The 72089-nt window shown below is 34.5% G+C and overlaps 1 protein-coding gene and 1 pseudogene across 1 annotated transcript; one reads left to right on the top strand and one right to left on the bottom strand.

Annotated features, from left to right (window-relative positions):
• The first annotated feature begins 21131 nt into the window (after positions 1 to 21131).
• Emc2 (ER membrane protein complex subunit 2) lies at positions 21132 to 63334 on the top strand. The gene is made up of 11 exons (XM_047557813.1): positions 21132 to 21228; positions 30624 to 30737; positions 31247 to 31311; positions 31896 to 31981; positions 33740 to 33797; positions 48485 to 48570; positions 48719 to 48778; positions 51663 to 51744; positions 52586 to 52696; positions 54975 to 55079; positions 62929 to 63334. Exons 1-11 carry the CDS (start codon positions 21189 to 21191, stop codon positions 63013 to 63015), a joined length of 894 nt encoding a protein of 297 aa, XP_047413769.1. The 5' UTR covers positions 21132 to 21188; the 3' UTR covers positions 63016 to 63334.
• Positions 41779 to 42052, bottom strand: LOC124988369 (U6 snRNA-associated Sm-like protein LSm5; annotated as a pseudogene).
• Positions 63335 to 72089: the final 8755 nt, after the last annotated feature.

Here is a 72089-nt window from a genome sequence, read left to right as displayed (position 1 = left end):
TTCATTTCAAGGATTTCAGTTTGTTTTTTTTTTTAGTATCTCTAACTCTTTATTGAAATGATCTCTTGCTTCCCGTATTTGGTCTTTTAACTGTTGATTGGTGCGATCATTTAATGCCTGCATTTGCTCTTTCATCTCCTCCTTCAATGCCTGCATTTGCTCTTTCATCTCCTCATTAGCTTCCCTGATCGTTTTAATTGCGTACATTCTGAACTCCCTTTCTGACATTTCTTCTCCTGTGCTGTCATTGGGTTTTATTGATGTAGTATCTAGGTTTGTTTGGGACATTTTCTTCCCTTGTTTTCTCATATTGGTGAGTTGTCATTGGGATCCTGAGATATTGCAGTTTTCCGCTATTGGCTTATAGTGTCCCGGTAGATTTCCAGTGTATCACCTCCCAGCCTTCAGTAGCCTGATGTCTTGGAGGAATCTGATAAAGCAGCACATCCGAAGAAAACTGCCCCTAGCCCCCTACTGGTTCCATGGTTTGGAACTGGCTCTGTGCGGAAATGCTCTCACTGTGGGCCTGCACCGTGCAGCTGGCCGTGTGGGAGGAGCCCACTGCCGGAGTGTGGAAGGCTACCTTGGGAAGACTCTAGCTGCCCTGCCCGGCTCCGATAAGCCACCTCTATCTGGGCCTGCCACCCGGGCCGCGCTTTACCCAGTGGCCAGACTCACCCGTGGCTCTATTTCAGTCCGAGTCTCTCAATGCCTCCCCTTCTTAACTCCTGGGTTCTGGAGCAACTGGGGGTGCAGTCTCCCTCTAGGCCGCCATCTTGGATTGCCCCGTGAAGAGAGCCTGCAGCCGGAGTGGGCAGAGTCGCCTGAAGAGGTCTCTGGCTGCCCTGCCCTGATCCCAGACGCTGCTTGCAGATCGAAGCTCTCCGTTGGTTCGGGGGCTTGTGGCAGGTTCTATGTAAAAAGACTCTCACTGGGTGGTCAGCTCTGAGAAGCTAGCCTTGAACGGCACCTCCCACCGCAGGGGTCCAGGCTACTTGGGGAAGTCTCTGGCTGTCCTATCCTGGTCCCTGAATCTGCTTGTGTGCCGGAGTACGCTGCGCTGCAGTGGCTCCGGGACTCGGAGCTTGTTCTGGTCAGAAAGGCTCTCACTAGCGGGCCAGTTCTGTTCCGAGAACCTGAAGAAGCTGGCTGTGTGGGTGGGGCCCACCGCCGGAGTGCGCAGGGCTGCCTGTGGATGACTCTAGCTGCCCTGCCCGGCTCCAATAAGCCACCTCTATCTGGGCCTGCCACCCGGGCCGCTCTTTACCCAGTGGGCAGACTCACCCGTGGCTCTATTTCAGTCCGAGTCTCTCAATGCCTCCCCTTCTTAACTCCTGGGTTCTGGAGCAACTGGGGGTGCAGTCTCCCTCTAGGCCGCCATCTTGGATCGCCTGATCTTTTATTTAGAAGACCCAAAAACCTCCACCAGAAGACTTCTAGAACTGATAAACAAATTTAGTAAAGTAGCATGATACAAGATCAACATGCATAAATTAATTGCTTTCTTTCTTTTTTTTTATTGTAAACAAATGGGATACTCTGTACATAGAGTAAAGGCATACCATTTGTGTAATCATAAATTTACATAGGGTGATGTTGGTTGATTCATTCTGTTATTTTTCCCCTTCCCCCCACCCCTCCCATCCCTCTTTTCCCTCTATACAGTCCTTCCTTCCCCCATTCTTGCCCCCCTCCCTAACCCTCACTCTAACCCTAAAACTAACCCCTCCCACCCCCCATTATGTATCATCATCCACTTATCAGCGAGATCATTCTTCCTTTGGTTTTTTGAGATTGGCTTATCTCACTTAGCATGATATTCTCCAATTTCGTCCATTTGCCTGCAAATGCCATAATTTTATCATTCTTTATGGCTGAATAATATTCCATTGTATATATATGCCACAGTTTCTTTATCCATTCATCAACTGAAGGGCATCTAGGTTGGTTCCACAATCTGGCTATGGTGAATTGAGCAGCAAAGAACATTGATGTGGCTGTATCTCTGTAGTATGCTGATTTTAAGTCCTTTGGGTATAGGCCAAGGAGTGGGATAGCTGGGTCAAATGGTAGTTCCATTCCAAGTTTTCTAAGGAATCTCCATACTGCCTTCCAGAGTGACTGCACTAATTTGCAACCCCACCAGCAATGTATGAGTGTTCCTTTCTCCCCACATCCTCGCCAACACCTGTTGTTGCTTGTATTCTTCATAATCGCCATTCTGATTGGGGTGAGATGGAATCTTAGGGTGGTTTTGATTTGCATTTCTCTTATTACTAGAGATGTTGAACATTTTTCCATATGTTTGTTGATTGCTTGTAGGTCTTCTTCTGTGAAGTGTCTGTTCATTTCCTTAGACCATTTGTCGATTGGGTTATTTGTAGTCTTGGTGTTGAGTTTTTTGAGTTCTTTATAGATTCTGGAGATTAGTGCTCTATCTGAAGTATGATTGGCAAAGATTTTCTCCCACTCCGTAGGCTCTTTCTTCGCATTGCTGATAGTTTCCTTTGCTGAGAGAAAGCTTTTTAGTTTGAATCTATCCCAGTTGTTGATTCTTGCTTTTATTTCTTGTGCTATGGGAGTCCTGTTGAGAAAGTCTGGTCCTAAGCCGACACATTGAAGATCTGGACCTACTTTTTCTTCTATAAGATGCAGGGTCTCTGGTCTGATTCCAAGGTCCTTAATCCATTTTGAGTTTAGTTTTGTGCACGGTGAGAGATATGGGTTTAGTTTCATTTTGTTGCATATGGATTTCCAATTTTCCCAGCACCATTTGTTGAAGAGGCTATCTTTTCTCCAATGCATATTGTTGGAACCTTTGTCTAGTATGAGGAAATTATATTTATTTGGGTTTGTGTCCATGTCCTCTATTCTGTACCATTGATCTACCTATCTATTTTGGTAAAAATACCATGCCGTTTTTGTTACTATTGCTTTGTAGTACAGTTGAAGTTCAGGTATTGCAATACCCCCTGCTTCATTTTTCCTGCGAAGGATTGCTTTAGCAATTCTGGGTTTCTTATTCTTCCAGATGAATTTCATGATTGCTTGTTCTACTTCTGTAAGGTACATCGTTGGGATTTTAATTGGAATTGCATTGAATCTGTATAGCACTTTAGGTAGTATAGCCATTTTGACAATATTAATTCTGCCTATCCAGGAACACGGGAGATCTTTCCATCTTCTAAGGTGTTCTTTAATTTCTTTCTTTAGTGTTCTGTAGTTCTCATTGTAGAGGTCTTTCACCTCTTTTGTGAGATTGATTCCCAAGTATTTTATTTTTTTCGATGCTATTGTGAATGGGGTAGCTTTCCTAATTTCTCTTTCTGAAGATTCATCACTTATGTATAAAAATGCATTGGATTTATGAGCATTGATCTTGTATCCTGCTACTTTACTGAATTCACTTATGAGTTCTAAGAGTTTTCTGGTGGAATTTCCTGGTTCCTCTAAGTATATAATCATATCATCAGCAAATAGGGATAGTTGGAGTTCTTCTTTTCCAATTCGTATCCCTTTAATTTCTTTGGTCTGTCTAATTGCTCTGGCTAGAGTTTCAAGGACGATATTGAATAGGAGTGGTGAGAGAGGGCATCCCTGCCTTGTTCCAGATTTTAGGGGGAATGCTTTCAGTTTTTCACCATTTAGAATGATATTAGCCATGGGCTTAGCATAGATGGCCTTTACAATGTTAAGGAACGTTCCCACTATCCCTATTTTTTCTAGTGTTTTGAGCATGAAGGGGTGCTGTATTTTATCAAATGCTTTTTCTGCATCTATTGAAATAATCATGTGATTCTTGACTTTAAGTCTGTTGATATGGTGAATGACATTTATTGATTTCCTGATGTTGAACCAATCTTGCATCCCTGGGATGAAACCCACTTGATCATGGTGCACTATCTTTTTAATATGTTTTTGTATGCGATTTGCTAAAATTTTGTTGAGAATTTTTGCATCGATGTTCATTAAGGATATTGGTCTGAAATTTTCTTTCCTTGATGTGTCTCTGTCTGGTTTAGGTATCAGGGCGATATTGGCTTCGTAGAATGAGTTTGGGAGGGTTTCCTCCTCTTCTATTTCATGGAATACTTTGAAGAGTATTGGAATGAGCTCTTCTTTAAAGGTTTTGTAGAACTCGGCTGAGAAACCATCAGGTCCTGGACTTTTCTTTGTTGGTAGGCTTTTGATGACTTCTTCTATTTCATTACTTGAAATTGGTCTATTTAAATTGTGTATGTCCTCTTCGTTTAGTTTAGGTAATTCATAGGTCTCTAGAAACTTGTTGATATCTTCGAAATTTTCTATTTTGTTGGAGTATAGATTTTCAAAATAGCTTCTAATTATGTTTTGTATTTCAGTCGTGTCTGTTGTGATATTTCCTTGTTCATTCCGAATTTTGGTGATTTGGGTTTTCTCTCGTCTTCTCTTTGTTAGTGTGGCTAAAGGTTTATCAATTTTGTTTATTTTTTCGAAGAACCAACTATTTATTTAGTCAATTTTTTGTATTGTTTCTTTTGTTTCAATTTCGTTGATTTCAGCTCTGAGTTTAACTATTTCCTGTCTTCTACTACTTTTGGTGTTGGTCTGTTCTTCTTTTTCTAGGGCTTTGAGCTGTAGTGTTAGGTTGTTTATTTGTTGAGTTTTGCTTCTTTTATTGAATGCGCTCCAGGAAATAAATTTCCCTCTAAGTACTGCTTTCATAGTGTCCCAGGGATTTTGATATGATGTTTCTTTGTTCTCATTTACCTATAAGAATTTTTTAATTTCCTTCCTAATATCTTCTGTTATCCATTCATCATATAATAGCATATTGTTTAATCTCCAGGTGTTGGAGTAATTTCTGTTTTTTACTCTTTCATTTATTTCTAGTTTCAATCCATTATGATCTGATAAAATACAAGGAAGTGTCTCTATCTTCTTGTATTTGCTAACATTAGCTTTGTGGCATAATATATGGTCTATTTTAGAGAAGGATCCATGTGCTGCTGAGAAGAAAGTGTATTCACTCTTCGTTGGATGGTATATTCTATAAATGTCTGTTAAGTGTAAATTATTGATTGTGTTATTGAGATCTATGGTTTCTTTGTTCAATTTTTGTTTGGAAGATCTATCCAGTGGTGAGAGAGGCGTGTTAAAATCACCTAGTATTATTGTATTGTGGTCTATTTGGTTTCTGAGATTGAGAAGGATTTGTTTGACATACATGGGTGAGCCACTGTTTGGGGCATAGATATTTATGATTGTTATGTCTTGCTGATTTATGGTTCCCTTAAGCAGTACGAAATGTCCTTCTTTATCCCTTCTGACTAACTTTGGCTTGAAGTCCACTTTATCTGAAATGAGGATGAATACCCCAGCTTTTTTGCTGGGTCCATGTGCATGGTAAGTTTTTTCCCATCCTTTCACCTTTAGTCTTTGGGTATCTCTTTCTAAGAGATGAGTCTCTTGCAGGCAACATATTGTTGGATCTTTCTTTTTTATCCAATCTGCCAGTCTATGTCTTTTGATTGATGAATTCAGGCCATTAATATTCAGGGTTATTATTGAGATATGATTTGTATTCCCAGTCATTTGACTCATTTTATTCATTTATTTGTTTATTTTTGACACGACTTGGTTCCTCTTTATTTGAGAGTTCCTTTAGGATATTTCCTCCCTTTGCTGATTTGCTTCTTTGTTTTTCATCTCTTCTTCATGGAATATTTTGCTAAGAATGTTCTGTAATGCTGGCTTTCTTTTTGTATATTCTTTTAGCTTTTGTTTATCATGGAAGGATTTTATTTCGTCGTCAAATCTGAAGGTAAGTTTTGCTGGATATAAGATTCTTGGTTGGCATCCTTTTTCTTTTAGGGCTTGAAAAATCTTATTCCAGGCCCTTCTAGCTTTTAAGGTCTGGATTGAAAAATCTGCTGATATCCGTATTGGTTTCCCCCTGAATGTAATTTGGTTCTTTTCTCTCACAGCCTTTAAGATTCTGTCTTTATTTTGTATGTTAGGTATTTTCATTATAATGTGCCTTGGTGTGGGTCTGTTGTAATTTTGTGTATTTGGAGTCCTATAAGCCTCTTGAACTTGATTTTCCATTTCATTCTTCAGATTTGGGAAATTATCTGAAATTATCTCATTGAATAGGTTGTTCATTCCTTTGGTTTGTTTCTCTAAGCCTTCATTAATCCCAATAATTCTCAAATTTGGCCTTTTCATGATATCCCATAGTTCTTGGAGATTCTGTTCATGATTTCTTACCATCTTCTCTGTTTGTTCGACTTTGTTTTCGAGGTTAAATATTTTGTCTTCAATATCTGAGGTTCTGTCTTCCAGGTATTCTATCCTATTGGTTGTGCTTTCTATGGAGTTCTTAATTTGGTTTATTGTTTCCTTCATTTCAAGGATTTCTGTTTGTTTTTTTTTCAATATCTCTAACTCTTTATTGAAATGGTCTTTTGCTTCCTGTATTTGCTCTTTTAACTGTCGATTGGTGCGTTCATTTAATGCCTGCATTTGCTCTTTCATTTCATCGTTTGCTTCCCTTATCATGTTGATTATGTACATTCTGAACTCCCTTTCTGACATTTCTTCTGCCATGCTGTCATTGGATTTTATTGATGTAACATCCAGATTTGTTTGAGGCATTTTCTTCCCTTGTTTTCTCATGTCGTTCAGGTGTCAGTGGACTGCAGAGATGTTGCAGATTTCCTCTATTGACTTATAATGTCCCTGAAGATTGCTAGTGTATCCCTTCTTATCCTTCAGTAGCCTGAAGTCTTAGAGGAAGTTGATACTGCGGTGTTCCCCTAGGAAGCTGCCTCTCTAGGGGTGGTGGTCTTCAGGTGGGGTATATTCCCTGCTAATGGGCAGAGGTGCCTCTACTTGTTGACCAATGGTCATCCAAAGGGGAACTAGACTGCAGGCTGAGGCAAGGCCTGTTTGGGCCTGTGTCTCTGGTTTTACCGACCTTGTGGGAAAACCTCACCCGGCGGGGAAGACTCACCCGGTGGGGAGGTCTCGCTGGTCAGTTCCCCTTCTAGAGGTTCCCCTCAGTTCACAACTACCGCCTGGGCAGGGTAGCCTTCCCAGGCATCGTTCCCAGGGGCCTGGACCTACCTCCTGGGCCTGGGAGCCCTGCCCTTCGCAGATGAGTCTCCTTAGGTAGCCCCTCCTCAGAGAAGCTGCCCGCAGTCCTGGAACCTTCGCTCCGCCCCTCAGCTCGTCTCTGTGTAGTTCTTTCAAGAAAAGGTGCCTAGGTCCCCAGACCGGACCGTGCTATGCACCTAATCGCCTGGCTATGCGACCCGTCCTCTGAGCAGTCACTTGGAGCCTCGTACATATGTTCCAAGCCCCAGTGACCCGCCGCTCATCTCTTCCTCCAGGCAGCCACCCGGTGTTCTGTGTGGGCGCTTGGGGACCAAGCCACTCACTGCGCACCTCCACCTCCTCCGGACAGCCCCCTCCCTGTTGCTCAGGCGGTTGCTGAGACCAAATAGCTCGCCGCCCAACTCTTTCTCTGGCAGCCGCATGTGCCCCGGCAGATCGCTCCAAAACCAAGCGGTATGCTATTCGGCCTCTTCTGCAAAGTTCCCCGCTTTCCGAGTTCACTGCTCCAGCGGGGGGAGGGGTGTCTTGCCGCCTGGGCAGGGCAGCCTTCGCAGGCAACGTTCCCAGGGGCCCGGACCTACCTCCTGGGCCTGGGAGCCTCACCCTTCGCAGACGAGTCTCCTTAGGTTGCCCCTCCTTAGAGAAGCTGCGCGCAGTCCTGGAAACTTCGCTCGCCTGTTTTTTCGCTCCGCTTCGCTGTCCGTGTTTACCGCTCCAGCGGGGGGGGGGGGGGGGGGGGGGGGGGGGGAGGGGCGTCTCGCCGAGCCACTCTACTTCACAAAGTTCTCTGCGTTCAGGGGCTACCGCCCCATCTGGGACACCTCCCCAATGGGAAAAACTCACCCAGCGGCTTTGAGTTGGTCCCAAGTCACTGACTATCTCCTCTTTTGAATCTTGAGTCCTGGAGCAACATGAAATGCAGCCGCCCTCTGGTCCGCCATCTTGAAAACCTCTCACATGCATTTTTAATTAGAGTATTGTTATCCTATAATGGGTAGATTGAGACATAATTCCATAATAAAGGGCATCTCTATAGACTTTTACTGTTATGAGAGAATTTTAAAATGAAAAAGAGGACCCAATTTGTAACAGATAGTTTAGTTGGTTAAATAATACTTATCTTACTTGTACATTATGTTAATGTTTTGATTTACCAAAAAGCTCACATCTTACATTAGTCATTGGGTGTAGGGAAAATAAACTCATATTAGGTAAGTAATGATGGTGAATTTATTTAAAAGGAAATTTAAAGAATAAAACATGATTTAAAAACTTAAAAACAGACTTTGAGAGACTAGAGCAAAAAAATAGAATGCTATAAAAATCAAAGGCAGTAACTTCATTCTCTCTCTCCAGTGTCACAGGGACTCTCCACCTTTCTGTGTCTGATCATTACTCTTTCTCTAAGGAGATTTTGCTAAGTCACTTACACAAACCCAAACATGGCCAATCCAAAGTTAGCTTTATGATCTCCCTAAATAACCCAAAGTTGCCTACTCTAATTTCTAAGTCCTAATTCCAAATTGTTGGAAGAGAGAATCAGACTGGGTCAGTTTGAGACAGGTGTCTAGAAGTGATCCAATCAAGGTCTCTATGTGTGTGTGTGTGGGGGGGGGGGCAGGGAGGATGTTCTATGAGCTGATGCTCAGTAGAGACTGTGGGAACACCAATATACTTGCTTTACCTTTTTAGCTGTTGATAAGGACTCAAAAGCCTGCTTTCCATCCCTATGCCAATACTTCCAACAAAGTAGATAGAAGTAAGTATGGAATGATTGATAGGAATGCCATAAAAGGTGGTGAAGTTTGGAAAGTGTTAAAAAGAATGTATGTCTCTTTTCATTCCTTAATAATTTTTTCACATGTATGCATCCAAATCAGGGTTGTTATAGGAAACGTCACAGTACTATTTTTTTCTCAGAGAGATATTACCATAATTGACAGCATTTCAGGTCAATATGATTCTCTGGGGATGAAAACTTGGAAGATTTTCATCATGGTTACAAATACTATGGGAATAGACCTTGTGTCACAAGAAATCTTTCCAGAAATAATTATTCAAACCAATGTTGTTTTGCTTATTATTAAAATTTTTAAAATTACACTTATACTTCTAGTTATGTGGAACCAATTCTTGTTTCTCTGCCTACTTCATATTTTATATAGATAAGCAACTAGGAACAGGGTTAGGCTAAGGAGTGATGGACTAGAAAAGATAGATTCTAAAATGCAATATACCTGAACTAGCATATTGGCCCCCTAAAACTATCCTTTTTTTTTTTTTTTTTTGGTAGTACTAGGAATTGAACCCAGGGGTATTCTACCACTGAGCTACATCCTCAGCCCCTTTTATTTTTTATTTTTAGATAAGATCTCACTAAGTTGCTGAGGCTGGCCTAAATCTTTCCATTCTCCTGCCCCCACCTCTCATGTCATTGGGACTACAGGGATGTATGCCATTTTCCTGGTCCAATATGTTCATGAATTGATAACTGCTTCCATTTCCTTTTAAAGCTGAAAAATATTTAAAACCTAAAATTCTGTTCAAAGACACTCATATTTTAACTTTTCTCAACTAAGAACATTAAAAGGAAATTCCAAAGAGAAGTGGGGGGGTAGTGCATGTTAGCAGGATTTATTAGCAGTATTTAAAATGAGTTAAAGAAAGTTCAGTTTTAGATTTTGTGTGGGAAGATATGTAATGCAGTTGTGATTATAATCTTACTGCATTACAAATTGTCACAGAAAAGTTAATTTAGAATAGGTAGATGCTTATTTTATAAGTTTAAGAAATATTTGGGCTTCTGGATATCTGGTTGAAAAATGAAGACAAGAGTTAAAAATTTAAAGTAGATACATTAAAATATGGATAAAAATATAATAAACAGAAATTACCTTTGCTGCTTCTGAGATATTATTTTCAAATCTATATCAGACTTATGTTTAAATGTAACCAAAAAAATTACAAAGTTTGCTAGATCATCCTGTATTACAGTTGAATGATAAATAGAAAACAGAAATAGTCCATGTTGATGACTTCATTAAAAAATTAGTTTAACCACTTAAAATTTATTCATATGTCAAGTAATACTTATTTTTTACAGACATTTTCACATTTAATTTTATCAAGCACCCTCTGAGGAAAGTATTATTACCTTCTATCAAATAAGATATGCAAGGATTAACAAAAGGTTATATTATTAATAAATGGTAAAGTCAGAAATCAAGTCAAAGTTTAAAGATTCCAAGGAACACCCACATTTAAATATATTAACAGCTACTGAAGAAAGAATGAATTCAATTTGTCAATTCTTTTTGGCAGTTACTATAAGAAACATCATGTCCTTATATTTGGCACATGTTTATTTGGATCAGTATTGGCATTGCTATGACTTCATTTGGGTGTCCATTGCTCAGTTATGATTTTTTTTTAAATTTGTCTCCTATAGTTTTGTCTGTTGGTAAATCAAAGATAAATTTCAGGAACCCAGCTACCCAAATCTTTCAGTATAAGTTTTCATATTGTGTTGGGTAATATATCACTTTTCTCCCTCGAGTTTTAAAAATAATTCTTTTTTCCTAATTTTAAAAATTGCTTATTTAAGTTAGTTTAATGTAACTGATCTTAAATAACAGTAATCTGAAACTCTGGAGAGCTACTCTCAAAATCTGGACCAGTGTACTCTGGTTGAACTTTTGTTTTTCAGTTAGTTGTGCTTAGTGTGCAGCTTAGGTTGATAATCTTGTCTGTGTTGACACTTTAGTATCTACTTATTGATATTATACTGCCAATTATAACTATTTTCATAAGTGATAAGCCAAATTTAGCTTCTGATAGTTCAAAAATATTTAACTATTATCATTAACCCTTTTTAAAAATGATATCAAGAACATTTTTTGTTTTTCTTTTCCTAGAACTTTTAGAATGGAAGAGCTTGTGCTCAAAATTAATGGCTTAAGATATTATTAGTCTATTTATGAACTAAATAAAAACCTGTAAGACTAGCTTATATTTTAAAACTATAGTGTCCTATACTCACACTGAATCTAGATTAACAAAAATTTTAAGTACCATTTTTAGCAAGTAAATTATTCCTTAAAGTAATAAGGTAGTATCTTAACTAGGGAAATTGATACATTAAAATAGATTACTTCTCACAATTTTGACTGTACATATTTCAAAATGAAATCAAATGTACTATACTCATTTTCAAATTCTAATGAGGCAAAAAATCCACTGTTAAAAGAAAAGCACAATTCTTCTTCAGAGTTTACGGCATACCAAGATCTATAATTCATAATTCTAATTTGTATTCCTACATGTGCATATTGCTTGATTTACTGTTTCACTGGGAGGCAGGACTTTGCAAAATTATTTGATAACAGAAAATAACACTTGCTTTTAATATCACTATTGGAAAATATTTGACTAAAACTAGAATATTAAGGATTCCTTTTATTTTTTTTTCCTCATAAGTATAGTAAGGAAGTTAAAATAGAAAATAAGAAAAAAAGGGAGAGAGCAGATTTGTAAATTTCTCTCAGTCTGAAGCATTACAACAGACACTGCACACAGGCGGGATTTGTAAGGGAGTCTCCTGTATCATCAAGGGTCTAGATTACATCATCATTGATTTAATCTTTTCCATCTCCTAATTTTAATGGTTCTGCTTTCCCAAAGGCTGCTGTAATTTATCCCATGGTTTCTCAAAATAAGTGAAATTTAAAACAGAAAACTACTGCTGAATGTTCTTTATTGTCTTTTCCATTTGTAAAAACCACACATATTTGTGGAGATAACAACGTCTTCTGCTCCAGTTCCAATAAATAGTCTTTATGTATTCACTATTTTGTCAATGAGATCAAGAGGAATTTTTGTGACTTGTGAAATGAGTAACATGAAATAAAAACTTAACACATTGATTTTGCTTTAGCATAAAATTTAACTGAAATGAATTTTGCTGAATTTAAGAGGAAGAAGCTATATCTAAAATAAATTTGCCAGAAACGTTTTGCATTATAAGATACTTCAAGTATAATTTTATTTTTCTTCTTAGATCAGACTAAAGCAACCCTTCCCCCAACAAGTTTTTAAAATAAAATTATAGTAGCTCTTACCTTGTTATATGTTCACGTTTTCAGAGATTCACCAGGAAAGAGAAAAAAATCTTGAAGAAGATAATGAATCCCAGCTGGAAATCATGTGCCAATATGGTCAGTGACTTTTCTTCTTTCAAGATAAAGATAATAAGAAAAGGAAACAAGTTTAGTTATTTGGAAGTGTTACTTTAAAAATTAATCTAGAAGTTTCCACCTTGAAAATTCGTGAATTATCATTTCATATTGCAATTTATCTATCAGACAGGATTTAGGAATTTTGTCAGTGGTTCTCAAAGTGCCATGTGGTGCCAATGCCAATAAGAGTTGTCACAAGTCTATGGTAAAGAAGTTAAATTTACTATTTTTCAGGAACTGTTATTTAGTGAATCCTTACAAATTCTTTGGTGTTAAAATAGCAATTTTCAGGTGAAATGATACGAAACCAAATTGTAGTTGCTACTTTAATGTCCTCACTTAACAAAACAAAAAGTTGACTTTTTTTCCCCCTCTACCTTTTTCTGTAAACTGAAGTGGTTCATAAAGCCCCAAAATTGGTGAGCACTGTTTGAATAGAGTTTCTACCTTATCACAAATACTTATTTGCTTTCAGGACATAAGTCATGAACATGACACACATGTCAAAAAGCAGTTAGAGTCTAGTGACAGAGACATATGTTATAATTATAATTGAGTGGGGGAGCACTTTTGAGAAGAGAAAAGTACAGGAAACTGGAGCATATGAGAAGAGCACCTAACCCCAATCTGGAAAAATCAGGGAAGAATTTCTAAGAAACAGACAAAATTTTTGAGTATCTTGCCCTCATGAGCAAAGTATCTCTAACAGAGCATTTACATGGATATTTGGGAAAGCAAACCAAAAGACTGCCTTATCATCATGTTACTGGAGAAAATGGCTTTAACTAGCCTGCTGAACTTCAATGAAATAATCATATTTCATTCAACAGTTCTTTAGTAAACACCAATTCATTTCTTAGGATACAGAGCAGTGGGATGACAATTTTAAGTAAGAAGTGATGTTTCTGTATCTCTTCAGAAGTGAAACCTTTTCACCCTCCTACACACCCTGAATCACTGTGTTAGAGAAAGAGAGGGGATAAAAATGGGAAGGTGTGAACCTCATTTGCAATAATTTTGCTGTTCATGGGAAGCCAGGAAACACTCTACATCCTCCCATTTGGTACTAATTTCATTGTATCATTTCTTTTGGAAGCCTTTCCAGAAGAGCATCCTTGCAGTAGAACAGATGCTAAATAGGGCTGGCTCACTTGGCATTCAAGAGGGATAAATTCAAGTTGACCTTGAGGTCCACAGATTTATGCAACATACATATTTCATAGCCAATCAATTATATATTGTTGGAAGGAAAATACTGATAAAAGTTAGCCTTGTTTATTAACTAGCAACCACCAATAACAGGGACAGATTGCCCTTGAATTATCAAGGGGCATTTTTTTTTTTTGATACTGGGGGGATCCTAGGGACATTTTACTACTAAACTATAGTACTAGCCCTTTTTATTTTTTGAGACAGGGTCTCACTAAGTTGCCTAGGGCCTTGATAAATTGCTGAGGCTGGCCTCAAACTTGTGATCCTCCTGCCTCAGCCTCCCAAGCTGCCAGGATTACATGCATATGCTACCACACCCAGCACAAGGGGCATTCGGAGTGCAATGTCTTCATATTTTCTAGTATTTAATGGAAATCATGAGTTCTAGAATTTTAGAAATTCTGCCCTTTTTTAGAGTTATACTATTATTCTTGGAAAGTCATTTTGAAAATTCTGAGGTACTGGGATATATTTAGCATCTGAGTACAAAGATGAAATTCTAGGCAATTTATCAGTCATGGTATTAATATTAATTCGCACCCAAGAAAAGAATGATTCTTGATTTGTTTCATAAAATCCAACTGTCAAGACTTTGTGGATTTTATACACTGTCGTGTGTGTGTGTGTGTGTGTGTGTGTGTGTGTATGTTTTTCTGTCATGTCTTATCTTCAACACAAGGCAAACACTGGTGAACTATTCATTATATACTAGAAAAAGGCATTCTGAGGAGTTGAAATACAATTTCTATATGTCAAATATCTAGTGATTTCTATCTAGTACTTCAGAAGAACACAGACCCTAACTCTCACCAAAATTCTTCATTTAATAGTATTTACATATGCACACCTAGAGGGAAAATAATAATAGCTATTGTGGCAGCCATAGAGATGAACTGCTCCAATCTCCCTTCAAATAGAAACTTGCTGTTCAGACGCAAGAAATGCAGGGAGCTCACAGACTCCAGGGTTTATTTCAGCTTCTGAGTTGAAGCCATGACCTTGTGGGCAACTCCAGTCAATATGCTAGGGGAATGCTAGGCAGGACTCCCCTAATGCACAACCTTTTCTCAGGAATTTTACACTGAGTTGACTGATATTATGTCAAAACCGAATCATGGTCTAAGACTTCTCCTACTCAATCTTGCTTCTTCTTACCTACTTTTCTTTCACAGGTGCCACATATACGTCATCGTCTGAAAGTTCTCTCAACCCATCCTGCTTTTTTCCCTTTTTATCTTTCAGATAGAGTGTGCCTATTAAGTTTGTTACATTTCTAACTCCACCTCCATGTCTGCTTCCCACAGGACCAAAGTAACACAGCTACTATTTACTAAGACTAGTATCTGAAGGTTTGATGTTTTCTCAAGATTAGATTGAGATTAGGTTTAAAATTTCATATTATTGCTATTGCCGCAAAAATAGTATCAACTGAAATTATACCTCTGCCACCCCTCCCTTCCCCTAGACAAATGTTCAATCCTGTTAAAGATTCAAAATAAATGTATAGTATAAATGTAATGAATATCAGAGTATTATAGTGCCAAAGCAGTATCTAGTGAGGTGGCAATTTGAACCAAGTGGCAGTTTCTAAAACATATTTATATTGTTTCTTATCTCATTTTTATGCAAAGGAATTTTACATAAAAGTTAAAAATGTTGGGCTGAGGATATAGCTCAGTTGGTAGAGTGCATGCCTCGCAAGCACAAGGTCCTGGGTTCAATCCCCAGCACCGCCAAAAAAAAAAAAAAATGTACTTTTTTTAAAAAATGAGATTGTTCTGTTTTCTGAAGAAGAACATGATGATGTATCATGGGATTAATAGAATGGATTTAGGGGGTGGGCAGTTTTCTTTCTTAAAGACACTGTCCCAGGAAATTAAGTCTTTTCCTCAAGTAAATCCAAGGGTTTTACTAAGCCCTCCTGAATGCAAAAGGGCATATAATTTATAACCTGAAAGATGAGACTTTATGTCCAATACGACTACTGGTCTTTTTAATTTTAGCCAAAAGTGGTCAGTATGACCACTGAAAGAATAAGATGACCAGTAAAATAAATGGTAAGTGGCCTAGTGACCAGAGTATGACAGCTCACAAGTTCAGGTCTAAAAGAATGATTTAGTCATTTGTAGGCAGGATACTACTACCAAATCATTAACGAGATCATTCTAAAGTTAAATCACATCTTTTAACAGAGAACATGTAATTATAGCATATGTATGTTAACATTTAGTATATTTTTGCATGTGTTTGCCATTTATTGGGAATAAATACCTTTCTGGTCATTTTTCAAGTAAAGAATTAATCTGTAGTCCTATTGTAAAAAGTAGAATCTAGAAGGTCTCTGGAGACTACCAGGTCACAGTAGTAGTATGTAGGAATATTTGGTATCCAAAAATGGATGTTCATGAATATACATTTTTACATAAGGACTGTTACATTTATATCTTAACAGAATATACACTATGGAGGAAATTAAATATCATTTGAAAAAGTGGACACTTAAGTATGGTTATAAATCTTAAAAAATAAGAAACATCTCTATTGTTCATGTGGGAGAAATCCTGGGTGTAGTCTTTCTAGAGGTGCTTCACTGTTAAAAACTATGGCACAGAGGCATAATTATCAGTTTGTGAATTCTGTAAAAGGACCAAAATGATCTCACTGGTCTCACTGGAAATGTTTCCCAGAGGCTCTCTTTTGCTTTTTAAAATAATATAATTGGATATAAAATGAATGGCTGGTAAATTTAAAAATATACACATTGCAAATGACAGCAAACATGAAAAAACTAGAAGTGCCAAAGTGCTGTAGTTGGGCCAGCAAAGGGGGTATAAGCACTTGTTTTGGAGGACCACATTAATTAAACCATTAAAGATATAATTAAAAACAATATCCAGTAAATTCCTAAAAAAATTCATGCTAATCTGGCCCTTGGTAAATAAAACCCTAAGGAAAACTGGAAAATATCCTTCTGTGGCATGTCAGAATGAAAATCTATTGACATGGAATGAAAATTAAATAAGTAATATTTTCCCGTAAATAAAAAAAAAGGGATTATGGTTATGATCCACTAATTCAAAACAATAACATGATTTAAAAGCTGTGGTAAATTTTATATGAGAGTTCGAGCGAAAACAATTTACTTTGATGGATAATTGTCATAGCAAATAGAGGTTATAAACTGTGCTACATAATATGGGACACTTTAATTCACTATGATTAAGACAGAACAAAGCAGACATTAGAGTCTAAATAAATGATCTGATGAAGATTCTAAATATTACAAAATCAATTAAAATAGTATTATACTGACTTGTTAAACAATGTACATTGAATGCATGCCATAAAGTTTATTAAATTTAACAAGCTGCTTTATTCTCTCATGTCTGAAGATATTAATTGAATTAAATAAACCATAAAAGAGATGTATCTCTAAATTTCTTTGTGGACCAATTTGGCTCAATAAATAATTGAAGTTTATCCTATTTCAAATAAAATGGGGGCTTATGCCCAAGTTATTCCTATCTTGTACCAGTTCATTCTGATTCACTGTCATTCCAATATTCAAACATAATCGTATAGGAAAAAACTGAAATATAGCTTCACCTAAAAAACACATATCACATTAAATGAGATAATTCTTCACATCATATCTGACACATTTTATTCATAATGTGGCTATTAATGTAAACTAATATTTGGATGCCTAGACATTTCCGTGGTATTTGTCTCCAATATTCAGTAGTCAGAGAAGCTAGATTAAATATTCTTCACATAAATGAAAACGTTTTTCCAAATGAGTGATGGTGTAGGAAGCTTTGAGAACATCCAGTTAAGGTGTTCTAAAAAACAATCCAACAGATGTTTATGTTTTCAGGGTTATAATTTTATTTATATGAGATTTCTTTTTTATTTACAATTATAATGAACTATTATACAATGTTAAAGAATACAGAATTTTTGTCATTGACATACCAATTTTTTTCCTGAGTGTCCCTAAGGAAGGCAAGTTTTATTAGACATATGAAATGTTATAATCTATAAACAATCACTTTCCCCACTTGGAAGAATTGTATTGGTAACAAAATTTCCCTTCAGTATATTTTTCATATAAATATTTCAACTTTCACATATGATCTAACAGATCATCTCCACAAGAATAACCCATCTTACCTATTAGTGGCAACAACTTGGGCAAATCATTTCACTTCGGGGCCCCTAGATTAGGAAATATACAAAATGTTCAATTGTGTATTTTAAACTATGAGTCATGATTCTGTTGGAGTGTCACACCAGTATTTTTAGAAAATAAATGGAATTGACTAAATTTTGAAGAGAAAATATAGAGAAATGATAATAGTTTGTAAATTTTCAATTTCAAATTATATATACACAGTGACAACATAAAAATGCACTCTTTAGTATGTGCTGTAGGCAAAAGTTTGAAAAATATTGTTCTAAATAAGTCTATTCTATCTCTAAAATAAAAACCTTTCCAGCCTAAAATTTTGAATGATTGCTTTTAACTTAGTGTCATATGCTTACTGCCTAACTGACAATTTGGTACAAAAATATTTAGTTGATTAAGAAAGAATTTATTTCCTCAATTAGTTGTTACCTTTAAAAGTCCTTAAAAATCTTTAAAATATACCTCTCCTTCAGTATCCTAAGGGCAACAGCCCCCTCAAAAACCATAACAAAATTTTAGACAAAAAAATTTAGCGAAAATATTAAGTGCCTCTTGTATGCAACATACTATGGTAAGAAGTTGAGAGATATAAAAATGAAGTGGCCTGGTCCCTGCATCGGCTGAATTTATAATTTTTAGGAAAGCATCAGATATGGAAAGAAAGCATTCTGTCTTTAACCAAATAGAGTTCATGATACTATCATGAAATATTATCCTTAGTACTTACTAGTCCAAGCCATCATTGATTTTACCTATTGCATTCATTCATTCAAGAAATATTTACTATGCATGTACTAGGTATTTTTCTAGGTTGGATGTTGCAAGATTTAAATGACAAAGTCAGTCTAGTGCTAAGTGTCATAATGATTACAGGTATTAACTAGGTACTATTTTTTTTATTGAATGGTCAAGAAAGGTCTTTCTGGGCAGATAAGAATGGCACAAGGAAGATGGTCACTTAAAGCTTTGGAGAGGAACATCTAGGAAATGGGGAACAGCTGGGAAAATGCCATACCTAATTCTGACAGGAGCTCTATGCAAGTTTGAAGAATTGGAAATAGGTGAAAATAGCTGGGGCCTAGTGAAGAGAGATGGAACAGAAGGGAGGCAAGGGAGGTACGTGCAAGCCAGATTGAGTAAAACCCTATAAACCACAGTAAAGCTTTTTGAGCACAGTTTCATTGCCATAGGAGTCATTTGAGGACTTTAAGCAAAGGACTTCTGTGGTTTGATTTTTTAAAAGAACAGTACAGCTGTTGTACACAAAAAGATTTTACATATCAAGAATGAAACAAACTTGGTTATGAGACATCAGTCATTCAGGCAAGAGATAGATGGCTGTGATTTGGATTAAACTGGAAGCCAGAGATCAAAAGAGGTAGATGGATTTGGGGAATGTTTTGGAAATTATACAATGTGCTGATAGAATGGACAATGGGGAGAGTAGTAAAGAAGGGAATCAAGGATAATTCCTATAATTTTAGCTTGTGCAACAAGGTAGGAGTGGGGGAGGTAGCAGCAGGAACCTAGAGTCCTGCTTGAGATAGAACTCTGATAAGCATATTAGCTACCCATCTAAGTGAACATGTCAAGCAAGCAGAACTGGGTTTGGGGATGATTTATGAATTTGGGGGTCATCAGAATATAATAGTACTTAAAGAAATAAGACTGGTACCTCCATGAATGTGCTGTGTAGATGCTTTAGTTGCAATAGTTCTTTTAATACAGATAACAACTCAATGCTGTTATCTTTTTACATATTCTTAACTTTTTACATATGAGCATCTCTGACTTAGAGGTAGATACATGCTGAAAGTCACTCAGCTGTTAACTGGTAAGGTCAGGATTCAAATGTGAAGTCATTGTTTTCCCCATTATACCAGATTGTTTTATTGAAACACTAGGAGAATGTGAATTTCTGAGTGGAGTATATTTTAATTTTTGAATGAAGGACTTTTTAAAAGTCTATTTAGTCTGGAGAGAATGAAGCTCATTCAGAATCTAAGTCCATAAATTCAGTTGTCTTCGCTGTCCTTATATGACTTCTCTGTGGCAGCTGGCATTGATTGTTCTTTTTTCTTTTAAACAAAAACCAGAGATTGCCAGGGGCTGAGAAAGGATTTGGAAATGCTGGTAAAGGGTACAAACTTTTAGTTATGAGATTAATACTTCTGAAGATCTAATGACCCTCACAATGACTATAGTTAACAACTGTATATGGTAAACTTGAAATTGGTTAAGAGAATAGATATTTTGTATTCTCACACACAACCCACCACCACCATCACACACAAAGTAACTATGGGGGGGTGTATTCATCAGCTTGATTGTGAATCATTTAAAAATGTATATTTATATCAAACCATCCATCACCATGTTTATACCTTAAACATACACAATTTTAATTTGTCAACTATACTTCAAAAAAGCTGGGCTTTTGGGATAGAACTCCTTTTTTCTTTCCTCAAATCTTGATTACATCTTATTAACCCCTAACTATGATTGTTTTGCAGAGATCTTTTGGGCCTTTTTCTCTCCTCACCTTACACTTTTCCACCTCTACAATGTAATATTATTATTGTTTAAAATACTAAATATATGCTTTAGATCCTCGAATTTCTTGCTTGCAGTCCAGACTTTCTCCTTAGCTCTAGGATCGGTCCAAAGGTTCCGAAAGCGACTGGAAAAGGAGGTTCCCCCTCGCAGTAAACAGGTGGAGTAAAGTTTAGGAGCTGTCAAAGTCTCACTTATACCTTCATCATTTTTACAAGCACCAACTCATTGGCTCCTTAAGGAGTTTCATATCTAGAGAGGCAGCAGACAGGCATAAAGTAACTGCATGCATTATGAACATTAAGGGTACAGGTCGATAGGAGGGCTTTCATGTGAACATAAAGCGTGGGGGTGAGAATCCCACTTAGCTCTTCAAAGAGATTTAACTAAGTTTTTGGAGACTTTGTTTGGTTGAAGCCTTAAAAAGTAAATGTGGAAGCGAATATCATTAGGGAAAGAAGGAAGTCGGGGAGAGAAAAGGTTATTTGGGGAGAACACTGCATTGCAGCGGGTCCTGAAGTACTGACTGGGGACGTATGAAAATAATGAATAAGCCCGTGTATTAAAAAAACAAAAACACCAGAAGTGGCGGATACTGAAAATCCAGCAATTGATAAACATCTAGGGCCAATACGACTCCTCACCCCAAATCTGCTCCACCGCCCAGCCGGCGGCTAGGGGACCCGCAGTCTCCAGACGCACAGCTCACAGCCCAGCTGGCTCCGCCCCCTTCCTTCCTCCGAAAGCCCTTCCGCAGAACTGCGTGCACGTGCCGGCAGATACCACCCACTCCGCTCTCTCGGCCAATGAGAAATGACTTCGTAATCCGCCACCGCCCGGTCTCAGGTCACGTGACCACGTCTGCCCGCCCTCTCACCCAGCTGCCTCTAGGTTCTAGGAAGATGGCGAAGGTCTCAGAGCTTTACGATGTCACTTGGGAAGGTAATTTCGGGCTGGGCGGGCACAGAACGACCAAAAGCTCTGAGAAATCGTTCGGAAGCACCCACTCCGCTCGGACAGGTGGCTTCTCCGGTCTGTCTTCGGCACCGGAGCTCTCACTAGACGGGCCAAGCTGAGGAGGAGGTTGAGTCTGACCCCTTCTTTGGCAGGCCACTCTGTGGCATTCCCCGCCGTTCGTTTAGAGAATGACCTCCCTACCTCCGCGCCAGTCCAGAGGCCCGGCGCAGCTTCCATTTGTATGGCAGGAGCGACTTGGGGTTAAGGCTGTCACAATCTTCCTGTGGTTCCTGGGCGGCGCGGAGGGGCGGCAGAGTGGATTGTTGAAGCTTTTTTAGGAGCCAAGAAATACAGGGCCTGTAAGGCCTTGCGTTGTCAGGTGTTTGGAAGGGTTTCAGGTCTGTGCAGAAAAGGTGTGTAGAAGACCCGTGAACAAATTGTTCTCTCTTCAAAACCTGATTCCTATTTCCTCTCCTTTTTATTCTCTGCCCCTCTCCTCCTTCAAAGCACTTTTACACACACCACAGTTTCGTACCTACTCCATACCAGTAAATCCTATTCTAAGGGGCAAAATTACTGGTTAACTCTTGGACACGTGCTCACGTGTGACATTCTTCTGTCCCATACTTGGTTGATTTAGGGCAGAGTGTTTTTTAAATCTAAAAACAGCCAAACATGGAATCCGTTCTGCAAGAAAGGTTTTTTTTTTTTTTTTTTTCATTTCAGAAACTTTAGCGGGAGACAGGCTTAAGAAAAGAAACTTGAGTTTCATTAATGTGTGAAATTTGTGTTATTAAAATTCATATTACCAGCCTTTAGCATAGTTCAGTAGATTTCAGTAGCTAATTTGTTCAATGAATGCCTTCGTGGGATGCTTAAGTAATGACCTGATAACTTGTGGAATGGAAATTATATTTACTGTTTGATCATGAATAAATTTCCCAAGTATTATAAAGTTGCTGACATGCAAGGGAAAAGACCAAATTTCTTTATACTTACAGTGCATTCAGTAATGTAGATAATTTATTGGTTTTGTGACTTGTGGAACATTGGTGTTTCTTCTAGTATTGGAGGAATGCATTATATTAAACAGAAGTCTAACTTAGTGTTAGATCTTGCATATTTCAAGGAAGACAGCCCCTACTTCATAGAATTCACAGTCTAATTGGGAAGACAAACCTGTAAATAACTTTAAAAGACTTGTCAGGGTATATCCTTTCAGCCAGATGGGAAATATGTGACTGTTCTCTTTAATGCTTTTTAAAAAGTATTTCAAATGTTTCATAATTTTTCAAAAGCGGTGTTATTAAGGTATGTTTAGTATAGCTCCCTCTTACCTCCACTAGACTTTATTATTTCTCAGAATGCTCCTCCAAAGAGAGCCGCCTTTGATTCTTCTGTCTCTCCTCCTCACTTTCTCTATCCTCCTGGCTTTCACACTCTCTCTAGTGCACGCCCTTTCTCTTTCCCTTTCTTTTCCTCTCATTTTCTCTCTTACCCTGCAGGGAGACACTCTTATTTGCTTAATAAACTCCCTTATGTGATTAAAAAAAAAAAAAAAAAAAAAAAAAAAAAAACCTTCCTTGACCACTGAATACCCCCACCCCTTTCCGCATCCTTCTACAAAAATTTAGAAAAAAAGAAAAGAATAAAGAAAAAAACAAAGCAAAACTTATCCCTGGATTATGTGTTTTCATACCATTGAAATACTTACCCAGTTAAGTTTTAAAATTTTGTTTCTCCTATAATGAAAGTAACCGGTCCTGTTTTGTTCACTGTCATATCACTAGTGCTTGACATATGGGAGGAATTCTGATTGTTTATTGACTGAATGAATTGTTAATGAGATTAATGATAAACTTTAACAAATTGTCCAAAAATATAAGTATGAATTGTTTTTCTAGTGTTGAATATATTTCTTTCGTATCTTAGGTAAACTTAGACAATTCTACTAATAGACAACGATTTGTTCATTTGCACAAATAAGGTTTAGACTTTTTCAGAATTAAAACTTTTAAGGGGATTTTGAGAAATGAGTTTTCTAGATTTTTATTTCAGAGACTCAGAATAACAGACTTTTTTTAGGATGTATGAAGTCAATGAGAGATCTCAGAGAGATTTGGAGGGGAGCAGTGTCAGAGCTGTGTCCTTAGGAATTCCATTGAATAGCATCATGAATTGGTTAGTTGAAGAATAATGTAATTCTTGTGATAGGATAATTTATTACCTATTTATAAAAGGCCTGTCTAGTAGTTCTAGCACTTTCTAGGTCTTTAATAAACTACAGAAATATAGACTATATGGCTTATTAATTCAGCCACTTCAAAGCATCTATTACATGAAGAATTTATTGATTTGAAGTTTGGAGGTGGGAAAGAGAATTTAGAGTTGTAAGGAGAGTTGTCAAATTTCTTAAGAATATATTTTTAGGCAGGATGTGGACAGGATGCCTAGCACATGAAGTTTGTGTTATTAAAATACCTGGCATATAATAGACACCAAATGAGTGTTTGTTGAAAACATTTTTAATATTATGTTTAAGAAAATTTTTGTTGGTCATTCTCAGTGTTCTTGCTCTGTTTTCATTCATTCTTTCAGTAACCACAGTTTGGTTTCCACCCCATACTACTTCTCTAAGGTCTCTAGGAAAATCTAATGTCAACTCAAATGTTTGTGTTTCGTACCCCTGTACTACATTTGCTATTGTAGATCACTCCCTCTGTGAAAAGTTCTTAACTTGCTTCCCCCCCCCCATGCTTTTTTAATAACACACTTCCAGTTTCTCTTCTTACTTTTCAAATCTTTTCTCTGCTGAGTTTCCTACATCCACTTGTCTTTTTACTTTTCTGTATCCCCAATGATTCTTTCTTTAACCGTCTTCTTCATAATTATCAATGATTATTGAAGTTGAGATCTGTAGATTCCTGATCAGTACAGGCTTGTTATTTGGTCCGTGAACTTCATGAATTTATGTGCAAAATTGATAGTATGTGTGTGTATTTCTGGGAAAAGATGTTTCAGAGAGCTCATCAGTTTTGAAGACCTCTAAAATGGGTTAAATGTCTTCTGTGGGTAATCTTGTCAACAACCACATTTAAATTTCAGCATGTAGTATACTAAACAACATACTAAATAAATGTATAGTTGAATGCTGTACCAAGCACTATTCCAGTTCTTGAGGACACAATGCTGAACAAGACAGGCAAGTTCCCAGAATTCATAGAATGTATCCTGAAATTTAATTTTAATTTAAGAGTCATATACATAGTTATCTGAGGGCATGTCTTTTGGATGTTTTGCATTAATACTTAAAATTAACTTATCCTTCTCCTGCCTACTGCTTCTAACAGCAGCATTTTCACTACCTCTTATTTTCTGCATTTTCCCTAAAAAAATTAATAGCATTATTTATTTCTCTAATTTTGTAATTTAACTCCTGCTCATCATTTGAGATATAGACCTGCTCTTAGAAATCGTTTTTTAAAAATGTATCCTCTTTCCTACAAGTGTTATTTGCACAATCTACAAGAAATAAATTATACAAATCAAGTATTTTATACATATATATTAGTGTTTGTGTGTATAAGTTGAAACCAGAATTTCACTTGAAAAGTATTAGTATCAGCAGTGCATTCAGTTCTGTTCATTCTGTTTTATTTCTTGCCCAAATTCTGCAAGAAATACACTAAATGGATTTCATACTCCACTAATGAATTGCAATATAGAGTTTGTAAAACTCTTTTGCTCTGTACCTGAAAATTCATTAATCCTTCCTTTTTTCAAATCATGTGACTTGTTCTTTCAGAATGGCTCGTCCCAACATCCTGCAACTAATCCAACTAGACAAATTCATAGGACTATGAATAATTTAAAATTTATTATCTTGCAGCAGTATGATATTTCATGTAAATGAATCTGTAAGTAGTATTTGAGAATATACTATATTATATAAAGTGAAGTGGAGAAAATATAGGACTGGAGGAAGGAGTAAGTAGTGGGCATGTTTTTACATTTTTCAGAGACCACTTGCCTTACCACAGTGACACCTAGTCCTCATGAAAGGAATAAACAGAATAATCGTAGTCTTTTAACCTTTGGTCTTGAGATTGCCCCACAGGGTTTACATAGTAGTCAATAAAACGTGCAGGTAAGCAGTGAACAGCTTCCTTTACACATTGTACATAATAAAACAACCTTGATTTTGAGGCACTCACCTCTTTGCGAGGGTACTTAGGGTAAAATAAAAAGTTTAAGCCACCTTTGAGCAAAGAGTGCTAGAAAAGCCTTTATTTCTAACCAGTGGCTGAAATAGTTAATCAGTTAATTTCCTTAAAATCAAAGTAACTAAAATTTTGCAGCATTTTACATTTTGTGTTCTACATAAATTACCTAATATTAAAAGTCCTAAACTCCAGAGCCACGCAGATAAGGAAAATGTGTGAAGTTCGTGAAAGACAGTATTGGTGCCTATGAAGAATTGGTGAGTGCATGCCCTCCCAACTATAATAAAAATCAGCTTAAACACAAATAAAAAGCCTCCGACTATTGTATTATCCAAGCAACAATGTAAGGGATCCAGGTTTTGCTATATGTAAAAGTTTCATCAAGGACTTGTAGGACAGACTTGTGATCATTTGTATTTTTATAGCTGAGGTGTTAGAAATGTCAAACGATAGGCCCAAGATCACCTTGCAGATCAATGACAGACTTGGAATTTAAATAGTAGTTGCTTAACTGTAGATCCTTTTTCCTTTCTGCTACTTATTACTCTAAGGTGTAGGCATATTTTTTCCATAAAAGAACCACATAGTGAATATTAGTGGCTTTGTGTGCCATATGGTTTGTCTTAACTGTCCCTTTGTCATTGTAGCACACAAACAACCATGGACATTAACTGAACGAAAAGAGGTGGATAGGTTCTGATAAAACTGCAAAGAAAGTGGCTACAGAATTTGACCCTGGGGCTGTAGTTTCTTGACCCCTGTTTAAATCCCCTGATCTGAATGCAATGTGAAGAGCAAAGCCAGAGATGGTGGAATTATAAAAAGACAAAGAGCATTTTCTACTATAGAAGGGTGAAGCTTCAAAACCTCTTGGTTCAGAAACCAAAAAATAATTAGTAATGTACATGAAAACAGGGAAGGATATAGAAGGTAAAATTAATAGTAGCTAAAAGCTTTTGAGCACAATTCTATGTCACATACTACACTAAACACATAAGTTAACTCAGTGCTCTCCACACTAATCATATGATGCCACTATTCTGTTTTTATCTCCATTTTTTAGATGAGATCCTTAAGGGCAAAGTCATTAACTCAGCTAATATCACACAGCAACAAAGTGGCAGAGCTGGAATTTGAACCCAAGCAGTTTGAGTGTGGCATTTCTACTCTTAACCACTGTCTATTACTGCCACTACATAGCTAGAAGAGAAAACTAAAGAAAGAAAATAATGTAAAAAATGAAAATATTGAAACCTTTGGGTGTTTTTATCGTTCACAGTTTTTCTGTTTGTGAGCTTTTCAGTTACAAGGGATGATTTTTTTTCATTTTTATTTTCTAGCTTATATCATAAAAATAACAATGTACATTTGAATGAATGAGTGAAAGTCTTAGGGATGTATCAATAGATGAAAGGGGAATGTTTTAGAAATCAGCTTTTCCAATAATTTACCTTGATTATGAATAAATCAGTGGAGACAGATGGAAAGTCGACTGACAAGGGTGATCTTGACATTTTTCTGTTGCTCATTTTTATGTGAAATTAGTTTTCCTGAAAATTTAAAGTTAGGTGTGGGATTCAGTAAAGTTTTTATTCTCAGAGAGCTTCCTTTTCTGTTGTTTTTGTGTAGTATTCTTGCTTTCTGAGATTTTTTTGCTTCCTCTTGATCTTAGGTTGCTGAATTTTTATTTCACTTTTCTTTGTTTGGAATCTTGTCCTGAAATGAAGCTTGACCAGTCAGTTTTGAGAATTAACAGAGGACTGACTACCTTTCAGAGGACCACCTGCTTCAGGCGGTTCAATCCTTTTTTTTTTTTTTTTTGCCACTGCCCACTTGCACTCAACTGGGATCGGCAAGAGCAGAGCCCTTTTTGTTTCAGGTGTTCTTCACATATTAGCTCTTAGTGTTTTTCAGTGAATACGTCTTGGCTCTTTGGGGCTCTCCTGTTTTGGAATCCATCAGCTTGCCACTTCCTGCTTCCTTTGGCATTCTTCTGCATAGATATTGGTACGTGTAGATCTTGTAGCTATTGATAGTGTCAGTGTAGCTGCCATCATCTTTCCAATGTCATTCCAATTTGTTCTTTAAAAGAGGAAAAAAATTCACATCATTTGTTCCTATTTTTCTCCATTTTCTGTATTTGTTACCATTGCTTGATCATTCCATTTCATTGATATGGAGGGAGCTAATGCTTACCAAGTTTCCACTGTGTTTCAGATTTTTCAGAGCAACCCACTGTATAACAGCTGGCTCCAATGTGTTGGGAGACTGAAGAACTGAGGCAGTCAGATCCAAGGTTGGGCAAAGTGAAGTTTATTGGAGGACTAATTGACAGAAGCACCATACTGGGTGGCAGTAAAACTATGTGGACACCCACAATTTGGGTCAGAGGTCAGGCAGTTTGAAAGTAGTTAGGAGAAAAATAACTGCATCCAAGCTAGAATGTACCTGTTTTATCTTAAGCTGATATCAAGAATATCAGGCACATTCCTGGTTCTGAGGATGCCAGCGTCCATGTCAGTAAAGCTCAATATACCATTCTATTGGTTTTCTTTATTTATAGCATGCTGGAAAACTATGTGGTGGGGAGAATAGACCAGGATTACTCAGAGGTGGTCACAGCAGTTGATTGAAGATGACTACAGTCTTGTCAAGCTGAATACCTACAGATACTCTGCTAAGAACTTTATATACACATACATACACACAAATATGTGTGTGTGTGTATATATATGCATACATACACACAAAAAAACTATACATCCTTGAGTTATAGGTATTATTATATCCATAAGTGTAGAAATTAAGTATAGATTCATTAAGCTGAATGAGGTCAATTAAAATATAAGAGTTTATATTCAGACTAATTCCACTAATCATGCATCTTCCATGACTAGTTTCTTTGAACTTTTTACTCCTTTCCAGTAGGTAATCTGGTTGGTTTGTTTGCTTGTACCATAGTGATTTTTATATCATACATTTCTAATCATGTTGCTTTTCTTTTGCTCAAAAATTTTTTATTCTCTAAAACCTTTAAAAACAAACTTCAAGTTTGTTAGTATGAAATAAAACTTCTAAGAACCTCACTCATTACTTCCTACCCTCTCGTTTCCTGATTTCACTATATTTCTTAAAATTTTTATTTGCCTTATAAACTCCTTTTTGACCATTAAAACTTAGTTCAAGGTTATTTCTGTGCAGAGTAAGAGAAAAACTGATTTATAAGTTTCAGAAGAAGAAATTAACTATATGTTAATCTTTCATGATTTGCCATGATTTTACCAATTCTGGGGCCATTTTTGCAAATTAAATTATCTTATTTATGTTGTAGAGCCCCTGTGTATTGTCCATTTAACTCATCTGTTCAACAAATATTTAATTGAACTGTTTAAATTTGTCTAGCATTTATGTGTCTAGAAGGAAGAAGGTAATACTTCGAAGTATGGAATATATGTAAGATTTTCGGACAGTAATAAGAAAACATCTTTGTGATGATTTGGATGGTTGATCTTACCTTAACTACGTCTTACTTATTTCAGGCTACTGTAACAAATATACCATAGACTGGGCATCCTAAAGAACAAATATTGATTCCATAGTTCTTGAGACTGGGAAATTTGAGAAGCAGGTGCTGGCAGAGCCAATGTTTAGTGAGGGTAGGCAACACACTTCTTCTCACGTAGTTTAGAACAAAGAGAAAAGGCACAGTCTCTTACACCTTTTTTTTGGTGGGGGGTATACCAGGGATTGAACTCAAGGGCTCTCGTGACCACTGAACTACATCCCCAACCCTATATGTATTTTTATTTAGAGACAGGGTCTCACTGAGTTGCTTAGTGCCTTGCTTTTGCTGAGGCTAGCTTTGAATTCTTGATCCTCCTGCCTCACCTCCTGAGCTGCTGGGATAACAGGTCACCATGCTCAGCCTGTTACACCTTTTTAAAGGCACTCCCAAAAGCCCCACCTCCTAATACCATCACGTTGGGCATTAAGAATTTAACTTAAGGAGACACAAACATTCAGTCCATAACATTGTGGGGAAAAAAAGGGACTAGATTAGATAGCTTGTGTGTGTGTGTGTGTGTGTGTGTGTGTGTGTGTGTGTATTTATTTCTATTATTAGTTCTTAGTCTATTTTGAGCTGCTATGACAATACCCCAGACATTTTTTTAATGAATGGGAAGTTTATTTAACTTATGGTTCTGGAGGCTAGAGGTCAAGAATCTAGGTGCTGCATCTACTGAAAAGGCCTTGCTTGGGTCATTCCATGGTAATAGGACAAAATAGTGTGGAGAAGGGTAGGGAGCTAAAACTCATAGTCATCAGGCACCCACTCTTGTGATAAATAACCCACTCCTGTGATAATGACATTAGTCCGTTCATTAGGTAGAGCCCTCTTGACCTGATTACCTCTTTATGGTTCCTCCTCTCAACATGGTTGCTTTGGGGATTCTATTTCCAATACATGAACTTTGGAAGATATATTCATACCACAGCAATTATATTCTTTGAAATTTCCAGAATTCCCTGTTGTATTATAATATGCAAAGTTGTTCTGTTGATTTTTGTCAGTGCTTTTGGCTTTATTTTACATTATTCATATTCTTCCTTATTTAACAATCAAAAGATTTCCTTTGCTTTGCCTTTACTTCCTTGCATGGCAGTGTATCATTAAGGAAATTTATTTTGAATAGCCCTTCATTGCTGGTAGTCTAATATAATAATCATTATGAAAATTTTATATTCTTGGATCAGTGAGTAAACTTCAGAAATATCTTAGATATTTTGAAATTTCAATTGTATGTATTTTTCTGGAAAAGTAATCCCTGACTTTTATCAAACTGTGAAAGTAGTGTGTGACCCCCACACCCAAGATTTAAGACACACTATTGCTTAAAGGGATAAAGCATATTTGTAGCAGATTCATGCCATTCATTACTTTTAAAGATAGAGCACTTCTGATGTAGTTTCACGCTTCTAAAGAATCTATTCAGTTATATGCTACTTTTTCAACTTTTAAATATGGTAGACTTCTACATTAATGTGAGTTTAATTTCTTTACACAAATAGATTTTCATTTTGTCAATTATTTTGACATCTGTCATTTATGTATATGTATGTATATAGTATGCATAAATAACTAGCTTATTTTTTCAGAAATGCGAGATAAAATGAGGAAATGGAGAGAAGAAAACTCAAGAAATAGTGAGCAAATTGTGGAAGTTGGAGAAGAATTAATTAATGAATATGCTTCTAAGCTTGGAGATGATAGTAAGTTCTTATGTTATTAAATTTGGGCTTAGCACATTTCATTTATGGTTCTTCACTCTTTTTTTTTTTTTTTTTAACCTATCTTATGTTTTTTCTACTGGTCATATCACTCTTACCTGTGACTTTTTGTCTTGGAAAATTTAATAATACTTTATTTTGAGAAGGAGTTTTTTTCAATAATTGCTGGTAGAAGTGAGGCTATCAAATAGGCATTTTTGTTTTAAAGCTTAGAAGCCTCCAGATGTCTAGCCAAAACGTATTTCATAAAGAATCTTTTAGAATAGTGAAGGTATTAAATAAGTGGATTTTTTTAACTTTGTAAGATACCAAAATATTTTATATGCCTGAAAGCATATGAGGATTCTTTCTTTCCTTAATTCCAGAAATAATAAATCAATTTTTTAGTTATAAGTTATGTTCTCTAAAATATCAAAAACTAGAGAATCCATTATTTTATGTATGGCAGATTTTTATATTAAACTGTTCCCCTCCCCACTTTATTTATCTAGTTTGGATCATATACGAACAGGTGATGATTGCAGCCCTAGACTATGGTCGAGATGACTTGGCATTGGTAGGTATTTAATTAATTTTATCTTTTTTTTTTTTTTTTTTTGGTACTGGGAGTTTGGTAACTGGGGTTAACTGCTGACCCACATCCCTGTTCCTATTATTTTATCTTTGAGAGAGGGTCTCACTAAGTTGCTTATAGCCTCCCTAAGAATCTGAGGCTGGCCTTGAACTTGCAGTCCTCTTGCCTTAGTCTCCTGAGTTGCTGGGATTATAGGCATGTGCCACCACGCCGGCCTATTTTATTCTTATATTTAACTTGCTTTATGAATTATATATAAGTGGTTAAGACTTGGTTTCTGGCTTATATTGAATATTTTCTGTAATTAGTATGGAATGTTTCTCTTAACAGTTAGTTGAGGGCTGGGGTTGTAGCTCAGAGGTAGAGTGCTTGCGTATACATAAAGGCCCTGAGTTCAGTCTCCAGCACCATTTTTAAATAGAAAACAAAACAACAGAAAAGTTAAGTAGAACTACAAGAAACTTTGGAACATTGTAAAATGGTTACATAAACCATTCCTTATTATCCATTTAAATATGTAAGGTAATTAATACTCTGTGAGTCTTTTTTAACAATTATTTTTTCAGTTTTGTCTTCAGGAGTTAAGAAGACAGTTCCCTGGCAGCCATAGAGTCAAACGATTAACAGGCATGAGATTTGAAGCCATGGAAAGGTAACCAAATCTTGTGTCTTTTAAAAATTTCAAAAATGGAGCTTGTGTTTAGGTTCTCCTATGCCCATGGCACATCATTCATTGCACAAAGTCTTTTGCTGCTGAGTTCTAGAGTAGTGTCAGAGTGCTTCTCAGCACAAATCCTGTCAGTTACTGCCAGGAATTGGGATTTGACATAAGTGTAACCCATTTACCATCTCTGCCCTGCTGAATGAATTAAATCATGCTTTGGAGTAAGAACTGGCTTAGAGCCTGGTTCCAGCATTTCCTAGCTTTGACTTGACAAATTATTTAACTTTTTAAAGTCTTTTCAGATTCATGCCTCTAAAATACAGATATTGCCAACTTGTAAGGGTGTTTGGGGAAATACACATTGACACATACACTCAAAACAAAGTAAATGAAAGACACTGTCATCATCTATACTAGGAGTTTACAACCTTTTTAAAAAACAATCTTGTTTCCAAGTATACTCTTAACCTGGAAATGGAAAAGAGAAAAAAATGGTCTGTTCTAATTGAAGTATTATCCTATTGCTCCCTCTTCAATGATAACTTCTGAAGCACATTTGTAGGTAATTTCAGGAGAATTAAGAGTTTATTATATCCAGAATGCAATGTATGATGGAGTTGTTGGTTAGGATTGAAACTGGAGATACAGGAAGGTACCCACTGTGTGGAATTTCATATACCCTACTAAGGAATTTCAACTGAAGGTATGGGGAAACCATTATAGGAATTTAAGAAAAAAAAAAAAACAGTTGAATTTGTCTGTACGAACCTTCTAATATGGGTGTGTAGTGACTAGTCTCAGAAAGAAAGCAGTTTTTAGGATTATTGCACTAGAATTATAAACTGTGGCAGATTATAGAGAGATTAGACTGAAGAAGAGAAATTGAGAGGGGCAAAAAATAGGTTACAAATTATATTTTAGAAATGAGGGAGAAAAAAAAAATAAATGGCTTTTGGTTTTCTGTCTTGAATGTTCAAATGTTATCTACCAAATGGGAAAAAAGAAAAAAATGTACATAGGATAAGGAAGAAACAGTTTTGAGTGGAAAGACTTGTTGCGTTTGATGTATTATCATGGAATAGTTAGGTGTGAAAAATGAGAAAGTTGAATACATATTCTGAGAAGGGTGAACTTGAGGAACAAAAAAACATGGAATAAAATCTGTTTTCAAAGATTTATGTTTGTGATGGTAGGATAGAAAGATCAGTCCTACTAGGTAGTGAGAATGTCATCCAGCATGACCTATGCTGCAAGAGTACTGAATATATTCTTGTTTGGTGTTTCCAACCTATGAGGCTTTTCTAATAATCAGAGACATAGAAATGAATCTTCATCTTTTTACATTACTATCTGTTTTTGCCTCTTGTTTGCTTTTTTCCTTTGATCTGTTAATTTAGGCATAGGTGTTTATACTATATATTATATATTAATGTCAAAATTTCCGCCATATCTGAGTGTGGTTTTGATGCTTGCTTGATCTCTTCAACCAATGTTGCTAGTTTTTACCTTTGTATTCAGACCAAATTGAATCAGTGTTTTTTGAAGTTTTCGTGTATTTTATACACAGTGCGTTTTTATTTTAAAAATTACCATGCAGTAAACTTTCCCTGTTAATTGCAAATGGGAAGACTTGGACAGCAATTATGAATGCAGTTAAAGCCCTGCCAGTTAAATCTTTTTCTGTATTTACTATTTATCACTGCATTTTAAAGATGACTCTTGAATTTCCTTTTTCTTTTTAAATAGATATGATGATGCTGTACAGTTATATGATCGAATTTTACAAGAAGACCCCACTAACACTGTAAGTTTGCAAATTGACCTGAGGATGATCTAAAGTTTAATTAATAGATAAAACTAATTTATTGAGGAAATAATGGAAGGATACATATGGAATCAGGTTTTATGTTTCTATTTTAAATAGTTTATGATGGACCACATTTTATTCTAATAGATTTAATAGTCTCCAGTAAAATTCAATTTCCAGACGATAGCATTTTAGAAAAGAAGTTAGTTGAAGTTAGGGAAGAGTAGACTTTGTACTTGCATAAAAACCCAGCAGGTCTTAGTGTTTTTATGATATTTTGAAGTTTATGAAATATTAATTTTTCTGGTTTGTGTAGTTATTTTTTAGTTGTCTTATTGGACAATGAAATAAGTCATACCATTGATTAGGGTATGGAATGTAGTTTTTTTTACTCTACCTACCTTACACATCAAGGGAAAAAAATATGTATACATACATATGTGTATGTCTAATAGTATTTGTTTAAAAAAATACCCTAGTGAATTTTTTTTTAATGTTGACAACACTTTAGTTTAACATATTGGCAAAACTTTAGTGAAAGCTTCTCAGACTTTTACTAAATGAAAAGATACAGTGTGTTAGGCAGCTTTACATCACTATGACCAAAATACCTGACATAAACAACTTAAAGGAGCAAAGAATATTTTTTGACTCACATTTCAGAAGTTTCAGTTCATGGTTGGCTGACTCCATTTCTTTGGGCCTAAATTGAGGCAGAACATCATGGAGGAAAGACTAGAGCAGAGCTGCCAGAAAACTGGGAAGAGTAGCAAATGCACATGCACAAAAAGGGCCAGGGACAAGATATAGTCCCTGGCATGGCAGCCAGGAAACTGAGTGACTGGGGTTAGGGGTAAGGGACATCAGGTAGTCTCACTAGCATGTCTCCAGGGACCACTGATTCAACTAGGTCCCACCTCCTGTGGTTTCTACCACCTCCCAATAAATATCATCAATTTATTCATCCACTGGAGAGGTCTGAGCCCCCATGATCCAAATATTCCCAGAGGCCCATCTCCAAACTTAACTGCACTGGGAACCAAGCTTTCAACACATCGGCCTTCGGGGAACATTCCTGATCCAAGTGGTAATACCCAGAGACCTTGTATGTTCTCTTTCTTTCTGTCTTGCTGTCTTAATGTAATATTTTGACAGTTGTTCTTAAACTCCAGTATTCTTTCTTCTGCTTGATTAGTCTGTTGTTGAAGCTTTCAGTTGAGTTTTTTTCCTGATGTACTGAGCTTTTGATTTTTATTTGGTTCTTTTTCAAAATCTCAATCTCTTTATTGAATTCATATCCTGAATTGTTTTTTTAATTCATTCAACTGTTTATTTGTTTTCTCTTGGATTTCATTGAGCTTTTTAAAAATAATTTTTATGAACACTTTGGCATTCATCCACTTCACTATCTTCAGAATCTTTTACAGTGAAGTTACAAACTTTGAGAGGTGACATATTACCTTGTTTTTTCATATGTCTTATGTTTCTAAATTGATAGTTGAGCACCTGTTGGAACAAATTTCTTCCAGTTTCATGTGCTGACCTTCACAGTATGTGCCTTACTTCTGCTAATGTGACATGGGCTATCTGTTGTGTAATATTGAGTTTATTTCCAACTTGACTTCATAGTGTAATCTCCCTATAGCTTCTTTGGTTACAATTTGTGGATTTCAGCACAGAGTGTACCATAACAGGATCATAAAGACCCATTGTCTCTGCAAGACTTGTAAGAAATGGGGATACTCCAGTACTTTAGGCAGATATGGTATAGGCGGCAGAGTATGTGGGATGTGCCTCTGTGTGGTTCTATTTTGGAGATATTAGCTCCCAAAGCACTTTCATAGTAACTGTTATTTGAAAATGATTCTAATCCTGGGTGCTGTGCGTATATTGAAGGGCTTGAAACTCTTATTCTCTAATTGGAGACTGGTACAGATCTATGTGCTTCACAGGGAAGAGTAAGGACTGGAATCACAACTCCCCCTCTGTGCCACTCACCTTCAGGCTTGTCAGCCCTATCCAGTCTGCCAGGTGCAACTGTGATTGATGTAGAGGATTCACATTGATGTGATGTAATCAACTGTTGTTTTCTTTCTGCTGTTACTCTGGTGTGTCTGCCCAAGAGCCAAACCTCATTCTCCCTCTATCTCTGCCTGTCTGGGGATAGGTTAACAGCTGGGAGCCTATGTACCCCTTTTCTTTTCTTTTTTTTTAATCATTGTTTATTTTTATGTGATGCCTTGCACATGGGAAGCAAGCACTCTACCACTGAGCTACAGTCCCAGCCTTCCCCTTTTGTTTAAGTAGAACTGTCTATTAGGGCTCAAGCAGGACTGGGGCATGACATAAGTCAGGTTTGCAGCAAACTTTTCTGGTTGACCAAATTTTGGCAGAATGTGTATGACACCTAACATGTATTCTTTCAGGAGGGTTTTAGTCTATGCACCCATGGGTGTGGTGAATGTCAAAGCCACATGTGGTGGATCCCTAGAATGCCTTGAAGGATGGAAGAAGAGTTAAAACTCAGAGCTCTAGGATGGAGCAGATTATACGGGACCCAAGTTATTGACTAACCTTGATCCCAGAGCCTTCAGACCTGACTTGAAACCACATGCAATTGATGTTGCTCCGCATCACAGAGGGCAGGATTGCTGTGCCTTCCTCTCCCATCCCTGTCTAGCCACTGCTGCTTGGGTTGGTGTCAGAGACACTTCCTCAAGTCACAATTGTCTCGTTTTGCCACTGCCTATCCACTAAATGGAACAGGGTATCTACAGGAACCCTGAGATATGATTATTCTCAGTTTTATGATCCCCAGAGCAGTTTAGTCTCTTGACAGTAGAATCCTTCAGAAGGCTCCTGCCTATAGCACTCTGAGAGTTTATTGAGATTGCAGTGAATTTCTTTTCTAAAGCCAGCTTGTTTTGCAGACTGCAGATCACCTGTTTATTTAAGCTGTTTGTCTTCAGTGTTCAACCTTCTGGGTCACACTGTAACTCTCTTTTACCTTTACTTCCTTGGAGGAGAGTTTTCCTTTCCCCATTCTCTGGGGTATCCTGCTTCTCTTGCTTTGTTATTCTTCCTATTCTCTGGAGTTCACCAAATTCCATTTTCTGTGCAATTTCCAGTGCTCACCCAAGCACCCTACCTCCACAAACAATTGTGTTTGAAGAAGCAAACTAGGGCTGAGCATATCTGTTCTGTAATCTGGAGCCCTTCCATACCTTATTATTCTTTCAGAAACATTTGTTGAATGTTTGCAGTATACTTGGTGTTGGGAACAGAAGAATAAATTAGATAGCATCTTTCCTCTGCTTTTAGGGAGTCAGCATGATATAATGAACATATTATGAACTTATAAATAGATTTATTAAATTCTGATTTTTTTTGATCTGCATGAATTTTGAGCCCTGTAGACCTTGAAGAATGAGTGTGACTTAACAGAAACAAAGACAGTGAATTGGGTAAAGACATTAAATCCCAAGTGAATGATCTGAGTAAGCTTTAGCATTAAAATACAAAGCTCCCTTAGGGTAGGAAGAATAAGATGATTTAGAATGGAAGTTTTCAGATTTTTATTTTGAGAAGGTGATGAAATGGGACCCCTGCCTATTTAAAGTTGTAAAATATTCTTTTAATAAGTAATGCATACTCATGTTAAAATTATATATAACACAAAATTTAAAATGGAAAAAAAAAACAATTTCTCTACCTCTGAGCTCAACTACTCCTTACTTTAGATAAGCACTGACAGTTGTTTTGGTATTTGTTCAGATTCTTTTTTCTTTCTTGCATAGACAAGTATATGTATGTGCATGCATGTGAGTGTGTGCATGTGTGTATCCTTTGACAGGGAGATTGGTTGGAAATGCAAGTAGCATCATACTCTGCTTAACAGTGTATTTTAAAGATCAAATCATATCAGCACATCCTTTACATCATCCTCTTGAGTAACTATATAGCATTGCATTGCACGGATATGTAGTACCTGTCTTGAAGAAAAATAGTTTTAAGTCCGCCTTGGTGAACCCTTAGATTGATTCTAATACCATCCTCTCAAACTAGTGAATATCATTTATAGGATGAATCTCTACATGTAGAGTATCTAGGTTAGAAAACCCATACATTATAAATCTTAATTTATAATGAACATATTTTTATTAGTGCATTGTAATTATACATAATAGTGGTATTCTTTGTGACATATTCATACATGCACATAACATAATGTGCTCCATTTCATTCCCCAGTACTTTCCCTTTTCCTTCCCTCATCCCCTTCCTCTATTCTACTTGTCTTTTTTTTTTTTATTGTTGCCTTATGCATAAAAGTACAATTCTTTGTGCTGTCTTCATACCTGCACATAGCATAATATGACTGGTTTCATTTTCTAGTAGCTCCCCTATCCCCATTTTTCTCTCTCCCTTGACCACCTTCTTTGTTCTCCCTTCTATTTTATAAAGTTATTTTTTTTCTCTTGAGCTCCTACATAAAAGAAGACCTTCAGCCTTTGGTTTTTTGAGTCTGGCTTAGCATGATGTTCTTCATTTCCATTCATTTACCAGCAGATATCATAATTTATTTATCTTTATGACTGAGTAGAACTCTGTGTGTGTGTGTGTGTGTGTGTGTGTGTGTGTGTGTGTGTATTAGATATCACATTTTCTTTATTCATTCATCTGTTGGTAGATGCCTAGGTTGGTTCCATAACTTGGCTCTTGTGAATTGCACTGCTATAAACATTGGAATGCATTTATTGCTCTAGTATGATTTCATTTCTTTGGATACACACCAAGGAGAGGAATAACTGAGAATGGTGATTCCATTCCTAGTCTTTCGAGAAGTTTCCATACTGATTCCATAGTAGTTGTACTAATTTGCAGTCCCACCCAGCAATATACATGTGTTCCTGTCTCCCCACATCCTCACCAGCATTTATTATTATCTGTACTCTTGATGTTTGCCATTATGACTGGGACAAGATGAAATCTCAGTGTAGTTTTCATTTGCATTTCTCTGATTGCTAAGGATATTGATTTTTTTCATATATTTGTTAGCCATTTGAATTTCTTCTTTTGACGAATGTCTGTTTCATTTGTCCATTTATTGGTTGAGTTACTCATTTTTTTTGAGTGTTTATTGAGTTCTTTGTATATTCTGGATATTAATCCTCTGTCAGAAGAGTAGCTGACAAAGATTTTCTCTCATTCTGTAGGCTCTCTCTTTTTTGCGTTCTTGTTTCCTTTACTGTGCAGAAGCTTTTGAATTTGATGCCATCCCACTTATTGATTATTGATTTCATTTCTCGAGCTGTTGAAGTCTTATTAAGGAAATTGGTGCCTGGAGTGTTGACTGTATATTTTCTTCTAGCTCTTACAAATCTATACTTTTTTATTTTTTATGGTGGATTAGAGTGATTCTTGGCCTATATCCTCCCACCTGGTGTATAATCAGCTTTTTTTTGTCTTAATCCTTACCATTCTAATTGGTTAGGGATGTTATTTTGTTATGATTTCCATTATGAGTAATGTCCAACGTCTTTTAATATGCTTAAGAAAGCATTTGTATTTCTCTTTCCAAAGTGCTTCCTTTTACACCTTTTGTTTTTTTTTTAAATTTATTTTTATTGTAAACAAATGGGATACATGTTGTTTCTGTTTGTACATGGAGTAAAAGCATACCATTTGCATATTCATACATTTACATAGAGTAATGATGTTTGATTTATTCTGTTATTTTTTTCCTTCCCCCCCACCCCTCCCACCTCTCTTTTCCTGTTGTGTAGTCCCTCCTTCCTCCATTCTTGCCCCCCTCCCACCCCCCATTATGTGTCATCATCCGCTTATCAGTGAGATTATTCGCCTTTTGGATTTTTGAGATTGGCTTATCTCACTTAACATGATATTCTTCAATTTCATCCATTTGCCTGCAAATGCTATAATTTTATTATTCTTTATAGCTGAGTAATATTCCATTGTCTATATATACCACAGTTTCTTTATCCATTCATCAACTGAAGGGCATCTAGGTTGGTTCCACAGTCTGGCTATTGTGAATTGAGCAGCAATGAACATTGATGTGGCTGTATCTCTGTAGTATGCTGATTTTAAGTCCTTTGGGTATAGGCTGAGGAGTGGGATAGCTGGGTCAAATGGTAGGTCCATTCCAAGTTTTCTAAGGAATCTCCACACTGCTTTCCAGAGTGGCTGCACTAATTTGCAGCCCCACCAGCAATGTATGAGTGTACCTTTTTCCCCACATCCTCTCCAACACCTATTGCTGCTTGTATTCTTGATAATCGCCATTCTAATTGGGGTGAGGTGGAATCTTAGTGTAGTTTTGATTTGCATTTCTCTTATTACTAAAGATGGTGAACATTTTTTCATATGTTTGTTGATTGCTTGTAGATCTTCTTCTGTGAAGTGTCTGTTCATATCCTTAGCCCATTTGTTGATTGGGTTATTTGTATTCTTTGTGTAGAGTTTTTTGAGTTCTTTATATATTCTGCAAATTAGTGCTCTATCTGAAGTATGATTGGCAAAGATATTCTCCCACTCTGTAGGCTCTCTCTTCGCATTGCTGATAGTTTCCTTTGCTGAGAGAAAGCTATTTAGTTTGAATCTGTCCCAGTTATTGATTCTTGCTTTTATTTCTTGTGCTATGGGAGTCCTGTTAAAGAAGTCTGATCCTAAGCCAACAAGATGAAGATTTGGACCTACTTTTTCTTCTATAAGATGCAGGGTCTCTGGTTTGATTTCAAGGTCCCTTTTATACCTTTTTCAAATACAATTTCATATTTGTTGAAGAAGAGTCATTGTTCTTGTACTATGTAATTAACCATTTCCTTCTCCACCGATTTACTTCTGAGAACTGTATTTTATACCTCTGAGTTGGTTGTACAGAGTAGCTAGAGGTGCAGTAAGAGAGTCTGAATAACAAGCTGGTATGTTATACTTCAAAATTTTAAATTTTATTTTTTGAGTATAGAGAATGAAGTCAAGTTATTAGGGAAATACCTTCAGATATTTTTAGAATAACTTGTCAGACATATGGGATATGATTTGAAGGGTGTGAGAGGAGGTAAGTCATTTGGAGCTTGTTCTGTTTCAGGCCAGAGATTATGAGGATCTAAGACTAGAACAGGTAGAACTGGTTGGAACAGGGGAATGAATTAAGTATATTTTGTAAGAAAAAGTATTAATTAAAAATTAGCTGTAAATATGTTTTAGAAGCTCTTAAGTATGAGGATTTCATTCACTAGACCATCAGAAAAAGTATTAAACAGGGCTCTTTGTAAACTTTTATTCCTTAGATTATCCCAATACCAGTCAGTTTTGTTTTGTTTTGCTTACTTTAAAATTAAAGGTAGACTTTTCATCATTTGAATGATTCTTCTGTGTTTTTTTTTTTTTGAGAGTTCAAATTGAATTCTCTAATCATTTCATGTATGTTAAATGTACCCATTCAAAATCAGAATTCATCAGTTTGTTTGGAACAATTGTTTGAAAATCACATGGTAATGTAAATGAGAGTGGAAACAGATATAAAATGATAGGAAAGCAAATGACAAAACAACTGCAATCTTTGTTCCACTGACTACTGTAGTGTAACAAATAACAGTTAATCAGAAACACCTTTATTTGTTAGTCTTTAAAAAACAGGTGGGCTGGGGTTGGTGGCTCAGTGGAAGAGCACTTGCCTAGCATGCATAAGGCACTGAGTTTGATTCTCAGTACCACATAAAAATAAAATAAAAGTCCAATGACAACTAAAAAATATTTTTAAGAAAACAAATAGGTTTCTTCTTTTTTTAAGATAATTATGATTAAGTTAGAAAAATGACCATACATCTTCAAAGCATTTCCCTTTAACTGGAAAGTTAGCTTTAGAGAATCTTAACATTAAAAGATTCTTCAAAAATCTATTTTATTGCCATTGAAAACCAAAATGGAATTTAGCATAAGTCAAGGAAATTTGTTTACACTTCAGGTCCTCCTCCAGGAACTAGCATTGTTATATTATTTTCATTTAGCAAAATCTGATCTCATGTAGTAATCCTTCTTCCTTCTGGTGTGATTTCAAACTCAGTTCCATCTTTTAGCACCATATTGACAAAGTCATCAAATTCTAAAAGCATACCAACAATTTCCTTATCACTCTTTGTCACAATGTGAATTCTTGATTTCTGTACACTTGTCCAAAAGCTCTAGCAGCAAAAAGTGTGATGGCTTGGTAGGAACATTAGCTGCCATGACTAAGCTGTAAGTGGCCTGCCATTTGAATGCTTCTTGAAGGGAAAAACTTCTGTCACTATTCTGGAACAGTGCCTAACATATGGTAGGCCTTCAATGAATACTTGTTGAATAATGCCTTCAAAAAGAAAGTGTGATGATTATTGTCTTTTAGTTGGTTTCATATTTCAGAAAAATTCAGTTTCTTTCCTGAATTGTGAATTGCCTATTGTGATGTATCAGATATTTGAGGGCTGGGGTTGTGGCTCAGTGGTGGAGCACTTGTGTAGCATGTGTGAAGCACTGGGTTTAATCCTCAGCATCATATACAAATAAATAAATAAAATAAAGATACATCAACAGTAAAAAAAAAGATATTTGAAATCTTATTTGGGCATAATTGCCGCCGTGCCGAGGGTGTACTTTAAAATGCCACATATTCTTGGAGGCAGAGAATCTGGAACTGTGCTTTTCTTTTGCTGGCCATCTGTCCATTTTTTCCCAGGTCCTCAAATCTGGACTACATGGAATTCTGGTTTTATTTTCCTGGGACACCTTAATCCTTCAATCCTTTTCAAGGGATATCTCTCCACAAGTAATTGGTTTCTTAAAGATGTTCCTTACAGGGAAAATTGTTACCTAGCTCAATTGTGTGTAACATTAGAGAAAAACTTGAAGATTATTCATGGTCTTTAAGGATTTGAAACATATAGGTTCTTATTTATTTTAGTTTAGCACTATTATGTATAGTTTAGACTGGGAAATTCTTACAGGAGCATAATGGCTCAAATTTAGTATTCCATCAGAGCCAGATCCTTCATGGCCATCTCCCATTTTAATATTTCACCCAAAATCACAATATCCTTTATGTTCACTTTACATATGTCATTGCATTAATTATCACCACAGTCCTTGTTTTAGTCAGCTTTTTTGCTGCTGCAACTGAAAGACCCAACCAGAACAACTATAGAGAAGGAAGGATTTATTTAGGGGCTCACAGTTTCAGAGGTCTTAGTCGATACAAGGCTGGCTCCATTCTTCAGGGCTCCAGGTGAGGGAGAACATTCTGGCAGAAGAATGTGGCAGAGTGGAAGCAGCTCACATGTTGCTTAGGAAGCAGAGAGAGAGGTCTCTACTTGCCAGATACAAATACATACCCCAAAGTCATGCCCCAGTTCACACTTCATCCAGCCACACCCTACCACTTTAGTTACCACTTTAGTTACCTATCGGGATTAATTCACTGATTGGGTTAAGACTCTCACAACCCAATCATTTCTCCTCTGAACCTTCTTGCACTGTCTCACACGCGAGCTTTTCAGGGACACCACACCTAAACCATAACAGTCCTCTCAAATATTATTGTCTTTTTTTGGGCAAACAAGATGATAGCAAAGTTAAGTGGCGTGTCTAAGTTTATGCAACTAGTAAGAAATAAACTCTGGGTAGGTCATTAATTATTCTGAAGTGTAATATTCTTAATCATGAAAAAAGCAATGGTAGTGAATTGGGAATGGAACATGGCAACTACCTGACCCCCATACACAAATTGCATTATTTAAGCTTAATCATTTAGATTTTACTTGCCATTTCTAGAGAGTATATGAAAAACAAAAACAAGTTTTTATTTTATCTTTCAAATTTTTGTTTTTATTTGTTTCAAATCCCCTAAGCATGATTCTTTATAGAATATTATACTAGGGAAGCTATGATAGAAAGAAATTGGTCTTTTTTATAAGCCTTTTTTGTATGTTCTGGGTGAGTTCCGAAAGCCAATAGAGTCCTTTTTTGAACCTTATTCTGGTTGGTTGGTAATTTAAAACCCAGGATTTTGTGTGGCTTCAGGGAAATGTGTACTGCTTGACTCTGAGTAGGACATTGGATAAGGAATTGGACAGCTGAGTGGTAAGTGTCCATAAAACAAGCAACCATAGCAGAGAAGAGAAGAATACAGATTCAGGAGTCCTAGGGTTTGCTGTGTAAGCCTAGGTTTTGGTTTTTGTCTATGTAAAATGAAGAGATTTAATTATCACTACCTACTACTCAAGTTTACTCCATAAAATTGTAATGCCTTTATTTTGCAGCTGTTTACTAAGCATTACTTCAGTGTCCAGGACTATTCTGTGTGCGAATGCACAAAAACTGAGATGTGTGTTTATATTTTCATCTTAATTTTTTGAATTGGTATCATTGTTATAGTTGTGTATTTTATATATGATAACATTGTATATTCTATTTAAAATTTTACATATGCATTAAGTGGCAAGACTTTAAGATTTAAATGAGGCTTTTCTAATTCTACATCATAATGAGTGCTTCTTGAAGTTTCATACTTTACAACTGAAATTTTAATCCAAATGTTAAAATCATTTATAAAATGTAGAACTATTTTCATTATAAATATTTGTATTGAGTTTTGCAAAGATTGATCCAAACAGAATATTCAGAATATTATTATACATTACAGGAAAACAGAGTACAAGAAAGAAATGCAGAATAGAAGTTGATAAATATTTAAGACTTTAACAGTCTACTTATTAGTATCCTGTTTCCCCTAAATCTTTCTGCTCGTTCTCCTTTTGTTAGATTCCTTACCTGTTTGCAGTAATCTGCAAAAAGTTGAGTTCTCAAGGGGGAACTTATTCTGCAATTTCCTTGCTTTTCCACTATTCTGTCTTATATACTTTAGTGTGTTTGCCCTTTCTGGACTCAGCTTCTTCCCTGAACTCTGAAACTCATCTAGGTTCGGTCTACTTTTCTGCTCCCTGCCCAGCAGCCTTAAAACTCTCTGAAGATAGTGAACCAGGGCAATACACATAGGGCTCACCTGGTTTGCTTCCCACCTCTCAGGGATCACTTTTCTTCATTGCCTGACATCCTGTAGCTTAAAAATAGTTATGTCATATATTTAATCCAACTCTTTAGCTAGAGCAGTCATTAGAACAAATCTTACTTCATTTTGACTGGAAAATGATGCTAATTTAATGCTAAGGATGTTAACTTAAAGCATTCATGATAAAGATTGGTCCTAATGTCAGAATGTGGTATTATTTTTCTTTGGGGGGGAAAAAGTGGAAAGAGCTGGTGTTTAGTAAAGTTTTGACTTAATATTACCATTGCCTATATGGTAGTGATTGCTGAACAGGTTTTTCTTCATGGTGTGATATATTTTCATTAGGAAGATTGGCTTTGCATAGCTAAATAATGACTACTTAAAAGTTAACTTTAGGGCTGGGGAGATAGCTCAGTTGGTAGAGTGCTTGCCTTGCAAGCATAAGACCCTGGGTTCAATTCCCCAGCACCGCAAAAAAAAAAAAAAAGTTAACTTTAGGATGTTAGGAGGTAAAATGCCATATCTTAAGTTTTATATAATTAAGCAATATAGTGCTTATATGCTAGAGATTTGAGGGTATATTAATAAAGTCTTGTAATTAAAATATATTCTTATACTTCCCTAAAATGTTAGGGGAAAAACACTCCATTTTTAAAACTGAAGATTACAAAGTCAGTTTAATTTTAATATTAATTTTGTTTTACATCTTATAAAATTAAGATATTCTTTTTACCACAAATACAAATTCAAAATAATAGCAACAAATTATTTAATTGGTAGCATTATAGAGTCTTTCTTTCATCATGTGTCATAGAAGAATCTAGGATAGGAATTTGAAATTTCAGATCCTAATTCTACATCTTTTGTTGAATGGAAATTGTTTACACCTTTATTTTTATAAAAGGCCTAATTTATTTATTTTTTTTTACATATTGGAGCATGAACCTAGGGGCACTCTATCATTAACCTACATATCCTACCCTTTAATTAATTAATTTATTTTTATTTTGAGGCAGGGTCTTAATAAGTTGTTCAGGCTGGCCTTGTACTTGTGATTTTTCCCCTCTTCAGTAGCTAGCATTACAGGCCTGTGCCACTATACCTGACTTAAAAGAACTGTTTTTTTTTTAAAGTCATTTTGAAAGATTAATATTCTTTTCAACACTCTAGAGTAGTGCTTTAGAAACTGTATTCTGCAGAAGACGACTAAAACATTAGTGTTCAGTAGTAAAGGAAAGACTGCCTGGTCAAATACCTAAAAAAATAAGTTAAAGTTAGGTGTCCCTAGTACACTGTACTTCATGAAACTCATATTCTATATAACAGTGTTCATTACAGTGTTTTTACTACCCTTTTAGTTATTGCTATTCATATTTATTCTTTGATTTTTGTGTCTGATTCATTGCATTTGAATATGATATTTTCAAAAAGTTTTTCACTGTATTTTTATGGCTTGTACAAATCCTGTAAGGATTGGGACCAGATGTAAATAAAGTAGTCTTTGCCTTTCCTTTAAAGATCTCATAGTTAGGACTTTGTTGTAAGACTTAACACATAAATGTTAAGCATAGACCATAGGTTAAAAAAACTGTAGATAATAGTTATTTAATCCCATTGTATGCTTGGTACTGTGTTAACTGCTTCACATTGATACTTGGATGTAGTTCGTAATGCTGAGGTTTAAAGAAGTTAAGGAAGCTGATACATTGGGATTAAGTTACTTGTTTTGTTTTGTTTGAGGTACTGTGGATTGAACCCAGGAGTACTTAACCACAGAGATACATCCACATACAGCTCTTCTTAGTTTTCATTTGGGGACAAGGTCGAGTTAAGTTGCTGAGACTGGCCTTGAACTTGCTACCCTCCTGCCTCAGCTTCCTGAGTTGTTGGGATTACAGGCATATACTCACCAACCCTGACTTTTTTTATTTAAATGCTGGATTCCTTTTGCTTACCCTACTGCCTATGGAAGAAGTAAATTAAGTTATGCTTCAAATGATGCTTGATTGGTGAAATCAGATATCATATTTTCCCAAAGAAATCAGTTTATTGATTATATGTTCGTTTATTCCTCAGTATTTACAGAAGGACTTGAGACAAGGCTCCTAATTTAAGACCAATTATAGTGGCCCTAAAATTTGAGTTAATTTCAGAACTTTAAAGTTTGAGACTTTTTAAATTTAATATTTATTATAACACTTTTATTGTTTTTATTAGTGATATTATCCTAAAAATATTTGAATGTGTTTACTGTGTGACAGGCATTATTCTTGGCCTTTGGCATGAATCACATGATCAGGGATATACATTCATAAAAACATGTCAATTTATTACCCAAATATTGTTTAGCATTATTACAAATATTTTTATTGGCCTTACTTGTCAGGTAGTCTCTTGATTTCTCTCATCTTTTAACTTTCACTTCTTCAATGCCAGATCATTCAGCCCACACCCCACAGTGTGTAGCTCCTATTACTCCAAAGAGGCTTCAGGCTTTTTACCTCTGTCTGCATCTTTTATAGTGCATATTACATAAAGCAACAAGAAATATTATTCATAATCAGACTATTTTATTGTTTATCCTTCAGCATTTTAATTGAATAGAGATTGAGGGGGTGCAGATTTAATAATTTATACAGTTCTCTCTAGTCCCTGACTTTTTACTTCAACCTCAGACTTAGTTACACATGTTAGTTTTTTTTTTTCTGTCCTTTTGCTCATGCGTTTCTCCTGATATATAGTGTCCATATGTAACTTCCTGTTTGTTCACTTTTTTTGTTTCAATATGGGTATCACATCTAGAACCCTCTTTGCTGCTTATCTTTCCATTTCTTCCACTCTGTTACAACCTGTGTTCTCTCTTTCTTGTTGTCATGACACTCTAGATATCTCTATCATTACCCTTATCGCATTAAAGTTTTTACTTACTATATCTTTCTCATGAGACTGAGCTCCTGTAAGGGATTATCACATTTTTAATCTTTATTTTTTCATTGTCTAGCATAGTTCCTGGCCAAAAAAAGTAGATGTCTGATATATATTTGATGTATATATAAACTAATGGCTTTGATTTTTATATTTATTGTTTTTAAGATTTTAATATCAGTTTTAAATGTTTATTACAAAATGTTTCAACAACTTTTTATTTTGAAAGACTCATAGGTAGATTTTTTTTCTCTTAAAATTTCGAAAATGTTGTTAGAAGCCATATTTGTATAATGACATTCAAGTGGCCATGGTGAGATTTTTCCCTTAATCTCCACTTTTCCTCTACCTCTTAAGATACCAATCTTATGAATGAGACAGAGTAAAGGACTTTAGGTTGGTTAAAGATTAGGATTCCCTGCTGGCTTGTAATTATCAGAATCTAGATGACTGTTTATTTGGATGAACCGAAGCATACATTGTATGCATAAAAGTAAAGCATATGTGATTGTTAGAGGAATGTTTGAATTCCCCAGTGGGATGTCATGGGGTATGTTTATAAACTCACACTAAGCAGTAGTTCTACAATGGAATTTCACTGGCATTGAGATAATAATTTGCACAGCCAAATTACCTTCTTTACAAAAACCCAGGGAATCCCGAGAGCCTAATCCTTTATTAATGTCAACCCATAGGCTGCAAGAAAGCGGAAGATTGCCATTCGAAAAGCCCAGGGGAAAAATGTGGAGGCCATTCGGGAGCTGAATGAGTATCTGGAACAGTGAGTGTTTTACAAGAGGATTGTTTTGTTATTCTGATAAATCTTTTTTAATTAAAATGGAATTTGCATTTGATTTTCCTGTTTGCCTCCATGCTGTTCATTTACAGAATAACTACACATTTACTTTTTCCCCCCTTTCTCCCACCAGATTTGTTGGAGACCAAGAAGCCTGGCATGAACTTGCAGAACTTTATATCAATGAACATGAGTAAGTTATTATACACATAAAATTTTGTTAAAAGTGAAATTTTCATCATTAGAGTGGGTTTCCAAAGAATTGATTAAAAAAAGGCATGAAACATCTGTCATTTTAAATGAGGAGCAAAGTAAATCACCAATTAAGTTTAAAAATAAGAAATCAACAGTTTTCTGGTTATAATGTGTGAATAGCTCTCATGAGGTCATTTGTGTTTTGTAGAATTATTTTTGTTTGGTAAATTTTTCTTTCAAATACAGATAGCAGTCTTTGGAATTTCAAAGCCCTACATTTTCAAAGCTAAGGTTATTTTTGGTGAATTAAAATTGTGAACTTTTAAGAGTTCAAATTGTTCTTACTACAAAGAGTATAATACTTCCTGCTGTTTAAAAATTCTGTCAATTGTATGCATTTATTAGCCTTAACACCAGAGAATCAACTCTTCCAAAGTAGAAAGAAGCAGTCAGTTGCCTGGGTTAAAAACCAAGAATAATCAAGAATGTTGAATGCTATAGGGAACTCGCTTATTGGATATATAATGTTTTTGTTAGCTTTTTTATTGCTGTAGTGACAGGAGGAAATTCCAGTGTGAGAGGATTAGTGCAAAGTCTTAGTGAACATTTTCTAATATCAGAGCATTAACCTAACCTTCATCTAGAGATGTAGGTTTTTTTCTTTTTTACCCTTTCTTCTAAATCCGGAGTATATTACATTGTTTGTTTCCTCCTTTTTGAAAGAATAGAATCACATTCTCATGCACGTGCATGAATGGTTATCTTTGTTCTCATACTTGTAGCATCTGAAACAGGAAATAAAATATCATGAAGACGTTGGTCTGTTACCTTTGCCCAAGTCTGTGTTGTGTATAGATTATGTGTATGCACATATATACAATATGAAATAAAGGATCAAGTAACAGATAAATAAATTAAAGGTTCATAAATAACTAATAAAAATATTTTTTAAAAAAAGGATCAAATAGTTATTTCCATAATTTTAATAAAAGTGGGAACTAAAATAAAAGCAATAGCTGTCATTTAATGAAATGTGTACTGTATTCTAAGAACCATTCTTTAGTTCTCTGCTATACTCTGTCAGATAGCAGTCTTTGGAATTTCAAAGTCCTGCATTTTCAAAGCTAAGGTTTTTAAATAACTTGTTTTTAGTCAGGAAATTATAGATGTGTTTATACTTATATGTACACATAAACATACTCATTCAATGTACAGTGAAAAAAAGTAACATTAGTTTTATTTGTTCCTAAAGCAAATGACAGTCATTTTAAGGTTGTTTGTTTTTTGTTTTTTGTATTTCTTGAAGGTTTTGTGAATAAAAGTATTTTAAAACAGTTTAGTTCATCAAGGAAATTTTTTTTTAATTATTTTTCAAGTGAAATGTCTAATTCAGAAAATTTGGAAAACAACATGAAACTTAAGAACCAAGATAAAAATTACTTGTAATTCTATCATTCTAAGTTAACTAGTCTTCCTTTTCTATTTTATCTTGCTTTATGCTCTATCAGAACCATACTCACAGTCCTTAACCCATTTAAATCTCTAAGAAATTTATTCCTAGTCTTAAAATATGAATTTTTGGCATCACCTTAGTTAAGACCACATATAGAACAAAACTGTCTTTTGACAAAGTTGGATGCTTAGGATAGAGACAACTTTCCTCTTTTTTCTTTAGAATGATAGATATTAAATAGTCATAATGCTTGTTCTGACATTTACTAAATCTTTTGTTCAAGTCATTTATTTAGTCACTTATTAAATGCTTGGTGTTTCAAGAATTAATGCTATAAGTTGGATTTAAAACTGAAAAGGGAAATAGCTGCATGAACTTGGATGAGCATCTGTTTGTAAGATCCTTCATAAATCTAAAGTGTTGTAGTTGTTCCTGGTGTGCAGGAGGCAGTTAGTTCCTTGCCCTTTTGGGTTTGACTTTGGTACCCACTTTTGATGTTACCATAGACAACTTCATCACTGTCATCACCACAGATTTTCATCTGGGGTATAATATGTCTAGGCAGTACATATTAGGATTGCAGACTCTCTGGAGGCATACAGCCTCTGGTATTCAATTTATATCTCTGTTGCCTCAGTGTTCTCAGCTATAGAGTGATGATAATCTGCTTTTCAGAATTTTTATGGGATAGAATATGCATAATATTCTTAAAGTAGTGCACAACACATATTGAGTACTTAAGTTATACATTTGTGGAGCTGGAGTATCTGTATTTCCAAAAGTAAATATATCAGGCATTAATGCAAAGGTAGGTACCTGTGCATTTTGGTGACAAATGCTAAAAATAGCTGTAGGTAGTTTTTTCTTTTGGATGGTGTCATCACCTGGGAATAAATTTAAAACACATGTATTCCTTATTATTTCCTTTAAATAGTAAGAATATTTGCATGGTTTCAAACACATAAAATGAGAATCTTTGTAATAGAATATGTTGGCAAATATATGTCTGTGAAGGATTTTTAATGATTAGAGAGTATTTGATAAAATGTGTATTTCCTCTTTATACTAGCTATTTGAACATTTTGTTAAATGATCTGTAGACCTCCAAAAGTTATTTTATATGTAGATCCAAAGTGTCTTTGTTATTAATAACATTTAGATAGCATGGTAGTGCCCTAATTTTAAAAAAGGTAATATCTATCAATTGTTCATAGACTGCTTTAGGATTTAACCATATTTATTCATTACATTAAAATTTTAATATTGGTATTTATGAATTTAGGATAAGTACTTTATTAATAAAGCTATATAAATTGTTTGGAAACAAAGTATCTTAACATTACTAAAATTGTTCTACAATTATTTAAAGGCATATCTAAGGTAGAATTTGTGATTTTCAAACTTAATTTCTCTTCTTGATATTCTTCAGCTATGCAAAAGCAGCCTTTTGTTTAGAGGAGCTAATGATGACTAATCCACACAACCACTTATACTGTCAGCAATATGCTGAAGTAAGTGTCTTTTGAAACATTAAATTTCTGTGATTTCATTTTTCTTGCTCTTGGGTATTGTTTTGGTACTAAGAATTTTTTTTCATTTAAGCAAGTATCTAAAAATTTAAAACAATGGGTGACTATTGAGTGGGGGAATAAGAAATTATGAATTTTTAATATTGCAGTGGAAATGCTTTTAATAAAAGTCGTATTTAATACAGTGAATTCTTTGTATTTTTATACAGTATTTGTATACTATTTTCTTTCCTAATATGAAGAATTAATATGTCACAATTATCACCATTTAATTGCTGTGACATTTAAAATGATTATGATTTCTAGATCCATATTTTAAGAAATTCATATTAAAGTCAGTATTTTGGGATGTAGAAAGTATTTATTTAATCTGTCTATGATTAAGAATACCAGTATAATTTTATGTTTTCAGGTTTGAAGGACTCCATTATACAGGAATGCAAAAGGATAATTATTCTCTTTATGATTAAAGTACAAATGTAAAAGGGTAACTCAGTGTCCAAGTCTAGATTTGTAATGCCAGTAATAGAAAATATACTGATGTGAAGCACTTGCAGAGTAATTCAAGTAGAAATTTTACTGAACTTTTTATTGTGCCAACAGTTTTAGAAACTACTCAGTGATTTTAATGTTCATAGAATATAATAACTTCTTGGGGAGGTTGTTAGATTAGATTTAACAACCATAAGGTGAATTCTTTTAACATCTTGCATTTGTTTACACAATATCTGTTTCGATTACTTAATGCCTATGGTATGATGAAACATGCTATATTTCAAAGTAGTAAAATAAACAAGTTTCAGCACTCTGCAATTTTTAACAGGTTAAATATACCCAAGGTGGACTTGAAAACCTCGAACTTTCAAGAAAGTATTTTGCACAGGCATTGAAACTGAACAACAGAAATATGAGAGCTTTGTTTGGTCTTTACATGGTGAGTTGAGGTGCATGCTTAATGTTATTTTGCAAAATCTGTCTTTTAAAATTCATTTAATAATCCTCTTCAATCTTTCCTTGATTTTATTTGTATTTTATTAATCATATGATTATTTTTCTCTAGTTGATTATGAATAGTAGCTTGTAAGACAGTTTTATATTTGAATATTAATACATTCTAGCTACTGGACATTTCAGTGTAAAATATCTTTATATCAGAATTGAAATCTACTCTTTCACAATTAAATAGTAATAGATAACAAAGTATATTATGTATTTTTAATTGTTTTGATATTCTTGGGTTTATGCCCAACATTTATTATATTTGTTACCTAATTATACTTGTATGAAATGTTTTAAAGCAATGCTATTGAAAAACATTAGAAAATAGAATCTCTAGTATGTCAAATTAAACCATTTTTTATGGCATAGAAAAACAGTTTAGAAATTGTTGGAAGTATGTAGCTATCTACTGTTTATGCCAAATGAAGAGCTTAGAAAAGCCATTTAACAAGAGCTATGGGAATTAGAAGAATTTGCTGAGCTTCATATATAAAATGAGCACCTCTGCAATGAGAAAGACTAAGAAAATAAACTTTAATAGGTCAGTTCTCTGAAATTTTAGTTTATCTTAATCTTTCTGTGAACTTTCTGATGAGTATATTCTTGTTATAGCTCAGTGAAAAAGACTTGATTTAAAAAACAGTGATAGGAAGAAATATAAATAATTTTTAGAAAGGGATGACAAAATATGGCTAGAATATGATTCAAAGGACTTTTAAGAAAATTCTAAAATTTCAGGTGCTTGGAGATACAGTTAACAGTAACATGTTACTAAGTAAATTAAATACCTATTTTGAAAATTGTATGATAATACATCATTATTAATAATAGATTTACATAGCACTTTATGTGCCAGGCATTGTTCTTGCATTTTTTTGTTTTTCTTTAGATCCTTAAATCCTCATTTGAACAATTTGAATTGGTATTCTTATTACTGCCATTTCACAGATGGTAAAATTGACACACAGATTTAATTAATTTACCCGAATATGGACACATAACCCCTAAGTGTTTAAGCTGGGATTCTAGTCCAGGCATTTTAATCCAGTCTTTTAACCACTACATTTACCAAAATTCATATCAAACAAGTGAAAAAACACAGAAATATAAAACTTTGTTATTGACAAATAGATAACTCATTGACAGCGGTGGAGAAACTAACCTGTAACACCCTCTTAGGTATAAAAGAAAGGCTTAATCTCTTACGAATCACTGGGACAGATCCTTTTAGTAATAAGATATATTTAAGAATAAAACAGAATTTGTACTTTACTCTCCCCAGAAATACAAACATACATTTAAAAATTAGGATATTATTTGGGGGATTTATAGATGTTTTATGGATCACAGATTAAGAATTTCTTATTTTAAATACATTTTTTAAAAGAAGGTATACCGGGTGCAGTGGTGCACACCTATAATCCCAGAAGCTCAGGAGGCTGAGGCAGGATTGTGAAGTTCAAATCCTCAACAAAATCAAGTCACTAAGCAACTCAGTTATACCCTGTCTCTAAATAAAATCACAAGATAGGGCTGGAAATATGACACAGTGGTCGAGTGCCTCTGAGTTCAATCCCTAGTACCAAAAGAAAAAGAGAGAAGGTATAACAAATTATAGTTATTAATGAATTCTGTAGAACACAACTTGAAAGCTCTTTCATGAGGAGAGATGGGTTAGAGTTGAGGATATTCTTTCTTTCAGAATCTTCTATTAATTTGTTTTGGTCAAGTCAGATCACTCCTGTTGGACTGAAATTTTTTCACTTGTTATAGGACCAAATTATTTTTTGAGATTTCGTCTATTAATACTCAATGCTTCTGATATTGGAAAGCTGATTCTATCCAGTAACAAGAAATAGGAGTACTAAAATTCTAATGATAAAGTACTTTTTGGTTTACAAAAGTATGTTTCCATGTCTTTTTTATTTAAATGATAGGGGATATGGGAATTTTACCTTTAAGAGTTGTGGTAGATATACAATTAAATAATTTTGAATATTATCTAAAATGCCCTTTCACCTCATTACTTTGGATTATGCTATATTTTAAAATGTTTTCATTTTTAAATACTAGTTTCATTCAACTTTATTTTTTAATGTTTTTGATAAGAGTTTAAAAAATTCTTTGTTAAGAGTTTACTGTACCTGTTACTGTTACATGTCTTTTATTGACTAGAATAAAAGAAATTTTGCTTTTGATATTTCTTTTTTTAGTCTGCAAGTCATATCGCTTCTAATCCAAAAGCAAGTGCAAAAATGAAAAAGGACAACATGAAATATGCTAGTTGGGCAGCTAGCCAAATAAACAGAGCTTATCAGGTTAGTAGTATTGATAGTTTTGTTTTTATGTAGGTTAGTTAATGTATTTCTTAGTGATTTTTTGTCTCTGTAAACTTTGGTAAATCTGAAGTAATTCTAAAAATCCAGAAAGGATAAATAGCATGATGCATTTCAAAAGCATATTGGGTATGTGAGTGTATTGTTAATTAGAGGTATCCCAAGAAATAAAATAGGAAGGAAAAGCCTTTAAAAATAGATGAACCAGACTGTTAAAGTTTGGTCTGCTTCAACTTTAAATCTTATACTAAAACTTCATTCATTTCTTAGTTTTCTGAAGCTTATCTCTAGGAGATTTTTCAGAAAATATTTTGATGGGAAAAAATATCTTTTTATATCTATAAAAACTAGCAGACTTTTATATTTAAAGGGTAATTTGACCGTTTACTGTTTGGCTTATATTTACCTTACATATCTGAAGCATTTGATTCCATTGTTTTTAGGATAAAATGGTGCTATCAAGAAGCCTAATACCATCCTGACTTTCTCTCATAAGTGATTTAGCCTTTTATCTGGTTACCCAAAATAATTTTTTCTTTATCTTTAAAATCCAGTGATGTCACTATAATATATGTATTGTTGGTTATTCTTGTATAAATTTTCCTAAAATACAACATACTTGTTTAGTATGCGGATTTAGTCATTTTATTTGAGAAAAGATACTTTTAGAATTACAGTTATAAATTTTTTTTTCCACTTGACTTTAGTTTTCTTTTTCAGGGCTCCAATTGTAAGTATATTGGATTTCCTTTCTTTTCCTCCTATTCATTTTCTTTCAAAATTTTTTTCTGTAATTTTAAAAAAAATTTATTCTTTTTCTCTCTGTAATAATTTTATAGAGTTAGTTTTATTTTCTTTCTCTCCTTTTTCACTTATAATAAGGCAGTGTTACTGGGCTGTTAGGAGGAACCATTTTTGGAATGGCAGGGAGTAGAAAAGAGGATAGGGTAACTTTCCCAACTTGTCTATTCTATGGCTTCCTCCTTTTTGTTACAGACAGCTCAGTTATTATCTCTCTTTATATCTAGTGTTTGTCAAAAATAAGATAAGATAGTTACTTTACAGTAGCCCTCTGTTCTACTCTAAAAAATTCTAAATATTTTGGATTCTGAAGTGCTACTCTCATGTTTAAATGTTACATAGTGTTGTGACTTTTTTTGTTTGTTTTGTTTTTTCTTTTGAAATAGCTGCCTCTGGTCATTACTCTTTCTTTACCCTCCTTTTCTGAACAGTCTCTTCCTCTTAACTGTTTTTCTGTACTAATTTAACTTCAGTTTTTCCTCCTGGTATGAGTTTTGTGCTTCTGGAAGAGGGTGTTGGCTGAATATTTGAGAGATTTTGAGACCTTAAATGTAAACTTACTTTATTTCTCATTTGCACAGTTTATTACACTTGCTTTTTGATTTGGAGCTTGTGAAGACTTTCCAAGTTTTGCAGGCCATTTGTAATTCGTCAGCTCAGGTTTCTTAGTTGAGGGAATTAATCCTTGTTCCTAATTTTATTTTTGGTTTCTTAAAAAGAGTGAGTAGGTTGTTCTCTGTTACTTTGTGTTGTTCCTGTTGCAGAACTGTTGATCTGTTGTACTTCTTGCTATCGGTGACATAATCACATTCTAGGGTTTTAGAAAGTTGCCTATAATCTAATTTTTTGAAGATGTCACATACAGGTTTGTTTTCTTTTGTGTTGGTTTTGTTTTTCGTGCTGTTTGTTTATTTTCATACTCCTGGTTATAGAAGATAGGGGAGATTTTAAAAGGTTAGTGTCCTTTTAATCATGACATTTAAAATCACCTTTGTGTACTTATAAGTTGCAGAAAATGTTAGTGTTTTTAGCATATTGTAAGCCAAATATTTATAAATATCAGCTAGACTGTGCTTCTTCAAATGCAATTTAAGATAGCTCTGATCTGTAATAGGATTCCATAATAAGTGAGTCTGCTGTGTATTTGAATGAGTGGTTTAAAGATAAAGATAAGACTTGTATAATACAGAACTAAGAGTACGTACTCTACATCATTGTTTTAATGTATCTTTGAGAAACAACTAAGTACTCAGTGCTTTTTTAAAAAAAATATATTTTAGTTGAAGATAGACACAGTACATTTATTTACTTACTTACTTACTTAATTAATTAATTTATTTTTATGTGGTGCTGAGGACCAAACCCAGTACCTCCCACATGTGAGGCAAGTACTCTACCATTGAGCCACAACTCTAGCCCTCAGTGATTTTTTTTTTGACATGACTATATTTTTATATCAAATTCTATTAAATTCTAACATGCATAGAAAAAAGAACACAAGTCATAAATGTGCATTTCAATGAATAATACAAGGTAAATATATCCAGGCAAAGAGATACAAACATCACCTCCTAATAGGTCCTCTCAATATCTGCTTCTGTCCTTCTCAAGAGTATTGACTTATAACTCCACAGTATGTATTCTTTTTTTTTTTTTTTTTTTTGCAGTGCTAGGGATTGATCTTAGGGTCTTATGCTTGTGAGGCAAGCACTCTACAACTGAGCTATATCCCAAGCTCTTGTATTCATTTTTGCCTGATCTATTTCACTCACTATTAAGTTTATGAGATTTACCCTTGTATATGTGTATAGTTTATTCATTTTTATTGTACTGTAGTATATTAAATGAAATTACAACTTACTCAATTGTTGATGGGCAGTTGGATTATTTTTTGTTTGGGACTATTATGAATAGTGCTACACTAAATTTTTTGTATAGGACTCTGATCAACGTGAACATACATTTCTGATGAGTATATACCTTTGAGTGGAAATTCTGGGTCATAGAGTATGTGTATATTGAAGTTTAATAGATAGCAACTTTAAGAATCCTCATAGTTACTTATTCACTAACACTTGGTTCTGTCAGTCTTTGTAATTATATCTGTTCTGGTATGAGTATGGTGGTATTTCATTTGTTTTATTTTGCATCTTCCTGGTGTTGAGTGAGACTGAATCCTGTCATAATGTTTACTGGCCATTTGGATATCCTCTTTTGTTAAGTCTGACTTTTTCTTTTTGGTTTGTATGACTTTTTCATTATTTTTAGTTTTTTGGTTATGAACCCTTTTCTGGTTACATTAGTGTAGCAAATATCTCTAACTCTTACTTTCTTTCTCAAATGAGTTTGACAAATAGAAGTTCTAAAGTTAAATGTAATCAGATTTATCAGTAATTTCCTTCATGATTTGTGCTTTTTGTTTTCTGTTAAGAAATCTTTTGCTACTACATGGTCAAAAGAGAGTCTTGTGTGTCTTCAGAAATTCTCTTCTTTTACTTTCATATTTAAATCCATAAGTCCATTTGGAAAAGATTTTTATTTATGATGTAACATAGAAATAAGTTTCACCCCATAGTGGATATCCAGTGTTTTCTGTCCTTCTCTGTATTCTACTATGAGTCTTGGTTCATGAAAACTAGTTCCCTGTATTAAAGAAGACACAGATTATAGATCCATATTTTCTGGGTTCAAAATTTAACTCTGACACTTATTAACTATACAACATTGGATAAATTGCATGATATCTCTGGATTTGGATTTTCTTCTGCAAGATGGTCATAATTAAAGTATTCTGAGGAGTAGAATAGAGGAAAGGCAACATGGGGAAGGAAAGGGGAAGTAATGGGTACTGAATTGGATAAACAATATTCTGTGCTAAAGAGTCAATTTTCAGTGATAGAAAGCCCAGTTGATCAGGTCTCTAGCCAAACACACCCTTCCTGCTTTAATGAGATACACTTTGCCACTAGACAAGATTTCATTATTCAGTATTTTAAGCCATTGTTGATAGAAGAAAACCCTGCTTTTGGTCCCATTTGCCCTCTCTGCTTCTCTCTTGCACTTTCTCTCTGTATATTGTGAGATCCGTTTTCATTTCATAAAGTATTACAAATTCTCAATGTTCTTTGGAAAGAACTCTGAAGGTACCCCTAGTGCTCCTTAGGCATTGAGTATTGCACCATAAATTCCGTAGTTACTCAGAGATCTCTTACACCTCTTACTGAAGATGTGATTTACCTTTTCTTCTTTCCATCGGAAAGATAATGCATGGAGATTTTCTTGTCAGTTTCTTAATTCATTTTGAATATCACCCTAGGAAGATAACCCGCCTCTCAGGTGGTCCTTTCAGATTTCTGAATAGTTTCTAATACTTCTGAATTAGAAATCATCTCTCATACAAAATTTATTTTTATTTCAACACCAGTAAACTAACAGGTTTTAAAAAAAATATTTTCATGTTTTTGAAGCTTTCATGTTCAATACTTTCTCTCAGAAGGGTCTGTGTATTCTTTCTGTAAACTAAATTTCATAAATATTTGTGTCCATGATCTTTTGCTAACTTAGTCATTTAAAATACCTTATTTGCTTATGATTTTGTAGGTAGGCAGTTTGGCATGAGATCTCTTGAGTAGTTGAACTTGTCTTGCCTGAGTTCATTCATATTTCTGCTGGTGTGCCACAGTTAGTGACCTCACTTAAATAGCTGTTGGTTGACTGTCAGCTGGAGACGCTGAATCTTTTCTCTCATTTGTCAGGCTTACTTCAGTTTATTCACATGGTAGTTTTAGAGTTCTAAGAGGAACCTACATGGGCAAACTACAATATGCACAAGCTTTTTAAGCCTCTAATTGTGTCATACTTTGCTAATATTCCATTGGCCAAAACAAATCAAATGATTATCCCAGATTCAAGGGATACAGGTTCTATAATTCTTTAAGTCACATCCTTTTTTTAAAGTTTACTTTACCTTTTTATCCACTTTGTTACAATTCAATTACGTATAGTACACACATTTATAGTATATTATGAAAATACACAGCATTTTCATCACTCAGGAAAGGTTCATCTGCCACTTTGTAGTCAATTCTCCCACCCACACATAGCAGGCAAGCAGTGATTTGATTTTTATCACCCCACATTAATTTTGCCTGTGCCAAAACTTTATATATCATATGAATGAGATCATAGTTTATGGGTTCTCTTGTGTCTGGCTTCTTTCACTCAGCATGTTTCTGATATTCAATCATCTGCTGTTACATTTCATTTATCCTGTTACTTTGTCTACCCATATTATTTTCCACAAATTGTGTGAAGCAAATTTTAGCTCAGTGTATCCCAGTGGTTACAATGGATAGAGCATTGATTTCTGAATTTAATATGTAAGATTTTATTATTTGGTTGTTTTATTGTTCTTTTGATGAGTTTTCTTGTAGATCCAAAAAAAGAAGTATGAAAGAAGAGTTTACTTAATTACATATAACTGTATGAAAAGAAAAGCACAAAATTTATGAATTATGTGGAAAAGTACAACTTCCAGAGATTGACAGTTTTTGTGATTAGATAAATCCTGGGATCTGATTGACAACTTCATGACACATATCTAGGCATGTAAATTAGTATTAAGTTATATAATAAATATTCCTTATTGTAATGTTTTCTTAGATATTTATGAATGAAAGAATATGAAGTTTTAAGGATTGCCTTTCTTCATTTCCAGTTTATAATGAAATAATATGACTACTGCTTGCTTTTCAGTTAAATAATTGGTTTAGCATATTCAACAGAGGCAGGCATTTTTGATTAATGCTCATGAAAATCTTTAATGTGAACCTACTAACAATAATTCTCCAGATTAATGTTCTTTGGCATACTGTTAAATTCATCTATGCTAGTGATTCACAAGTTATCTGTGATTACAGGGGTGAGTCTGTTATCATCCTTGGAAAATAGAATATTAAATCATGATTTGAAGAAAAAAATATGATTCTGGTGTAATCAGTTAAAGTGCCATATAATTCTGGAATAGACAAAGTAATCAGTCGCATGTCAGGCAAAATTTGAAGTGATAGATTTATATTCCCAATTTTGTTTTTATTTGTTCTGACATGTTAGGTTGCTTTATTCTAAATTGCAGTGTTGTCAATAGTGTTTGGTGATTTTTGTTAGATGATTTTTTTAATTAGCTAATTTAAAAATCACGCTATTTATTAAGTTTATTAGGTACAAACCAAGAAAAATGCTATATCTTAAAATATACATTTAGAACATTAACTTTCTACAATTTTTAAATTTTTACCTTGCTGTTTTAGAACATTATGAGGCAATGATACCTGGTGATGTCCTATTTTTGTACCCTTCCCCCAACCCATCAAAGCTTCTCTTCTCAGAATTAAACCTTTAAGTATCTGATTAAGACCATTCCTGTTTACATTGGGTAGGCAGTGGTAAAAGAAAAGACTTTCTGTTCTTTGTAGATCCCTGTGAAGGTGAATTTATCAACTGGATAATATAAGTAATAACCATACCGCACATCCTTTATTTGCCAAGGGAGATGAAGAAAAAAATATTTTAAATGTGGTATTATTGTTACCATATTTTGTAATTATGACTTGTATTTTTAACATTTCAATTAAGTTAACAATGCTTTATCTTAGAGTAAAAGAAAGGTGATCTTGTTTTTTATAAGCTTTTCTCTTTTCCTGGCATTTCCCTTTGAAAAAAAAATTATTTAGTCTATCGAAAAACTAAAAAATAAATAAATAATTTAAAAAATATAAAATAAAGATTCTGCTACAGAAAATAATGTTTTAGGAAGTAGAAGAGTTAAAAAGTTATGCTGTAGCCAGAAAGGTCAGAGGCAGGTTACCAATTTGTGAAGCCTGTGCCTCTATGTTGTTACCTGTACTTGATCACTTAATCTTTCTGAACAGGTCATGAGAAGTTTGCTAAATTAAGTTAATTACAAAAGAGAAGAAACACATCATAAATCAAGTACTAAGTAGTTAAGACAGCATTGCTATTTGAAGGAAGGATCAGTCACTTTAAAATATGTTGGCTAGAAAATGGTAGATGTTACTAATACCACATTTGGATCAATACTTTGACCAAAGGAAAACAGATAATATAATAAGCTTTCCTCCATCCTCATAATGAACACTTATTTATCTGGTAAATCTGTTGTGTTAAATGAGTCTGATAAATGATGGAGATTGTCAGTTCAGTTAGAAAACTCATTTTGAAATCAGCATGGGGTGTTCAACTGTGTTCACCCCACAGATTATGTGTACTATATTAAATTTAAGATACCATGAATTTGCTTTTATAAATATATACAAAGATAGTACTTGATATACTCTTTGTTGTTTTCATTATAATATCCAATCCCAGTTTAGTTTTATAAAGTAAATTACAATTTCATAAACTAGAAATATTTAAAAATATGTTGCATCATTTTAATATGTAGCATGTAGTGTTAATTGATAGGCTTTGTGCTACAAAAACATATCAGTAGTCAACTGATAAATCTGTAAACTTAAAATATGACCAACTTTGACTTTTTAGATTACTTGCAACTTTAAGATGTTTAATAAAAAGTAGTTTAATTTACATTATACCTTTGTTTGAAATCGTGAGATTGTGTCTAGAAAGGAAACAAGTGGAAATGGATTCTGTTCCTTAGTAAATGTATGTTAAATTTCTAAAATTTATGCTTGCTATTTTTTAAATGTTTGGGATCTGAATATGAGACAGTTTTAAAATCAAATCTATGATGTTATAATTTATCATACTACTTAAAACTGACTAAGTATGCGGTGTAACCTTTCTACATTTAACTGAGGATGAAACCTTAATAAAAAATGCCCTAAAAACTCAAATTTTGTTCTTATGAAGATGTTTGATTTCATGCTAGTGATAAAACAGTTAATGTTAAGTTTCATTAGCAATATGAAGGTAATATTGTGATTTTTTTTTTTTAACCTGTCACTGAAATTGAGCCTAATTGAGCTTTCTTTTGTTGTTGTTTAATTAGTTTGCAGGCCGAAGTAAGAAGGAAACCAAATACTCTCTCAAGGCAGTTGAAGACATGCTGGAAACATTGCAGATCACCCAGTCTTAAGGTTTCAAAAACTCTTTGACATTAGATTTCACAACTGCACAATTGAAATTATTGGCCTGTGACTTATTTACTAAATGCCCAGTGCTATTTATATTCTAATTTTCTGTGAGAAGGCAGTTTTAAAGAATGTGCTTATATAAACCTAAAAATGCCTTTTACTGCTAAGCAGGGAGATGGGGGAAATCCATGGAAGAAAGATTTAAGACCTATTGATTGTACATCGGTCTCTTCATATCACATATATATAAATGCTTTTAATCCACAATCTGATGTAGAAATAACCTTGTTAAATAAACTACAATGATTTGTTAAACTTGCATATGAAGATCTTAGCTTCATTTTTGTTATACTCATCATATTATTGTAGAACTCAATTTCTAGTTAATTCCTCACTGGTGATTGGAAATACACAGCATACCTAACTTGCAGAAGCAAATTATTTTAACTTTGTTTATAGTATTAGGTTGGATTTTGCTTTGCATTCCATTGGGCTGTTTAATTTGTTCTGTCTGCTATGTTGTTCTGAAATCTTGCTTAAAGTATGTCATTCTCCAAAGTTCAGCATCATCTCTATGAAATTTTTGTTTTGATGTAGATATTTCTACCTATAAAATGCCTTAAAGTTAGTCTGTGCTGTAACACTTCAATTTAGCCTTTGCACAAATTATATTTATTGAAACTTAAGTTTAAATTACATAAAGGTATATTTAAGTACCATAGAGAATAGGGATTAAAGAGTTTGCAGTGGCTGAGTTCCGTTTAGTTTTTAAAAATGAAAAAAATCTAAACTATCTTTAGAAATAAAATTATTACAGTTCTCATATCCTGTTAACTTCTTAGTTATTATGTTTTCTTATTTTCATGATAAACAATCATTATCCTTTCTTCAACAGTATTTTATGTGATTCAGTGGAAAAGAAAGGACTTTAAACATTTTATTTAGACACCAGTTTTTAAAACAGGCACTGCTTATTCAGGACAAATATTTATTGTTAGTTTGTAATTTATATAGGTGTATTTAAATTAAACTTATTTTTGCTAACAGTATACAGGGGCTTCTTCAGACTTGTCATTGCTGGATTTGGGCAAGTAGGGACTGAAGAAAATTAAAAACCTGGAAGTCTTTAGGAAGAAAACTATTGTGAATGTCCACTTCTTTTAACCTCTTGAATAATTCTTTTAATAAATCATTCTCCATATTTAGTCTAATCTATGTTACAGTCTTTTTCATTTTATTCTGTAGTGAGTTAATGAGCAGCTGATTAATATCTTCTGTGAAATAACTTCTCCCATATGAAGATAATTCTTCCTTGCTGATCTTTGTTATCACAGAGATATACTCTTTGTGTACATGAAACTGGTAAATGTATTTTCACCATGATCAACAATTTCAAATTTACATTTGCTATAATGAAACTAGTGCCTGCACATTATCCCACTACCTTTTCTCCTGACCGCCTTATCAGTCACTAGATTAGTATTTACTTTACCAATTGTACTCGTGTAATAAGTAAAATCTTGCCTCCTATAGCTGTCAGTCTTAGTTTCATTTTATTTTTACTCATAAAAAATAAAGTTATTTTTTAGATTACTTCTTGCCAAGAGTTTTTGCTTTTTAAGTACTTCGTCAGTGATAATAATTTATGAACTTCAACCTAAATGTACTAATAATCCCCTTGTAGCAGACAATGCCCAACATTATTGCTATTACCTCTGTTTCTTCATTGATAATACCATTTTGCTTAGATAGTGCCAAAGATCTTTCTCCTCAAAGAGATTAGGATACCCCAGAGGATGTATCTTAATTAATTTAATATAGAAGTGATAATTTCATTCCTTGTGATCAGTAATTAGAGCAAGACAGAGCTTTTTGCAGTAAAGGAAATTGTATTCGTGCTATCTTCTGGCGTAGCTGCTAGCCATATGTGGCTATTGAGCACTAGAGATGCTCCTGGACTCCTAGTGCACTGTAAAATTCAGTTTCTAATTTTTAGAACTTTAAATAGTCACAGATTACTTTTGACTATCTTATTGGACATCAAAGATCTAAACAGATCTAAAATGTGGGATGTAACAGTTCAGCTAATGAAATTCATGGAAGCCTTCTGGGAAGGTCCTCCTTTCAAAGGAAGAAGTCAGAACTTTGTGAGGTTGTAATTTTGCCTCTTTCCCTCTCCTACTGTAAGTGCCAATGAGAAATGTAACAACCATTTTACAACCATGAAATGACAAATGTGAGAATGAAAGTTACATTTCAAAGATGGAACTCAGAGATTAGGGAAAGCCTGGCTCCCTGATGGCGTGTTGAACACCTGAACCAACATGAGCAGTGGCACTTTTTTGTCATGTGAGAAAAAAGTAACTCCTGGCCGTTTAAGATACCACTGCACTTTTTTGTTATGTGAGAAAAAAGTAACTCCTGGCCGTTTAAGATACCATGTTTGGGGTTCCTAGTTTTGTTTTGTTTTGTTTTTTTCCCCCCGAATGGGGAGAGAGCAGTACCAAGGATTGAATTCAGGGGCACAGAACCACTGAGCCACATCCCCATGTTTTGACTCATGTTGTCCAAAAACATATAATTCTATTTTTTATTGGCAAATATTACAAAGAGTCTCTCAAAGTAACTTCATGTTACTTCATTTCATAAAACTAGGATTTTAGAAGGGATATGGGAGATGATTTAGTTGTATTCCATTTTAAGGAAGAAATGCGAGGCTCAGAGAATTAATATCTTCTGAGACAGAAGGAACTAGCATACTGATGGCAGGGGTTCTTGTCTATTTTGTGATGTTTTTCCATTTTAGCATGACAAAAATGGAAGCTAGACAGATGTAAGTATTAGAGTTTGTTAGCAGAGCAGGGATTAGAATTCAGATTTTCTGACTGGTAAAATAAATTTTTAATTAAATAATGAAGTCAAATTTTTATTTTAATTTAAATCAAATTTAAACTGAATTACCTATTTAAAATGTTTTATTTATAGTCATTATGAGAACTATTACAAAACCCTTAACTGTTTTCATCCTCTTTCACTTTGAACCTCTTGTGCCCTATCTCCCTTCTCACTCTTTTGGCAGGTAACCTCTATTATGAGCTGAATTGTGTTCCTCCAAAATTTGTAGTCGTTCTTTCCACACAGAATAAAGCCTTTCTTGACTCTTTATCCAAAATATTCAGGTCAGCTTCTCTGTCATAGACACTTTTTTTTTTTTTTTTTTTGGTTGGTTTTCACCTACTAGTAACTTGTTTATAATGTTTCTTTTTGAAATACTTCAAAACTTACAAGAAGTTGTAAAATATTAGAGATTCTTCATATGATCAGTGTAGCTTTTCCCTTTTATAATCTTATATAACTGTAAGTACATTGTCAAGTTGGAAAATTGACATTGCAGCAATACTATTAACTCAGGTACAGACCTTATTGAGATTTTACAATTTTTACATGCTTTTTTTTCTTGTTTATGAAATTATTATGTGCAGATTCATGTTACGATCAGGATATAGAACTCTACATCTCTACAAATAAACTCCTTAATAGTTATGTCCTCATCTAACCCTAATGCTCAGCATTCACTGTCTGTTCTCCAGAACTATATAATTTTGTTACTTGAATAATGTAATATAAATGGAACCACAAAGTTGTAACCTTTTGAGACTGACTTTTTTCATCCATCATATTACCCTTTTAAGTCCTCAATGTTGTTTGTCAGCAGTTTGTTCCTTTTTATCACTAATTAATATTCCATTTTATCAATGTAGCACAATCTCTTAATCCATTTACCATGGAAGGACATTTGAGTTATTTCCAATTTTTGCAATTGCAAATAAAGCTCCTGTGAAGATTTTAAAAGTTTACTGAGTCTTGGATGAACATGAAATTTTCATTTCTGTAGAATAATAAATGAATACTTGAAGTATGATTGGGTTGTTTGGTAAATGCATGATTACCCTTATTAGAAACTGCCAAATACTTAAGAATAAAAAAGAGCAGTTTTACATTATCTCTTCCTGAAAATACAGGAAAAAGGAATACCTCCCACAGCAATCAAAGCCAACATTATTCTGATAACAAAATAAGAAAAAGACATTACAAGAAAAGAGAACTAGAGACCAATGTTTTCATGAACAGAGACACAAAATATCAGCACGTTGAACATGTGAAAGAATAAAATACCACAACCACACTGGGTTTATTACACAAATTCAAGTCTGATTCAGTATTTGAAAATTTTTTATCAATGTATTTTATCACATCAGGAAGAAAATCAGAAAAAAGTATAGAAAAAACACTTGGCAAAATGCAACACCCATTTATGATTCAAAACCAAACCAAACCTCAGAAACAGAAGAAAACATGTTCAGCTTAAAAAATGATAAAAGACCGAAAACATTCTCCCTAAGACTGGGAATAAGGAAAGGACATGTATTATCATTGCTTCTATTCTACTTCTATTCAGTGTGGCACTTCACGTTTTGACCAGTGAATAGTCTAAGGAAATAAAAGACATACAGGTTGAAAATAAATAAAATGTCCCTATTTGCAGATAACATTCTCTACATAGGAAGTCCCAAGAAATCTACAAGAATGTACTGTAATAAGTGCATTTAGTAAAATCACAGACTACAAGATTAATACCCAAAATTGTATATGCTAGCAGTATACACAAAGTTTATAATCACTCAAAAAATTATACTTGGTATAAATTTAACAAAACACAGGATCTAATTGCTGAAAACTGTAAATGCTAATAAAAGGAAAGTGGAGCAATATGCCCTTTTTATTGGCTGGAAAACTTAATGTCAGTTACCCCCAACATTTGAGTGAATTAAAAGAGAAGTACTATGCACACTTAGTTAGAATTCATTTAACCAACCATACTTTCAGAAATTATTTAACTCCACTTCCTCACTTAGTTTTCTGGTAAAAGAAATTGTAATTGGAAAATCATTGCAAAAATCTCATCTGCATATCATGAACAATACTGTAATGTCATGAAGATCATCTATAGCCACAAAAATAATAGGAAAAGCCCTACTTAACAATTTGACTACTTTGAGAAATATAAGCTAGAGGAATTCTTAGTAATCCAAGAATATTCCCCCAACTATAAGAACCTAGAAAGGTCTAGGCAGTGGTTCTCAAAATATGGCCACTTGGAAACTTAGCATTGCAAATTGTTGGGCCCCACGATAGGTCCACTGAATGAGGATGGGATCCAGAAATTTGTTTTAAATGGGTATTCCTAAGGTTTACCAAAATTGGATAACTATTGGTGTACACTAGACTCAGTTCTTGAAAAACAGATTGAAAGAAGCAAATGATTCCATAGAGATCAGAAAGTTTCTTTGTCCCTTGCGTTGTATTTGTATATGACATTCTTTGTATTATGCCCTCTTCTGCTTTGTATGTTTCCTCCCTTTCCCCATTCAATTTATTTCTGCAACCCCATTCTTCCTAGATGCCATAATAAAGAACTGAGGTATACTTAAATTTTGTGTTTTTAACACATTATTTTGTCTATGTAATTTTAAAATTATGAGTTGAATTAGTACTATTTCACTTCTCAGAAATCAAGCTTAATTCTTTTGATTTATATGAGTAGCCATCAGTAGCTTTTTTAAGAACTATATTTTCAAAAGAAGAGGAAAAAGATCAGTAAGTAGTCTTTAAAAAGAGAAAAAGTAGCTGGGTGTGATGGCACACTCCTGTAATTCCAGCAACTTGGGAGGCTGAGGCAGGAGAATCAGGAGTTCAAAGCCAGACCCGCAAAAGCAAGGCACTAAGCAACTCAGTGAGACCCTGCCTCTAAGTAAAATACAAAATAGGACTGGGGATGTCCCAAAACTTCTACCTCAACAAATTACTGCCACCAAAAATAAGCTTAGGACATTAATCTTGCAAGTAAGTCACTACTGGGGCAGAAGTCCTGCAGAAGTCCAAGTAGTAATCAACCTTTGAAATAGAGAATGGATTAGAAATATGAAGCTATCTGAGCTCATGCCCAACTGACTTGAGAGATATATTACTAGAAATTTCCTTTAATTGTGAATTCAGTTATCTTTTTTTAGGCAACAATTATTACATGAAAACATGGGTAAGAATTATGTGAAACGATGAGTTTATCACCTTTTTTGAAAACCTTAGGTAACAATGTGTGCTCTCAACATCACATCCATTTAAAGTCAAATTGAAAGTTTCCAGAGTGGTAACTATAGCCAGTGGTCTCAAAAGTGGGCCTCAAATGACAGCTGATTTTAGATCTAGTTTCATTATACTTACTGGTTTACCTGTCATACTCAGTAGGTCAGGAAGGATCAGAGACAATACAGCCCTATTGGTTGGAATTCCCCAGTGACCAAAAAAAAAAAAAGACCCTGCTTGCATGTAAATATGGCTATCATTCTTGTGAGGGGAACCAAAGTTGGGTGATTCCAAATACAATATTTGAAGAAACACTATATAAGACTCTTACTAAAAAGAACTTCGCATAGCTCCATATAAATGATAGTTGAAGAAATGTAATATCATTTAGGAAATAGGCATGGCGTTAAAATAATAGTTGCATTCCTAGTGGCAATCAAGAGCTGGAGCTGCCCTTAGAAACAGCCCTTATGGTGTCAGAAGCTCTGGTTAGTATATGAGGGTCACCTGGCAGATTTAATATTGTTTTCTTTATATATACATATATATATATATATATATATATATAATAGTTTTCAAATAGTAAGGGCAATGAGAGATATATATTTGAAAATGACACCAATACCTGCACAAATGCAGTCTTACAAATATTAGAAGGAAATCTTTAATATATGAAAGTTAAAGATATTAAAATAGTTGAATACAATGTTTATTTTCATTTTGAGGTAGGCACTGTTAAAATGTTTCTTCTCCAAGAGACTCACTTCCCACAGGTAAATATTCACTCATCTAAAAAGACTCAGAATTTTTTTATGGCTTTTAGTTAGAGTAAGAGCTTTAAACTTACAACTAATTTTCTATTAACGAATCTCAAATGTCAGTGGACTGGTTGCTCAATTTATAGTTTCAACAGTCATTGATTAGAAATAATAAAGAACTTGATCAATTTCGTGTTTACTTCTACAAGCTTGTAGAAGTACGCCATCTAGAGTTTTAAAATATCTAATGATTAAAAACTTCAGGCAGTGTCGGTGTCATTTTAAATTACAAAAAAGCCACATTTTAATCAAAATCATGCCAAATATTAGAATAATTATTGAATTTGTTATATATGTAATCTTGGTTTTGACATGTAGCTTTCTTATTATCACTATGAAAGGAATAGAATATTTTTGTTAATTGTTTCAAATTAAGCACTTCAACCTGTATGCCCACTTGAGATAACAAATCAAAATCAGAAGTTGTAATTTTAAAAGCTGGATTCAATAACATTAGGATGAATTTTAATGTTATCAATTTAAAAAAATTATGGAAAGACACTACATATATGTATAAACACACAATGCCCATTAACCTTGGCATGGTCAATGGGTTTTTACATTGTAATTATAGATGACATAGCTACCTACTAAGCTTTAATGCTAGAGATTTGCATACCAGTACCAGATTTGCATACATAGTACGTAACATTTTTCAAATACTTATAAAATGTAAATGAAAAGAGTCTTTTATTTGGTCTCATGACTTCAAGTAGACATTTTCAGGTACGTGCATTTATTTTGGAGGAAAAAATAGGGAGGACTGGTTTTCAAATTTATCCACTGACCTGAATATCTTTACTGAGAATAAGTAAAATGTTGAGGCCTTCCCAGGCTTATTCAACTAGGTGATGCTAAAAAGCCTTACCATGTCATAATGATTCTAATAGGGAAAATTCATAAAAATTAATACAAATATTTTTAATTTAAAACCAGAGATAAGGATCCTTAATATTACCTCTGCTTTAAAAGATAATTTTCTTTCTTGACTTTTGTATCTGTTGAAATGTAATACTTGGAATTTTTACGTTAGTGTGTTCAGATTTTGAAGCAATTGTGGCAAATGATATTTCTTAGAAGTTGATCCACAAGAGACCAATTCTTTAATGAAATACTGCTTTGCTTTTTGTTAGTGTCCTGTACAAGTGATCTATACAGACTAGAGGAAAAAATCCTGGGGATTTCCCTTTCCTCTATGGTATCTAACATATATTAGCCCCACAGTGGATGCTCATGAATATTTGTTGATTTCATATTTTGTCTCCATGCCAACTGATGTCAGAGAGAAGTGTCATGGAGCTGCTAAACTTTAACACTCAAATTAAATTATCAGAATATGAATTTGATTAGCAAAGTTTGAAAGTTATTTGTAGATTTTAAATTGAATATGGCAAATTTTATTTAAGGCTCAGCAGGAACTCCTTGATAGGAGTTACGTATTGCAGAAGTTCAGAATGAAAGATTTATGAAATTTCCCAATCCACTGTGAATATGAACCAGACAGAAAAATTACCCATTGGGTTACAGTAAATGTCAGTGCTAAAAAACCAAAAATTTATTTTCAATTATAAGGGATGCATATTCTTTACTTATAAGATCGCCTCAAGCTTTTAAATATGTTACCCAGAATATCTTCTAGTTGCTATGGGGAGTTCTGTTATTCGTCAATGTAGGGTTTCCTACTTGGCAACATTATGTTTTATGATGGCATGTGTGTTTGCTGGTTGTTGCATTTGCAGTGGAATTTGTATTTCGGCCAGTTGAAGAGAGAGGGGAAAAGAAAGCAAATTAAACTTGACTTCTTGGCAATGAAGCAGTAGCTTCTTGTTACTTGCATCCATATATTCCAAGAACACCAATGCAACTGCAGTTGTGTTCCCTAGTTACTCCATATAGAACTGTTTTGCAGTATAAGAAGCTTTTATAATAATATTAAGAACCAAAGTTAAAAACTTTGCCTCATCAGTTGATATGGCACTTTTTAAAAAATAGTTCTTTATTTGTTTCTGTGGTTCCAGGAATTTATCCTGGGACCTTGTGCATACCAGGCACTCTACCACTGAACCACAGTGTATAAGAATGAAAGCTCTTTTAGTTTGTAATCAGTAGGTCAA

Source organism: Sciurus carolinensis, chromosome 1 (genome assembly GCF_902686445.1).
Source record: "Sciurus carolinensis chromosome 1, mSciCar1.2, whole genome shotgun sequence".
In the NCBI taxonomy this organism is placed as follows: Eukaryota; Metazoa; Chordata; class Mammalia; order Rodentia; family Sciuridae; genus Sciurus; species Sciurus carolinensis.
This window is presented reverse-complemented; position numbering and strand designations above follow the sequence as displayed.

Bases quoted from the DNA above. Each gene is read 5' to 3' on its own strand.
- Emc2 (XM_047557813.1), top strand. From the start codon at position 21,189: ATGGCGAAGGTCTCAGAGCTTTACGATGTCACTTGGGAAG. The intron at 48,571-48,718 runs GTGAGTGTTTTA...TTCTCCCACCAG, and splicing joins CTGAATGAGTATCTGGAACA to ATTTGTTGGAGACCAAGAAG. The intron at 55,080-62,928 runs GTTAGTAGTATT...TTGTTTAATTAG, and splicing joins AAATAAACAGAGCTTATCAG to TTTGCAGGCCGAAGTAAGAA.